Here is a 72,089-nt window from a genome sequence, read left to right as displayed (position 1 = left end):
AAACCCTAAATATGAATTTATAGAAAAAAATTACAATAACTGTGTTTTTCATATGAGGGTCGTGACTTGGCCTTCTCTGGGTTGCGGCCCGTGTCTATTTTTGAGCCATGTCACTTCCGTGTAAGTCCTCAAGCACCGCGACTCAAGTATATCAAGTCGCAGCCCATGTCCAGAATTCCCCTTAGTTGAGCCTCTGACTTTGCCTTGAGTCGCGACTTATAAGGTCAAGTCACGGCTCTAATTGCCTCCATAATCCATACGTTTCTGACTTGCCTTGAGTCGTGACTTGTAAGCCCAAGTCGCAACTCTAATTCTATTTTTTCTAAAATTTCTTCTTTCAACTCTTCTCTTCATCAAAAACTGACTTTTAATCGTTCTTAGCATCATTTTGAGTCCAACAACCGCCAAAAGCATCGTATTTCCACCATTTTCATTTGTTTTTACATTTTTCTCATGATTCACCGTACCAACCTACAACAAAGACAAACAAAAGCATAATCTTACACAAAACACACATAAAGACTCAAGATTACCACAAAAACACATTCTAAAATGACACTAAAATGGAGTTATCAAACTCCCCCAAACTTACTCTTTGTTCACCCTCGAACAAAGGACTCAAACAAACCTAGATTCTAACAATATGAATTATACCAACAACAACAATTATGCCTCAAAATCATGAATGTTAATCATATAATTCTCAGAATACTACTCAACAGTTTATTCAATCTATAATTTTGATCAGAACACTCCATCAACACAATTTAGCCTACTGACATTTTGGATTATCAAATCATGATCATTAAATAAACATATTGGAAATCAATTATGCTCACCAAATTTCTTTCCAATCGATCCATTCAAACCAAATAATTCCATAAGCTCACTTACTTGCTATTCTCCACTAATATAAATCATGATATGCATAAGAATCAATAGGACTTATTTATGTAGCATCTTAGAATTTTACTTAGCTAGATAGTAGTAGTAGTAGTAGTAGTAGTAGTAGTAGTAGTAGTAGTAGTAGTAGTAGTAGTAGTAGTAGTAGTAGTAGTAGTAGTAGTAGTAGTAGTAGTAGTAGTAGTAGTAGTAGTAGTAGTAGTAGTAGTAGTAGTAGTAGTAGTAGTAGTAGTAGTAGTAGTAGTAGTAGTAGTAGTAGTAGTAGTAGTAGTAGTAGTAGTAGTAGTAGTAGTAGTAGTAGTAGTAGTAGTAGTAGTAGTAGTAGTAGTAGTAGTAGTAGTAGTAGTAGTAGTAGTAGTAGTAGTAGTAGTAGTAGTAGTAGTAGTAGTAGTAGTAGTAGTAGTAGTAGTAGTAGTAGTAGTAGTAGTAGTAGTAGTAGTAGTAGTAGTAGTAGTAGTAGTAGTAGTAGTAGTAGTAGTAGTAGTAGTAGTAGTAGTAGTAGTAGTAGTAGTAGTAGTAGTAGTAGTAGTAGTAGTAGTAGTAGTAGTAGTAGTAGTAGTAGTAGTAGTAGTAGTAGTAGTAGTAGTAGTAGTAGTAGTAGTAGTAGTAGTAGTAGTAGTAGTAGTAGTAGTAGTAGTAGTAGTAGTAGTAGTAGTAGTAGTAGTAGTAGTAGTAGTAGTAGTAGTAGTAGTAGTAGTAGTAGTAGTAGTAGTAGTAGTAGTAGTAGTAGTAGTAGTAGTAGTAGTAGTAGTAGTAGTAGTAGTAGTAGTAGTAGTAGTAGTAGTAGTAGTAGTAGTAGTAGTAGTAGTAGTAGTAGTTGTTGTTGTTGTTGTTGTAGCTTGTAGTATTTTAGTTTTCGTGGATATTGGTTCAAGTCGGGATTTAGTTGGAAACTCATAGAATTAGTTGTGGATTTTATAAGTTTAACTTATACTTTAGAAATATTAATTTTAACATAAGGTTTGATTAATATAGCTGGCCCTAGAAATATTATTTATTATAACCCAAGGTTTAGATAGAATAATTAAGAGCGTGACACTTGTCACATGCTTGTTTATTTAAGGATTTAAGGATTTTATATGAATAAATTAATAATGGATGAATCTAGAAGCTCTAGAACCGTCCAGCAGCTGTTAGGATCACGTTTTACTCAGTCAAAGTTGTTTTAACAAACTTCAGATATGTTGAAAGTGTGCAAAAACGTGTTTAAAATATCATCGTATGCCGATATATCGCAGCTATAGGGCCGATACATCGCCTACGGAAGATACGAAAAACACATTGACTTTGCACAAACGAAACCACGAAGGCTCGGGGCATAGGCATAGGCGATATATCACCTAGGTTAGGGCGATATATCGGCACTTGGGTTGGTTTTTGAAACTTCATGGAGTCCGAGCTAGAAACAGCCCTCAACCACTTGGACTTGCTCTTGAACATTTTTGACCGATTTTTGGGCATCTGTTGAATAGAAAATTCAAATATATTAAATTATTATTCATTTTAAAAGGGGTTAGTTTCACTCCTTGGATTCTATAAATAGGACCTAGTACTCAGCCATTTCATTCATCATTCAAGCATTCTTCAGAGCCTCCAAGTTGCTAAATTTACTCTAGAGAGAAAACACTAGGGTTTTGGATTTAAAAGCTTTCCAATCTAAGCTTTTCTAAACACTTGGGAAGTAAGATAGAGTGATATTTCGGTATTGAGGTGTAGATTGAAGTTCTAGTCCATTCAAGGTATTCGTATCCTCAGGTTTAATCCATTATAGTTCTTTTGTTTTCTTTCATTTTCTTTTAGATGCTAACTTGATTTTATGGCTTCTTGGTTAGGTGTTTAAGTTCTTAAAACTTAAGGTTCTTCAATAAATTTTCATCTTGATAGTTTAGATCTTCTTTTTCATCTCCATTTCTTTATAAACTCATGATTCTTATTGTTGATTTTAGGAGTTTTCCAATCTCGTTCTTGTCTCCATTATCCCAGTTTTTGGTAAGGAAAATAGGCTAGATTATATGTGTTACGATATTTTTATGTGATATGTTATGTTATTTTGATATGATATATATATGTATATGAGTGTGTTTTATGTTATAGTCGCTTAGGGCTTATAGTTGCTTAGATAGCAAACCCCGAGATTTTTATCATTATCGTGGTTTAGAGTTATGATTTACCCTACCTCGATTAGGAGACTAAGGACCTAGATGGGTTATCATATACTATTTTGTGATCTAACCTACCTCGATTAGTGACTGAGGACCTAGATGGTTTTATCACATGCTACGGTAATGAGTTAATGGCCATTAATATTGTAGTCCTATATGATATACATTTTTACGTCATATATTTATAGTATATGTTTTATGATATAGTTTTATGATTTATGATATATGTTTTTAGTAGATTTTCCTTGCTAGGCATTAGGCTCATTCCTTTTATTTTAGATGGTGCGTGAAAATGAACTTGGAAGGAGGGATGGATTCGTGGAAACTTGGCATGTGTATTGGGGATGGATTGATTGAATGGACTGCTGAAAGATCGAGGATGACATTGTTTCAATGATTTTATGTATTTCCTCACTTAGTTTTTGAAGAATTAATTAAATTTTATGTGTATGTTTTTTTTAACAATGGGATCCCATACTATAATTTGTATTCCATACTGTATTTTGGATTTTTAATAAAGTTCTAATATTTTATGTATATATGTATTCCAAAATAGTAGCTATGTCTTAGTAGTTTTTAATGGTTCGAGATCTAGAATTAGTCGGGTCATTACAGTTGGTATCAGAGCCCACAGTTCATATGCATGAAGTTCTCCTTGATACACACGCACAAGCTCCGGATCTAACCGCCAATGTAAGTGTTTATGTTTATAGCTAACGTTTTAGTCATTATGTTTTCAGTCAAAATGAATGGAGCTTTGACCTATCAAGATATCTAAGCCATTAAGGCATTGAAAAGGTTTAAAGAGCCAAGGAATATAATAGGAGTGCTAGAAAGAATCACTCAAAGATTGATCCCATTTCACAATAAGATAGTTCACCTTCAAACCACTAAGCAAATTATGATGAGAGCCACAGAACAATATGTCTTAGTGTTTAGGCTTTTTAAGGATTATCCTATTGTAGTTTCAACATTAGAAGAATTATGGGAGACTATAGATGATGAAGATGATTTACCGGTAGCCATGAGATATTATTCCCTTATACTAAGGTTCACCTCTAAGTTTGAATTTCAATTCACTAACGAACAAAAGCATAATATCTTAATGAAAATTCCTCGAGGTAGTTTCAAGGCTCATAGTAATGATGATTATGAATAATTAGATAATGATATGTTAGATGAAGGGTTAGATGTAGAAGATCCTGATTTTTAGATTTCACCCTAGTTATTTTTTAGTATAGTTTCTTTATTTATTTATTTTTAATTTATTATTGTACTTAGTGAAAATCTTTTTCCAAATGACTAAAGTTGTTATTTTGAATGACATGTATGAGTTTGATTTTTTTGCAATCATAATAAATTTGGAATAAATAAATAATGACCGAGTTCAGTGAGGGTGGATACAAATCAATGAACCAATTCTGTATTAAGAGTTTAGGGGGCCATAGTAGTGGGAACGATTTTATTGATCCCAGCCCTCCCTCGATATGGTTAACTTTGGAACAGCGATGAGTTTCGAGCCTGAGAATTAAGTCATATAGGATGGTTAGAAACAGACTTAGAAAATAATAAAGATGGCTTATTTTTCTAAGTATAGAAACACACCCTAATTATAAAGATGGCTTACATATTTTTTTCATAAGAAATCATAATTGATAGGTCTGAGTTATGTTTGCATAGACTAGGTTTTTCCTTAGAACCTATTAGGGTAAGTTCTAACATGTTTCTCTCGACTGTTAGAACTTTGCTGAAGATGTCGCTACGGAGATCTGCACGCACGAACGACAATTCCTCCAATGCTGCTAGCGATACTAATGAAGCCCCTCCAATCCAAAGAAGGGGAACGCATGCTACCAATGCTACTGCAAATAGAAATGCACCATCTCCGGTGGACAACACTGCTAAGATTGTCCGTCTACGTCAACAAGTGGAAGAATTGCTGCAGCAACAACAACAACAGACTCACCCGCAGCCTCAGACTCAGCCCCAACCTCAGCCGCAACAGCAGCCTCAGCCAGTGGCTCAAGCACCCCAGCAAGTAGGTCCATATGGGGGATGGCCAATGGCGAACTATGCGCCTTATCCAACTCAGTACATAGAGCCAATCTACGAGCATTTTCGTAAGCAACACTCTCCAAACTTTGAAGGGACAACCGACCCCTTTGAGGCAGAAGAATGGCTCAGGAATGTAGAGCCTATACTTGCACATATGAACCTCGGAAATATGGATCGCATATCCTGCGTTTCTTCTCTTCTGAAAAAGGATGCTAGAATTTGGTGGGATTCGGTACAGCAAACTCATGATGTCGCCACCATAACCTGGACTAGATTTGTGGAGCTGTTTTACAAAAAGTAATACAACTCGGCTATCATCGCTACGAGGGTAGAAGAATTTTCCAGTCTGAAGCAAGGCAATTTGACAGTATTCGAGTACGCTCGACAATTCGATCATCTAGCTAAGATTGCACCAGAGTTGGTCCCAACTGATTTCTTACAGGTTACCAAGCTCACCAGGGGACTCAGACCGAAGATTGAGCTAGGAGTCAAGCTTGCAAACCTTGGAACCACTTCTGACCTCGATGCTCTAGAAACGGCTATAGAGGTGGAAAGCCAGCAATTCTGAACCCAAGCAGCAATATCAGACGCAAAATGGTCGAAACCACAACAACAACCACCAGCACAACAATAATGGCCAGAAAAGAAAGCATCCTAATAGCAAGCAGGCCGGCAATGACAAAAGAGCACAGACAAATAATGAAGATAATAGGTTGGGTTATGTAGAATACCCTCAGTGCTCCAAGTGCCAGAAAAGACATCCTGGGGAGTGTCGTGCGAACACTAAGGGTTGTTTCAATTGTGGCCAGGAAGATCATCGGAAGAAGGAATGTCCATAACTCAAACAAGAAGAAAAGAGGGACAACAAGATGGTTCCAGCTAAAGTATTTGCCTTGACCCAGGGAGAAGCCGAAGCTAGCAACAAAGTAGTCACAGGTCAGATTCCTATCCTCGATAATATATGTTCAGTATTGTTTGATTCAGGAGTAACACACTCGTATATCTCATTGGGAATGATAGAAAAATTAGACAGACCTTGTGAAAGATTTAGAACTAGGTTTGTGACAGATTTGCCTTCGGGTGAAGTAGTCCTATCATCACGAATAGTATGAGGAGTACCGATCAAAGTCGTGGGCACAGAACTATAAGGAGACGTGATAGAGCTAGAGATCAAAGACTTCGATGTAATATTGGGCATGGATTGGCTAGCAAGGCATGGAATAACCATCGACTGTAGACGTAAGCAAGTGACGTTCAAAACTCCTGATGGTCAGAAACTATGTTTTATGGGAAAGATTTTAGGACTACAGACACCGTTCATCTCATCTCTCAAAGCTTAGAGGATGATAGAGAAAGGATGGCACGCATTCTTAGCAAGTGTCATGGATGTGGCACAAGAAACACCACTAAATGTTGGATATGTCCGCGTTATAAAGGAATTTCCAGAGATATTTCCTGACGACTTATCAGGGTTACCGCCTACTCGGGAAATTGACTTCACAATCGAACTAGTACCGGGAATCGAGCCTATCTCTAAGGCACCATACCAGATGGCACTTACTGAACTCAAGGAGTTGAAAACATAGTTGCAAGAACTCTTAGACTTGGGTTTCATCATACCAAGCCATTCTCCATGGGGAGCACCGGTTCTATTTGTGAAAAATAAGGATGGAAGAATGCGAATGTGTATTGATTACCACGAGCTGAACAAGGTGACAATTAAAAATAAGTACCCGTTACCCCGGATCGACGACTTATTTGATCAACTCCGAGGAGCGACTGTATTTTTAAAGATTGATCTAGGGTCCGGTTATCACCAGCTCAAGGTACAGGAAGAGGATATACCAAAGATAGCTTTTAGAACTCGATATGGACATTATGAGTTTCTAGTTATGTCTTTTGGTCTTACCAATGCTCCAGACGCATTTATGGACTTAATGAATTGGGTCTTCAAGGATTACTTGGAAAAATTCGTCGTAGTGTTCATTGACGATATTTTGGTGTATTCCAAGGATGAAGTCGAACATAAGGAACATTTAAGATTGACCATGCTACGACTAACAGAGCATCAACTTTATGCTAAGTTCAAGAAGTGCAAATTTTGGCTTTCGCAAGTAGCGTTCCTCGACCATATAGTATCCAAGGACAGAGTTGCTATAGACCCAACTAAAGTAGAGGTTGTGAAGGATTGGCCAAGACCTAAGAATGTGTCAGAAGTTAGAAGTTTTCTCGGGCTAGCAGGCTATTGTCGGAGATTTGTACAAGGCTTTTCTAAGATAGCCACTCCTCTTACTAATTTGATCTAGAAACAACAAAAGTTCAATTGGTCAGATAGATGTGAAGAGAGCTTCCAGTTACTCAAGGATAATATATTGTGATGCGTCAAAGCAAGGTTTGGGTTGTGTGCTGATGTAGAATGACAAAGTGATAGCCTACACCTCAAGGAAGCTAAAGGAATACGAGCAACGCTATCCAACACATGATATGGAGTTGGTAGCGGTGATCTTCGCATTGAAAATATGGCGCCACTATCTTTATGGAGAATGGTGTGAGATTTATACGGACCACAAGAGCTTAAAGTATTTCTTCACACAATAAGAGCTCAACATGAGGTAGTGCATGTGGTTAGAAATAGTAAAGGATTATGACTGCGAAATCCTATACCACCCAGGAAAAGCGAACGTAGTTGCAGATGCGCTAATCCAGAAGAGTTACGGAAATCTAGTAGCATTATCCGAAATAGAAAAGCCACTACATCAATAACTGATTAATGCCGGAATAGAACTAGTCATTGGTCAACCTGCTAACTGTCCATCCATTTGAGTCTATTAGAAGATGTACGGTTCGGGCAAGGGCATGATGACACGTTATTATCACACATGGTTGCAATCAAAGAAGGCAAGACTACATATTTCTCTATATAAGGATAGGGGTTCTTGAGATATAAAGGACGGGTGTGCGTACCTAATGATTATGGAATTAAGATGAAGATTTTAGAAGAGGCACACACTACCCCATACTCAGTTCACTCGGGGTCGACCAAGATGACTCACGACCTTAAGGCACTATATTGGTGGTCGGAAATGAAGAAAGACGTAGTAGAATATGTATCCAAATGCCTAGTATGCCAGCAAGTGAAAGCGGAACATCAGCAACCTACAGGCTTATTGCAACCGCTTAGTATTCCAAAATGGAAGTGGGACGATATAGCCATGGACTTCGTGATAGGATTACCATGAACAAATAAGCAACACGACTCAGCTTGGGTTGTGGTAGACAGACTCACCAAGTCAGCTCACTTCCTGCCTGTCAAGACTATGTACACTGCTAACCAGTATGCAGACATTTATGTTCGAGAGATAGTACGACTGCATGGAATCCCTAAGACCATAGTATCCGATAGAGGATCGATATTTACATTGAGATTTTGGGGAAACTTGCAGCAAGCCATGGGTACCAAGTTAAGTCTTAGTACATCATTTCATCCTCAGACCGACAGTCAGTCCGAGCGTACCATACAAATTTTAGAAGATATGTTGTGCGCTTGTGTACTAGACTTCAGAGGCTCGTGGAGTAAGTATTTTCCACTTATAGAATTCTCCTACAACAATAGCTATCAGTCAATGATCGGTATGGCACCCTATGAGTTACTTTATGGAAGGAAGTGTCGATCCTCGTTACATTGGGACGAGGTAGGAGAAAGACAACTTCTTGGACCCGAAGCTGTTAGAGAGGCTCTGGATGCAGTGGTGCTAATTAGAAAATGTATGCTCGCTGCTCAGAGTCGACAGAAAAGTTATGCGGATGCCAAGCGGTGAGATATGGAATTCAAAGTCGGAGATCAAGTCTTCTTAAAGATATATCCTATGAAAGGAGTGAAACGATTTGGGAAGAAAGTAAAACTTAGTCCCCGGTTTATAGGTCCTTTTGAGATATTGGACAAGGTGGGAACAGTTGCATATAGATTAGCCCTACCGCCAGCTCTAGCAGATAGCCACAATGTGTTTCACATCTCGATGATGCGTAGATATGTGTCAAACTTATCTCACGTCCTCAAGTACGATACGATAGCACTCCAGAAAGACCTGAGTTACGAGGAACGACCGGATAGCATCCTAGAGAAGGGGATGAAGGAATTACGGTCTAAGAGTATTCCGATAGTCAAGGTCCTACGAAGTAATAGTTTAGAACGGTAGGCAATGTGGGAATTGGAGGAAGACATCCTAGCACGATATCCGGAATTGTTTGGTAAGTAAATTTCAGGGACGAAATTCTTTTAAGTAGGGGAGAACTGTAGCATCTCAGAATTTTACTTAGCTAGTTAGTAGTAGTAGTAGTAGTTGAAGCTTGTAGTATTTTCGTTTTCTTATATATTAGTTCAAGCCGGGATTTAGTTGGAAACTCATAGAAATAGTAATGGATTTTATGAGTTTAACCTATAGTTTAGAAATATTAATTTTAACATAAGGTTTGATTAATATAGCTAGTCCTAGAAATATTATTTATTATAACCCAAGGTTTAGATAGAATAATTAAGAGCGTGACACTTGTCACATGCTTGTTTATTTAAGGATTTAAGGATCTTAGATGAATAAATTAATAATGGATGAATCTAGAAGCTCTAGAACCTTCCAACAGCTGTTAGGATCATGTTTTTCTTAGTCAAAGTTGTTTTAAAAAACTTCAAATATGCTGAAAGTGTGCAAAAATGTGTTTAAAATATCATCATATGCCGATATATCGCAGCTATAGGGTCGATACATCGCCTACGGAAGATACGAATAACACGTCGACTTCGCACGAATGAAACCATGAAAGCTCGGGGCATAGGCATAGGCGATATATCGGCCCTTGGGTTGATTTTTGAAACTTCGTGGAATCCGAGCTAGAAACAGCCCTCAACCACTTGGACTTGCTCTTGAACATTTTTGACCGAGTTTTGGGCATCTGTTGAACAGAAAATTCAAATATATTAAATTATTATTCGTTTTAAAAGGGGTTAGTTTCATTCCTTGGACTCTATAAATAAGACCTAGTACTCAGCCATTTCATTCATCATTCAAGCATTCTTCTGAGCCTCCAAGCTGCTAAGTTTACTCTAGAGAGAAAACACTAGGGTTTTGGATTTAAAAGCTTTCCAATCTAAGCTTTTCTAAACACTTGGGAAGTAAGATAGAGTGATATTTCGGTATTGAGGTGTAGATTGAAGTTCTAGCCCATTCAAGGTATTCTTATCCTCAGGTTTAATCCATTATAGTTCTTTTGTTTTCTTTAATTTTCTTTTAGATCCTAACTTGATTTTATGGCTTCTTGGTTAGGTGTTTAAGTTCTTGAAACTTAAGGTTCTTCGGTAAGTTTCTATCTTGATGGTTTAGATCTTCTTTTTCATCTCCATTTCTTTAGAAACTCATGATTCTTATTGTTGATTTTAGGAGATTTCCAATCCCGTTCTTGTCTCCATTTTCCCGACTTTTGGTAAGGAAAATAGGTTAGATTATATGTGTTATGATATGTTTATGTGTTATGTTGTGTTATGTTGATATGATATATATGTATATGAGTATGTTTTATGTTATAGTCACTTAGGGCTTATAGTTTCTTAGATAGCGAACCCCGAGATTTTTATTATTATCGTGGTTTAGAGTTATGATTTACCCTACCTTGATTAGTAGACTGAGGACCTAGATGGATTATCATATACTATTTTGTGATCTAACCTACCTCAATTAGTAGACTGAGGACCTAGATGGTTTTATCACATGCTACAGTAATGAGTTTATGGTCATTAATATTGTAGTCCTATATGATATACGTTTTTACGTCATATGTTTATAGTATATGCTTTATGATATAGTTTTATGATTTATGATATATGTTTTTAGTAGTAGATTTTTCTTGCTGGGCATTAGGCTCATTCCTTTAATTTTAGATGGTGCAAGAAAATGAGCTTGGAAGGCGGGATGGATTCGTGGCAGCTTGGCATGTGTATTGGGGATGGATTGATTGAATGGACTGCTGGAAGATCGAGGATGACGTTGTTTCAAGTCTTTTAATTTATGATTTTATGTATTTCCGCACTTAGTTTTTGAACAATTAATTAAAGTTTATGTGTATGTTTTTTTTAACAATGGGATCTCATACCATAATTTGTATTTCGTACCGTATTTTGGATTTTTAATAAAGTTCTAATTTGTTATGTATATATGTATTCCAAAATAGTAGCTATGTCTTAGTAGTTTTTAATGGTCTAAGATCTAGAATTAGTCAGGTCATTAAAATATAGGCTTGTAATGATGGCCTAGGTAAAGGTAGATGAAAAAGTAATTTTTAAGCTCACTTTACTATAAGCACATGACCAAAACTCACCAATTTTACTTCCATAGTAATACAATCCCATAATCCCCTTTCTTATATATATATATATATATATTTATTTATTTATTATTTTTTTCAATAATAACTACACTCTCCCAAACTTGATTTTCCTATATATTCATATTGGGGGTGTATTGAAATATTATTTTATCAATATATATACTCTCTCTAATTCTTTTTTCACTTTTCATTTTCCGAATCCACTAAAATCACAATTATACCCGATTACACATCAATCCCCATAGTTTTTCTCAATCATATGCTCATAGTATATTAGGGACGGATATATAACCAGGTTTCAAGTATTAGGCTTAGATGATGGTTTAGAACAAAAAGAAACAAGATTAGGCTCAAAAGAGGTCAACAAAGGATCAAGTAATTTAAGGTTGACAAGAAAAGCTCAAACAGTCATGACAATATCAATATCAACAAGCATAATCAATATCAAAAAACATAAATTTAACATCATGACAAGATATTCAATAAATGTTATCTAAACTAAAATGAACTAACAGAGTGTTAAATCAAGCACACATATTTTTTTTTCAAATTTCATTTTCTTTGAATTTTACTCATAACATTCAATTCATTCTCATCCAGAATTACTGTCAATCATTATTCATGTTGGAACTAAACACACTAAATCAAAACTCTAAACACTAACATAACTAAACAAATCACACAAAACAAAACTAACAGAAAAATAAGCTCCCTCCCCCAAACTTAAACTAAACATTGTCCCCAATGTTTAAAAATAAGTAAAAAAGAAAACTTACCCGGTGCGAATCACTTTTAAAATGGTGGTGGATCTGGAAAAGGATGCCAAGGCGATGGATGAGGAAAGTACTGCCGGTCCGCCTCTTGGTATGACCATCGATAAACCAGCTCATTCTGTCTATCAACCTGAGCTCTATGAAAATCATGAAGCTCTCCCAAATAATTGTGAGTGTGCTGGTTCTGCCGAATGATATAATCTAATCTGGCCAAGTGCAGATCTGGTGGAGCCTTAAGTGCCAGATATTGAGGATATTCTTCTCTTCTCTCCTCCTTAATTGCCCTTAATCCATCTTGTTGATCATTGGCAGGTATGGGTTCCTCAGTCGGTTCTCTTTCCCTTTCAACTCTCACATTCCTGGGTCTAGTGGCTCCAAGGATGGGGCATTGAATTTATTCACTGTAGCACGATAAATAGGCCCCATGGCCTTCCTATAAATATCACTAGGATATTTAGGTACGTCCCAGACTTCACACAAATCAGTAATCATTAATATGTTCCCCAACCTGGCAGTAGTAGTCAATCTACATAAATCCTTGATGCTTTGGCGGATAACTCGACCAATATCAATAGAGAGTCCCATCATAATAACATACACTAGGAGACACCTATCAGTCCCCATTTCAGACAAGTGGGTGTTGGGCATAAGCCGCGCACTCACAAAAAGAGTCCAGGATTTGGCCACACTATTCATTTGATATCTCCGTAAATGTTTCGGTTCCCCATTCTGCATAACAAAAGAAGCACCAGGAATTCCTAAAGTTTATGCCACCTCAGTCCAATCAACTTCACTATGATACGCCAATAGATAGTATTCGTCTTCTTCTTGAGACAACATTGGTAATCTATATAGGGCATCAATATTGTCAATTGCACACTCAACCGAAACCCCTCTAACAAACACCTTTTTATTAACGGCCCCAGGAAAGTTGGTGTAAAATTCACAAACCAGTGAACAATTGGCCTTTGGCATCTTATCATCCACAAAAAGTTTCCAACCACGGCGTAGAATCACATTCCTAATAATGTTATAAGTTTCTTGAGGGTACGATTCTTCTCGATGTTCCATTGTGCGCTCTTTAATGACTGGACGCTAAGATAACCATTGATAGTGATCATAGGCATCCTTGTTAATAAATCACGTCGGATGGAATTCTAGAATTGGTTGAGGTGTTGGTGGGATTCGCTGAGTTTGGGTTGGTTGGGTGCGAGATGTTGAAGGGCGATTACTATTTTTAGAAGATGCAGCCTGTTGACGGTGAGAACTCGTCAACTAAGTTAAGTTGGAAAAAATTGCAAAGTAAAGATTGTCAATAGAAAAACCTTAGAAATTTAAGTATTAACTCAAGAACAATTGCAGAACAACAATGGAGAAATCAATTTTCATTCACTATCATGCCCTTGCTACAGTAAATTTTCCAACCCTCTCCCATGTGGGAGAGGGGTTCTTTTTATAGTAGGCTCTAATGGCCTTGGATACATGGTGGCCCAGGAGACCAAGTGGTACATAAGTACTCTATCAAGAGAGTGGTTTCAGAGGTTATGGTCTTGCATCCAGTATAGGGGCAGGCGTCAGGAGGATGTCTCCACTACTTGTCCGTACCCATGTCAGAGGAGTGGTGACAGACATAGTGGCGCAGGTGGTAGTGGTGTCGACTCTGATTCCTGGCCGTAGACGTACGGGCCACAACTCTTATCCCAGCACTCCCACTACCCCACTGGTACGGGTATCCGTACTTGACATACAGGGTCTTAACGGCCGTACCCAGTACTAGATCGTACAAGTATGTTCCATTCGAATCGTACCGGAGCCTCTAAGCATTGGGGTCTCAATGTATAGGGAATGGGACACTTGGTGCATGTAATGGTCCTGGCATGAAGTGGGGCTCTCGGGTCCTTGGCACGAGATGCCTGAAGCACCCTGAGGCCACCCACGGACATAGGTGATAGCCACGTGGCCTCGCCAGATGTCTAAGTGTGCGAGGTGAGATGCCTCCCTCGCGAGCCCCTTAGTGGCGCGGCTCTCCTGACGCGAGGCCTCCCTCGCGTGGCCCCCTGATGGTGCGGCTCCCATGCCGCTCACGAACCTCCTTCGCGAGGCCTCCCTCGCGTGGCCTCATTCCCGTGACCACCTGATGGCGTGGCTCCCATGCCGCTCGCGAGCTTTCTTCGCGAGACCTCCCACGCGTGGCCACCTGATGGCGTGGCTCCCATGAAGCTTACGAGCCTCCTTCGCGAGACCTCCCTCGCGTGGCCACCTGATGCTGTGGCTCCCGTGCTGCTCACGAGCCTCCTTCGCAAGGCCTCCCTCATGTGGCCTCATTCGCGTGGCCGCCTAATGGAGTGGCTCCCAAGGGCACGTGCCTCACACGGCATGGAACGCTTGGGGCGCGAGGCCGTGGGCGCTCGGACGCGAGGCCACGGGTGCTGGGGTGCGGAACCGAATGCACGCTCGGACGCGAGGCCACGGGCGTTGGGGCACGAGGCCGAGGATGCTTGGGCGAGGCCGCACGCGCTCGGACGCGAGGCCACGGGCGCTGGGGCGCGAAACCGAAGGCGCGCAGGGGCGCCAGGCCGTGTGGCGCGCACATGCGAGGCCATGGCGTGGGGCAAGAGCCTGGGCATGCAAGGCCATCTCGCGGGGCATGGTCCTAAGCATGCGAGGCCTGCCAACGAGACATGCACCTGGGCATACGAGGCTCCCTTATGCGTCACACACCTAGGCACGGGAGGTCATCTCGCGGGGCACAGTCCTGGGCATGCGAGGCCGTTGCGAGAGGGTGGTGGCCCGAGCGTCTCGTGGCTCAAGCATGCGTTTAGGCCTTTAAGGGACCTTAGCACACGTCTTGGTCCTTTTATGGGCATGGAATATTGAGCGTCCACACTTGCCCCCCAGTCTAGGAGAGGACCTTTAGGTGCTCTTGTAAACTATTCTCCTTGATTCTTATAAATAGGCCTTCATGCAAGGCCTATTATTTTCACCTTACTTCCTTAGCTTAATGGTTTTAACAATCCTTCCTCTTTCAAGAGGCAAGGGGTTTAATCCCCCACAACCTCACTTTTGCCATAGTTTCCTTTATTTTATTTTTTCATTTCATTTTCATCATTCACTTTTTTTTTATATATATGAGCTAATTCTTGGCGTGTCTATTTGGAGGCTAACACATCCTTTTGGTCTATTCTTGTAGACGCGTATATTCGACCGTTCGGTGCTTTTGGCCCTCGACCTCCTTTCGACCTCGACAACGCTCCATCTTATTTGCTTGAGGTATATTTTCTTTTTCCCTCACATTCATTGGGTCCAAATTAGCATTACTCGGGATGGGGTACCTTGGCCTGAGCTTGTAGTGAGTTTGACCATATCCATGCCCCTCTTTTTTATACCCTGTAGTGGGCCATCTAGGTCATTTGCATCTAGAGATATTAAGCCTATTCCTTTGTGTTTTGTAGCCATCCCCTCATTTATATGTGAACCCCCTTTCGCTTTCGGGACGAGGTCTCATGGCCAGTGACGGCCCATCCGACATACCTCCGGGGGTTGAGTTTATTGACATGTCCTCAGACTCAGAGTCCCTTGAGGGAAACCCTCACCAAGACTATGAATCCTTAAGGCAGGCCCGTATCCACCATCTTGAGTACATGGCTGAACTTAGGCGTAAAATTTGGGTGGTGGAGAGCGAAATTGACTCGATGTCAAGAGGAGACGGAGCACCTTTCCTCCCAGACCTTAGTGACCATGTAACGAGCCTTAGGGTGACCCTTTTAGAGCTGCAGAGGGAGTTGGAGCTTATGGATGGACACCTTCCGCCTGAGCCCTCCAGCCCATCCTCGCCTTATGACTGTCATGGGGCCACTACCACTTCTCCTCAGCCCTTAATCTCGGTTTTCCCTAGCTTAGCGCTTCCGCGGTCGCTCCCCCGATGGAAGACTCTTGATAGGAGGAAAAAATGGAGGGTCAAGTGTTCTGTCTCTTCCTCACATTTTTCTTTTGATTTTGCAGATATGTCGAGGGCACGGCGACAAGTGACTTCCAATGAACCGGAAGATGCTCCTTTACTGGCCACCGAACTGGTGTCGTGTGTGTCCAAAAACAAACTGATGGACATCGTCGATCACTATCGCGTCCCTCCGGAGTACGCGTTATATGTTCCTTAGGAGACATGTCGAGCTGACAGTCCTAGGCCCGGCTTCGTGGCCCTCAGCGAGCACATCCTGAAGGCGGGTGGTACCATCCCGTTACACCCGTTCTTTATTGCGATCCTCAACTACTTTGACCTTGCCCCGCTTTAGCTGGCTCCCAATGGCTGGCTGACTTTAAGCTGCCTTTTCGTTGCATTCACGAAGCTGTTTAAACGCGCTCCTACAGCGACGGAGGTGCATTTCCTCTACAACCTCATGCCCCTTCCCAAGTCCAAGGGCTTTTACTATTTACAAAAAGCCAACAACGAGGCCACTTTGATAGAGGGCTCGGTGTCTAACCTGGGGTCCTAGAAGCAGGAATTTTTCTTCGTTGAAGGCCCCCTCTCTGTCCACGAGAACTTTCGGGCCACTCCCAGTAAGTACCCTAAGCATCACTTTCTCTCTTTTACTTTCTTACAACTTATTGTTTCGTGACTTACGTTCATATCGACTATGGCGTGTATTATGCAGAGCAATTCGCTGAACCCATAGTTGTCAGGTCGGAAGCGAGAGACATGAGAACGTTCCTCAGCGCTGACCCCGCTATGAAAAAGGCGGTGTGCCTATTCACCGTGAAGAATCTGAACCGCTATAAATTGTCCCCTGTCTCAGACCCCAAGTTGTTGTGGACCATCTCTGGGTCCACGAAGATGAAGGGGACCTTGGCCGAGCCTTCCCCGGATGACGATGAGGATGAGGAAGAGCCGGAGGAAGCCCCCCTTGACCGCGGGGGATCCCACCAGCTGCCCCCATCTCCTGGGGGATGCCCTCCATGTGCCTCCTATGATCCGGACATAGCCCCTCACTCTCAAGACCAGCGGGCCATTCCGGGGTGTTATGTGTGCCCTGACCCTGAGGGCTACGACGCCTTCACTCAGGCTCCTCTCGACCCTGGACCATCGGGGACTTATTTTTCCGACCTTCCGGAGCCTCCCTCTGATCTACCAGATCCTCAGTTTTCCACTTTCACCGCGCCCCCTCCTGTTTCGGCGAGCGAGTCGTCCGTCCTCACCCAACCAGGTGCCACTGGTGCGGATAGGGAACCCTGGGTGACTCGGATGGCGACGTCTTACGGGCAGCGATACATCCAACTTGCCTCGGGCCTCCCCGTATCTGACTGGAACGGTCTTGGGAACGTTGCCCAAACGGACCTTGGGGAAACCCTAAGGCGCACCATGGCCTGGGTGAGTTTCTGCACCTCGCGTCGACATTATTATGTATAGATGTACATGCGTTTTTATTTTTGTTACTTATTATTGATGCCGTTAACTTTCTTGTGCAGGCCTATACCGTGGCTCTACGGTTTGCTGACTCGTCCAACAACCTCTCCGCGTCTACTGCTGAGAGGGACTACCTTACAGCCCGGGTCCAGGAGCTCGAGAAAGGGCCCTCTAACAAGGATTAACTTTTTTGACTCTGTAATATCATTATCACTACTACTTTTCTTTTGTAACTCTTGTACTGTCTTCAAAACTTTCTTTTTCAATGTATATATACATGTGTTACTATTTATCTCTTATTCTACTGCATTCGAAGCCCTTTTAAGCCTGTATGATGGGGTTTGGTTGGTTCCCCTCTTTTATTTACCAGGCTGGAGGTCCTTTGGAGCCCATGTGAAAGTGTTCACTGGGACCTCTTTTGGTGCCTCTTGATTACTCTTATAAGGATATTTTGACCCCTTGGGTCTTAGCTATCCTTTTATATATTCTTACGCGCGCTTATTATTTCTTGCGAGAAGCGTCCTTCTCGTCGTTATTCATAGTACTATTTTTGCAAGGGTCTCTTTTAGGACCCTTTTTGGCTAGACGGCTTGGTGGCCGCTCTAGACTTATTACTGTCATTACCATAGTTTTTTTTGTAAGTCCCATTGGCCTCCTTGATGTCCACAAGGGTAGCTAATCCTTGTGAACCCAGGGGATGCCTTGTAAGGACTTCGCTTAAGGCCCTGATATAAGGGGTCCCTCTAGGATCCCCCGCTAAAGGGTCCTTTTTAGGGTCATGGTCCCTTTTGAGTCCTCCTGATGAAGGATCGTTTTTAGGGTCCTCCTGATAGAGGGCCCTTTTTAAGATCCCTGTTAGAGGGCCCTTTTTAGGAGGGCAAGGGGTCCTTTTTAGGATCCTCCGTTAAAGGGTCCTTTTTACCATCCTCCTTTTTAGAAGGGCAAGGGGTCCTTTTTAGGATCCTCCGTTAAAGGGTCCTTTTTACCATCCTCCTGATAGAGGGTCCTTTTTAGGAGCCTCCTTTTTAGGAGGGCAAGGGGTCCTTTTTAGGATCCTCCGTTAGAGGGTCCTTTTTAGGAGCCCTTTTTTTTTTTTTAGGTTCCCCCTGTTGACTGTATGTTTTTGCCTCCTGTCCTGCCCCCCAAGTGTTTGGTGAAATTTATTTCGGCAGGCACTTTGGCTGATGCTCGCACAGCGAAGAAAAACAACATATGAAGTTGCAAACAATTTAATTCATAGCATGCAGTTTACAGCCAACTTTGTAAATAAAAGGGGTTACATCTAATTAGGAGGTTACCTAGGTAGCCTCTTTGATTCTTACTTACTCAAGCTAAAACAACGAGGAACAAACTAAACATAGGTTCTTTTTGCACTGAGCGTCGAAGCCTTGCTGGTAGCACTTCTCGAGAGGCTCCGTAACCCGAGGGTCCAATCTTGTGCGGATCTAACTTGTGTGGGTCGTTCCTTCATACACAACCATTGTCATTGGTATAGATGGTTTGGTGGCTGCGCGGAGGGACATGTTATAGCATTCCCTCGCTTTCTTCTGCTCCCCTTTCACGCATGATACTCCCCCGGGGGTTGGGAATTTCATAGCTAGGTGATACACAGAAGTTATCGCCTTCAATTCTCTCAGAGAGGGTCTCCCTAATACTGCATTGAAGGTTGAGGTGCAATCCACTACGACAAAGTTAGCCATTACGGTGGTTTGCCTGGGTTGCTCGCCCATGGTGAGGGCTAATTCGATTGCCCCCAGGGGTTGCATCGAATCTCCCGTAAACCCATACAAAGTCGTAGTGCAAGGCTTTAGGTGACGGAGGCTCAATCCCATCTTTTCCAGCGCCGGTCGATACAAGATGTCCACAAAGCTCCCGTTATCAACCAAGACCCGATGTACCCTCATGTTAGCAAGCTGGGCAGTTAGCACCAGGGGGTCATTATGAGGGAAATGCACCCCCTGCGCATCTTCTTCAGTGAAAGTTATTAAGTCATTCTCGCCCTTGAAGCTCTTCGGGGGGCGTTGCTCCAAACTTAAAACGCAAGGTGGTGGACTTCGTCGGGCCTCCTTGGCGTACTTGTCTCGCCCCTTCCTTGAATCGCCTCCGAATCCTGGTCCTCCAAAGATGGTCCTGACCTCCCCTTTCACTTCTGAGGCCACCTCTCGTGCCTGCGGTGGGGACACTCCTTCTTCTGGCCTCTGGCTATCCTTGCGAACATACCTACCCAAATATCCTCTACAGATGAGTTCCTCAATTTCCACCTTCAAATGGTTGCACTCCGCGGTGGTGTGTTCGATATCCTTGTGATATTGGCAATACTTGCTGGGGTCTCTTATAGACCGATCTCTTTTTATTGGCGGGGGCCTTTTGAAAGGGACCTGGTTTTCGTTCGTAATGAAAATATCCTCCCTCGCGTGGGTGAGGTCAGTGTAAAAGGTGTAGGGGCTCTGTGTGCGCTCATCAGAGCGTTGGTGCTTCCGAGGTCGATCATCCCTCGTTCCCTCATAAACCCCCTTCTTCTTTGCACCTCTTTGGTTATCCCGGACTGAAGGTTTTGGGGGCGATGGGCCTTTTCCAGCCTTGAGGTTCTCGTGACCATCCTCCACGCGAATGTACTTTTGTGCCCGCTCATAGAAATCATCCAAGTCTGTGACCTCTCTCTTGAGCATGTTATCCCATAACTTGCTCCCTGGGCATACTTCTGTCGTGATGGCCATTTTCAGCTCTCGACGGGTCAGGCTTCCTACCTTAGCCGCCTCCATGTTGAACCTATGGATATAGCTCTTCAGACTCTCGTTTTCTCCTCGCTTCACATTGGCGAGGCTGGTGCCTGGCATCGCGTAGTCTCGCACAGCGTGGTGTTGCTGGAGGAATTCATCAGAAAGTTGTTGCCAAGATCGGATGGACCCCAGTCTAAGCCTCTTGAACCATTTGTACGCAGGTCCTTTTAATGTGGCAGCGAAGCAATGACATCTCGCCACGCTGCCAATTCCCCTCAGCTTCATCAGGTCGTTAAATGTATCTAGATGATATTTCGGATCTGTGCTTCCTTCGTAGGGGGTCATGTGGGGCTCTTTAAAGTTGGCAGGGAGCCTGATGGCCTGGATCTCCCTGATGAAGGGTGACTCATGGTCGAACTCCTCCTCAAAAATTTGACCTCCTAAGGCGATGACGATCTTGCTTTGCAGGCTCTTCATTTCTGTGTCCAAGTCCTGCCTTCTCTTGCTTAGGGAGTCCTTTAAAGCGGACGGGTTAGGATCACCCACCCCTTTGCCCTCCCGAGGCGCCATAGGGGGCGTGGTCCCTTTACCCGCCCTCTTTTTATTGAGCTCCTCCCGTAAATCTGAGGGTGCTCTCTTAGAGGTGACCTCGTCCTCGTTGTGAGGGGCAGCGTTGGTCCTTGGCTCTGGTTTCTGGGCCTGCTTCGGTGGTTCAGGATGTTTGCGTCGCTTCTCTTGGGGGGTGTTACTGGTAGAGTGTCGGGTCCTCCCATCATCTACTGGTACGGTGGTCTCCACCCCCTCCCGACCTTTCTCCTTCCTCTTAGGCAAGGTCACGCTTGACTTACCCTGCAATAGGCCATTCAGCACCTCTTGCATGTTCTCCAGGGTGGTCTCCAACCTTTGGTTCTTACGGTCGAGCTCACGTATTTCTTCTTCATAGAATCGAGATTTCGAACTCGAGCTCACGGAATGGACCCGGGGATGCTTATCACGCCTACGGGTAGAGGGGCCCGGGTCCTGCCGGCCGGAGTTCGGTACCTGTGGTGATTTAGGGAGAGGGAACTCATTAGCATTTTCTGGTGGTGCTACTGGAGGACTCTCTCCAGGTGGAGCGATCAGTGACGAGGCCTCTCTATCATCTTCGTGAACCCCAGGGTCCCTTGGGGGCTCCACGTCTCTAGGTGGAGGAGGGTCCTTCATGGAGGCCTTCAGCTGGACTTCGGTAAGGTGGACCTCCACCTCCCATGGCTCCCTAAGTTGTTTTGAATGTCTTGGCATTTCTTCTTGCCGAAAGTAATGGTAGAACAGTAGCTTGGAATTTACGTTCCCACAGACGGCGCCAAACTGTTGACGGTGAGAACTCATCAACTAAGTTAAGTTGGAAAAAATTGCAAAGTAAAGATCGTCAATAGAAAAACCTTAGAAATTTAAGTATTAACTCAAGAACAATTGCAGAACAACAATGGATAAATCAATTTTCATTCACTATCCTGCCCTTGCTACAGTAAATTTTCCAACCCTCTCCCATGTGGGAGAAGGGTTCTTTTTATAGTAGGCTCTAATGGCCTTGGATACATGGTGGCCCAGGAGACCAAGTGGTACATAAGTACTCTATCAGGAGAGTGGTTTCAGAGGTTGTGGTCTTGCATCCAGTACAGGGGTAGGCATCAGAAGGATGTCTCCACTACTTGTCTGTACCCATGTCAGAGGAGTGGTGACAGACATAGTGGTGCAGGTGGTAGTGGTGTCAACTCTGACTCCTGGCCATAGACGTACGGGCCACAACTCTTATCCCAGCACTCCCACTACCCCACTGGTACGGGTGTCCGTACTCGACATACATGTTCTTAACGGCCGTACCCAGTACTAGATCATACAAGTATGTTCCATTCGACTCGTACCGGAGCCTCTAAGCATTGGGGTCTCAATGTATAGGGAATGGGACACTTGGTGCATGTAATGGTCGTGGCATGAAGTAGGGCTCTCAGGTCCTTGGCACGAGATGCCTGAAGCACCCCGAGGCCACCCACGGACATAGGTGATAGGCACGTGGCCTCACCAGATGCCTAAGTGTGCGAGGCGAGATGCCTCCCTCGCGAGCCCCTTGGTGGCGCGGCTCTCCTAACGTGAGGCCTCCCTCGCATGGCCCCCTGATGGTGCGGCTCCCATGCCGCTCACGAGCCTCCTTCGCGAGGCCTCCCTCACATGGCCTCATTCCCATGGCCACCTGATGGCATGGCTCCCATGCCGCTCGCGAGCCTCCTTCGCGAGACCTCCCTCGCGTGGCCACCTGATGGCGTGGCTCCCATGCCGCTCGCGAGCCTCCTTTGCGAGACCTCCCTCGCGTGGCCACTTGATGGTGTGGCTCCCGTGCTGCTCACGAGCCTCCTTCGCAAGGCCTCCCTCACGTGGCCTCATTCGCGTGGCCGCCTGATGGTGTGGCTCTCAAGGGCACGTGCCTCACACGGCATGGAACGCTTGGGGAGCGAGGCCGTGGACGCGAGGCCACGGGCACTGGGGCGCGAGGCCAAGGATGCTCGGGCGAGGCCGCGCGCGCTCAGACGCGAGGCCACGGGCGCTGGGGCACAGAACCGAATGCGCGCTCAGACACGAGGCCACGGGCGTTGGGGCGCGAAACCGAAGGCGCGTAGGGGCTCCAGGCCGTGGGGCACACGCATGTGAGGCCATGGCGCGGGGCAAGAGCCTGGGCACACAAGGCCATCTCGCGGGGCATGGTCCTAAGCATGCGAGGCCTGCCAACGAGACATGCAGTTGGGCACACGAGGCTCCCTTATGCATCACGCACCTAGGCACGGGAGGTCATCTCGCGGGGCACAGTCCTGGGCATGCGAGGCCGTTGCGAGAGGGTGGTGGCCCGAGCGTCTCGTGGCTTAAGCATGCATTTAGGCCTTTAAGGGACCTTAGCACATGTCTTGGTCCTTTTATGGGCGTGGAATATTGAGCGTCCACGCAGCCCTAGTAGGTTGTTTCCTTGGACCCATACTTACATAATTGATCAAAAATATCACACACAAAATTTGGCAATACTTCCCCTAAATTTCTGAACTTCCTCACTGAATACTTCCAAAAATTTCACCCAAAGACACTAAATACACTAACAAGTAGTTCAACAATCCAATGCAATCCCTTAGTAATCAATTACTTCAATGAAAACTTCAAAAAGAGAAAACTTACAAGCCTTTAAATCTTAAAAAAATTGCCCACTCTTGAATTCTCCTTTAATCTTCAATTAGCACCAATAGAAAAAAAAATAGGGTTAGGAAAAAAACAAGGAAGAAAGAAATCAATATGGATTAGGAATTAGAAATTAGGAATATAGTTGAAGAGGATTTGAAATAAAATGATAAATGGAAGAAAATTGAGAGCTTTTTCATAAGAAAAACTGGTTTGGGATGAAACGAAATGAAAAATGATGGATATGCCTTGAAAAATTGATTTTAAAACCACTTCCCCTCTGTCTGACACAGGCGCGCCGCAACCCAGATAAGGCAAGTCCCGGCCCACCTCAGATTTTTCCAGAATCCTTTTTGCCAGGCATCACGACTCAACCTCTTCAAGTTGCAGCCCGCCTCTATTCTTAAATCTCATATGCTCTCTGTTTCAGCCAAGGGTTGCAACTTATAAGCCCAAGTTGCGACCCACCATTCCTTTAATTTTTAAGTGCTCTCTGACTTGTGTTAATGTCGCGACTTGCTAGTTCAAGCCGCAACTTGGCCTGAAGACTAATTGAAAAACAACTTTTTCACGATTTGCACGATTTTTTTACAAACTTTATACTAAAAATAAAATAAAATTAAAGTAAATAAACTCCACAGTAAAATTAAATAAAATTGTCCACTAATTAAAAAAAAACTAAAACTAATATTAAATATAGGAATGCCTCCTATAGCGCTGTCGCTATCGTCATTTAGCCGGACACTGAATACCTCATTTAAAGGGGTTCCAAAACCATCACTGATTTGCACTTTTCCACCGGTCCTTCCAAATAATGCTTTAACCTCTGACCATTTACTTTAAAATGTCATGTTTTCTCGCTATGAATCTGAACCGCTCCATAAGGTAATGATACCACAAGTGTGAAGGGTCCCGACCATATAGACTTTAATTTACCACGAAACAGCTTCAATCTAGAATTAAATAACATAACTTTATCTCCTAGTTGGAAATCCTTTCTAATGATCCTTTTATCATGAAAAGCCTTAGACTTTTCTTTATAAATATTTGCATTTTCATAAGCTTTGTTTCTAAATTCATCGAGCTCATTCAACTCTAGAAGCCTATTTTATCCCGCCATAAATAAATCAACATTCAACTTTTTCACCGCCCAATATGCTCGATGCTCAAGTTCAACTGGTAAATGACATGACTTCCCAAATACCAATTAATATGGTGACATACCAATCAGAGTCTTAAAGGCTGTGCGATAAGCCCACAGTGAATCATCAAGCTTTTTCGAACAATCTTTCCTTGATGTATTTACAGTTTTCTCTAAAATACTTTTAATTTCTTAGTTTGACACTTCAGCTTGACCATTAGCAAGTGGATGATAAAATAGGGCCTTTCTGTGATGAACTCCATAACGAGCACATTGAGATGTGAATGATTTATTACAGAAATGACTGCCTCTGTCACTAATAATGGCTCTTGGAGTACTAAACCGAGTAAAAATATTCTCATGAAGAAATTTAAGTACTTCATTTCCATCAAAAGTAGGAGTTTCTACAACTTCCACCCATTTAGAAACATAATCTACTGCCAGCAAAATGTACTTATTATTATAGGATGATAGGAAAGGTCCCATAAAATATACTCCCCACACATCAAACAGCTCAACCTCCAGAATTCCATTCTATTGATGGTGAGAACTCGTCAACGATGTTAGGTCGGAAAACTCAAAGCTTAGTAAGCAGATAACTAAGTAAGAACTTAGAATAGACTTGAGGAAAAATAAGCGCAAATCAACAATGGAGTAAACATTCGTATATTTCGTAATAGCCTGAGTATACAATGAATTTTCCAACCCCTTATTGTGAGGGGTGAAGGTCTATTTATAGCTGGGCTTTAATGATTCCTTATACATGGTGGTTCCTGGGGACAAAATAGTACACGAGTACACTGTCAGGATAGCAGCGCACGTGGTAGTGGTGTTGGTGGATTGGTGGTCGGCTTTAGTACGTGTCAGGGGTCTGCAATAGCACTTCTGCCTTGGTATTGTGTCGTACCTCCACTACTTGTCAGGTACGAACGTCATAGGCGTGCTTGGAGATTCCTTTGGTTGATACGTATGTTCCGTACCCTTACGTATTCCACATGCCCCATAGATGTTTTTGCCTTTCCAAGATGTGCCTATGCCTCAGGCCACTCTATCTGCTAAGCATTGGACTACTTGTGGGCTTCGTGGATACAAACTTGTGAAGCACGAGGAGCGCCTCGCGAGATCTTGGGCGCAAAAGGGCCTATGTCGTGCGAGGCGTTGTTCAGGTATGTGCCATGCGGACCTAGGTCACTGGAGTCTCCGCACAAGGCTTGACATCAGTGCGAGGGGGTCCTCGCGAGACCTTAGGCACGAGGTGGTCGTGCAAGGTAGGTGGGCCTTGTGGAGGCACGGGGCATGATGGCCTCGTTGTGGTGCAAGGCGAGGTGGCCTCGCGGAGGCAAAGTGCGAGACGGCCTCGCTAAGGCGCGAGGCAAGACGGTCTTGCAAAGGCACGAGGCGAGATGGCCTCACTGAGGTGCGAGGCGAGGTGGCCTCGCGAAGGCACAGTGTGGGATGGCCTCGCTGAGGCGCGAGGCGAGATGGTCTCGCAAAGGCACAGGGCATGACGGCCTCACTGAGACGCGGGGCGAGACAGTCTTGCAAAGGCACGAGGTGAGATGGCCTCGTTGAGGTGCAAGGTGAGGTGGCCTCGCGGAGGCACAGTGTGGGATGGCCTCACTAAGGCGCGAGGCGAGATGGTCTCGTGAAGGCACGGGGCGTGATGGCCTTGCTAAGGTGCAGAGTGAGACGATCTTGTGAAGGCACGAGGTGAGATGGCCTCACTGAGGTGCAAGGCGAGGTGGCCTCGTGGAGGTATGGTGCAGGATGGCCCCACTGAGCCACGAGGCAATATGGTCTCGCAATGACACGAGGTGTGTCAGCCTCGCTGAGGCGCAGGGCGAGACGGTCTTGCGAAGGCACGGGGCAAGATGGCCTCGCTGAGGTGCAAGGCAAGGTGGCCTCACGGAGGCACGGTGCGGGATTGTCGCGCTGAGGTGTGACGCAGCTAGGTGCGCATGCGCGAGACAGAGGGTCTCACGAGGCTGGGGTCGTGACTCCGCGCAGGTGTGATGCACCTGGGAGCACACGAACAAGATGGAGGCATCTCTTGAGGGGCACGACTAGGAGCTATGCACGCGAGACAAAGGCGTCTCATGGGGGATGCGGCTTTGAGGCATGTGTGTGAGACGAGGGCATCTCGCATTTGTCTCCCATGGGCATGGAACAACTTTGTGAGGCCTAGGGCTTCGCAAATGTGTGGCCTCTTCTGCCTCTGTCACGTACTTGACACGTTCAGCGCCTCTTAGTCATTTACTTCAATAAGGGACCAGACCTTTTTCCTTGGTGGATTTTTGGCATCCACACTTGCCCCTAGTCTATAGGGAGGCCTTTAGGAGTTCTTGTAGACTCTTCTCTTTCTTTTTCTCTCTTTTTTTTCTTTGTTTTTTTTTTTTTTTTTTTGTGTGCCATCTTTGTGACATTCATGGTGCAAGTGCTTTTCTCCATTTACAAGATATGGAAAAACATATTTCATGAGTGGCTATCCTTATGACTCCTTTGAAGTTTAATTAACGCCAATCATTCTTTTATATAGATCCCAAGGGTGTCATTGTTGTACAAATGTTGGACTGCAGGAAGAAGCTTGAGGCACTCTACCCGAATAGCCAAATAAGCATCGTTTGGATAGGGTTTGCTCTCATGTGGTGCTCTTAAGCTATTACCTTGGGTGCTTTACGCATATCTAGCACTTGTCAAATTTTAGAGTGAAGAGTGCTTTAGCCATTCTTCCTTGTAGCCCTTTCATCTTGTTGACTTCTTCTTTATTAGGAATAGGTTGACTTGCCTAGGAAGTCTATTAGTACTTGCCCGTTGATTGATACCCTTGAAGTATAAGTGATGTCGACAAAAGATCTACCTTTGGCCAGGGCGGAGAATGACCGGCTTATTGCCAAGATTCGGGGACTTGAGAAACAGTTTGTTGAGGCCATACACAAGGTAGGAGCCATTGTAGAGAAGACTTCTTCTCCGTCTAAGATTAAGAAAAGAGCGGAAGCTAAAGTTCTTATATGGAACAGAATCTTGGCTCCGACTTCTCCTCATTCAGTGACCACGATATTGCTAAGGTCGCTGAGTGGAGTGCTCGCGACGGGAAACCATGAATTTTTTTCCTGCCCCATCTTTCGGTCCCATGTGTGGGCAACTTCTTTATTTTTACTTTGATTTGGTTGTAATGTTACTTGACTTATTTTACCTGAGAGGTTTTTTCGAATTTAGTGTTTTCTTCATGAGGAACTTGTAACGAGTCTCGCTATGTCTTATGCTCATCTTGTGACAGAGCATTATCATGTGCCTTTATGCACACGGGTCTCTTACTAGCACCCCTTTATTCTGAAAAGGTTCCCTTTGGGACCTCTCTACTGCGTGTGATTCGTGTCTGTTGGTGCACCTTGACTAGTTGTAAGGATATGTTGACCCCTTGGGCTCTTGCTATCCTTTTATATATTTTTACGTGTGTGTTTTATTTTCCGCGAGAAGCGTCCTTCTCATCATTAGGCATAGTACTATTTTTGCAAGCGTCTCCTTTGAGACCCTTTTTGCAAGCGTCTTCTTTGAGACCATTTTCATAAGTGTCTTCTTTGAGACCCTTTTCATAAGCATCTTCCTTAAGACCCTTTTTTGGTTTTTGAGGGGATCTCCCCTCGGGTTGGGACCCTTATAGGGAGATGATCCTTGTGAAACCTTGCGAACACCTATTTTCAAGGCCCTTTTTTCCCTTGGTAAGGTGACTCAGTCAATCGAGACTTGGGGATCTCTTTGGGCTCCTCTTTCGTCTTCTATGACGTGGTCCCTTTGCAGGATGGGTTTGTTCATTAAGAGGTCACTTTTGAGGGATCTTTCGACTTTTTTAGATTCTATAAGGGTAGCTAGTCCTTATAGATTGAAATGTTGTCTCATAAGGTTCATCGCTAGATGTCACAAGGCCAGACGCCTGTTTCGCACTTGGGCAAGCACCTATTGAGGTTCGTGAGGCTAGGCGCCTATTTTTCACATGGCTAGGTGCCTGTTGAGGCTCACAAGGCTAGGCACCTATTTTGCACATGGCTAGGTGCCTATTGAGGTTCACGAGGCCAGACACCTAATTTGCACAAGGCGGGATGCCTGCTGAGGCTCACGAGGGTAGGCACATATTTCGCACATGGCTAGGTGCCTATTGAGGTCAGGTCTGATACCTCCTAAGTGGTTTGTGGGATATTTCTTGCCAAGTACTTTGTTTTTCGTTCTCTCCGATATACTTTGACAATTCCAGATCTTCAAAATCAGCTAGGCGACTTCTTTGGGTCTTTACAGGGGCCGATTGCAATGATTTGATGAATCCTACTAGCTTCTTCTTTAAAGCCTTTTTGTAGTCCTCTTCCAATTTTCAACTTTAACAACAACTCCTCTATCACAACGTTCTCTTCTACATGGAATCTTCAGATGTATTGGTAGAAGGGTGATTGGAGGAAGGTTTGCTTCCTTCAACATACAAGTCCTTATGGCCCTCTTCCACACGTATATATTTATGTGCTCTTTCGAAGAAGTTATCTAAGTTTGTAACCTCTCTCTGGAGCATGTTACCCCATAACTTGCTTCCTGGATGAACTCCGGCTGTAATAGCCATCTTGAGCTCCTCTTTAGTTGAACTTCCCAACTTTATTGCTTCCATATTGAACTTATGGATATAGCCCTTCAGACTTTCATTCTCACCTTGTTTTATGTTAGCGAGGCTGGTAATTGGCATAACGTAATCAAAGACTGCATGGTGTTGCTGAAGAAATTTGCCAGAGAATTGCTGCCACGACTTGATGGTTCTTAGCCTTAACCTCTTAAACCACGTGTACGCAACTCCTTTAAGTGTAATGACAAAGAAATTGAACTTTGCTCTGCTGTTGATCCCCCTTAACCTCATCAAGTTATTGAAGGATTCTAAGTGATACTTTGGATCCATAGTACCCTCGTACGGAGTCATGCGAGGCTCTTTGAAGCTGGCAGGGAGTTGCTCAACCTGGATCTCCCTTGTGAAGGGCGAATCATGGTCAAACTCTTCGTCATCTCTATGCCCCCCAGGTGCAGTGATAATCTTGCCTCGAGGGCTTTGCATTCCGATGTCTAATTCCTCCTTTTTTTGCTTAAGGAGTCTTGCGAGTTCTCAAACTGAACCCTTGATTTGGTTGTGTCCCTCAGGGGAGCTGCGGGGGGTGTGGTTTTTACCTCGGACCCTCTTGAGTTAAATTTCTCCTTCAAGTCAGGAAAATTTCTTAGGGGGGTAGTCTTGAGTTCGCACCTCCCGTAGGTGGGGTTCGCACCAAGTTTCGCCACTGGTGTACAATCTTTCTTGCGTTCTGGGTGAGGGGTACAACAAGTGGAGAGCTGTGTTTTGTCACGGTCCATGGGTACAGTGGTTTCTCCTTGTGCATGCTTTTTTCTCCTATGCTGGGGAAGGGGCATGCTTGACCTTCCTTGTAGTAGGTCATTCAACACCTCCAACATGTTCTCTAGAGTGGCTTCCATCCTTTGATTTTTTATGCGTATCTCATTCTCGTAAAAGTGAGTTCTGGAGCTGGGACTCATAGAGTGCACCCACAAACTGTTATTGGGCTTGTGCAAAGAGGGGCATGGATCCCGGTGGTCGGAGCACGGTGCAATCGGTGGTGGAGGAGGAGGGTGCATACTCAGGCCACCCACACAGGTCGTAGATGGTTCACGATGACCTCCCCTAGGTTGGAATTCTGGGAGTGATGCCTCCTTCTCCTCTCCAAGGGTTTGATATTCCTCTAGCATGCCTTCATTCTCAGGTGGTGGAGTGTCTCTTCTGGAGGCTTTTAGTTGGCCTCTGTCAATGTGGATCTCAGCATCCTGAGATTCCCATAGGCGTTTAGAATGCCTTGGCATTTTTTTCTTGTCAAAATCGATGGAAGAACAACGGCTTGATAGTTGTCCTTCCCACAGATGGCGCCAAACTCTTGACGGTGAGAACTCGTCAACAATGTTATGTCAGAAAACTCAAATCTTAGTAAGCAAATAACTAAGTAAGAACTTAGAATAGACTTGAGGAAAAATAAGCGCAGATTAACAATGGAGTAAACATTCATATATTTCTTAATAGCCTGAGTATACAATGAATTTTCCAACCCGTTATTGTGAGGTGTGAAGATCTATTTATAGCTAGGCTCTAATGAACCCTTATACATGGTGGTCCCTGGGGACAAAATAGTACACGGGTACACTGTCAAGATAGTAGTGCAGGTGGTAGTGGTGTTGGTGGAGTGGTGGTCGACTTTAGTACGTGTCAGGGGTCTTCAACAGTACTCCTGCCTTGGTACCGTGTCGTACCTCCACTACTTGTCGAGTACGAACATCATAGGCGTGCTTGGGGATTCCTTTGGTTGATACGTATGTTCTGTACCCTTACGCGTTCCACGTGCCCCGTAGATCTTTTCACCTTTCCAAGATATGCCTATGCCTTAGGCCACTCTATATTCTGCTAAGCATTGAACTACTTGTGGCCTTTGTGAATTCACACTTACGAAGCACAAAGGGCGCCTCGCGAGATCTTGGGCGCAAAGGGGCGTATGGCGTGCGAGGCCTTGGTCACGCATGTGCCATGTAGACTCAGGCGGCTGGAGTCTCCGTGTGAGGCTTGACATCAGCGCAACGGGGTCCTCGCAAGACCTTAGGCATGAGGTGATCGCGTAAGGTAGGTGGGCCTTGTGGAGGCACGGGACAAGATGGCCTCGCTGCGGTGCAAGGCGAGGTGGCCTCACAAGGCACGGTGCGAGACGGCCTCGCTGAGGTGTGAGGCAAGATAGTCTTGCGAGGCACGGAGCAAGATGACCTCGCTTAGGTGCAATGCGAGGTGGCCTCGCGGAGGCATGGTATGTGATGGCCTCGCAGAGGCGCGAGGCAAGATGGTCTTGCGAAGGCATGGGGCGAGATGGTCTCATGAAGGCATAGGGCAAGACGGTCTTCCGAAGGCACGGGGCGAGATGGCCTCGCTGAGGAGCAAGACGAGGTGGCCTCGCGAAGGCATGGTGCGGGATGGCCTCACTGAGGCACGAGGCGAGATGGTCTCGTTAAGGCATGGGGTGTGATGGCCTCGCTAAGGCGCAGGGTGAGATGGTCTTGTGAAGGCACGGGGCGAGATGGCCTCGTTGAGGTGCAAGGCGAGGTGGCCTTGCGGAGGCACGGTGCGGGATGGCCTCACTGAGGCACAATGTAGCTAGGTGCGTATGCGTGAGACAGAGGGTCTCACGAGGCTGGGGCCATGACTCTGCGCAGGTGTGATGTAGCTGGGAGAACACACGCAAGATGGAGGTGTCTCGCGAGGGGAATGGCTAGGAGCCATGCACGCGAGACGAAGGCATCTCGTGGGGGGATGCGGCTTGGAGGCATGTGCGTGAGATGGGGGCATCTCGCATTTGTCTCCCATGGGCATGGAATAACTTCGTGAGGCCTGGGGCCTGGCAAATGTGTGGCCTCTTCTGCCTCTATCATGTACTTGACGCCTTCGGTGCCCCTTAGCCATTTACTTCAATAAGGGATCGGACCTTTTTTCCTTGGTGGATTTTTGGTATCCACACATTCATTGGCATTTGATATCTTCTGGATTTATTATCGGTCCTTTGGCAACGATCACAACTCTTAACAAAGGCATTAGCATCTTTAAATAACGTAGGCCAATAAAACCCACATTGCAAAACTTTTGCGGCTTTCCTTGTTCCCCAAAAATGGCCACAACAATGTAAATTATGGCAGTGAATAAGTATGGAAATCATTTCCTCTTCTGGGACACATCTTCTATCACTTGATCAGCACAATGACGAAAAAGAATGGGTTCATCCCAAAAATAATGCTTCACTTCCGAATATAACTTTGTTATTTGCATCCTTGACATTTTGGAGGCACAACTTTAGCTACCAAATAGTTGACATAATTTGCCAACCATGGTATCTTCTTTTCACATTCAATCGAAAATTATTTTTCATGTGGAAAATTTTCATCAATTGGCTCCTCTTTAGCTTTATGCTCTTCTTCTTTTTCTAATCTAGATAAATGATCAGCAACTAAATTTTTTGTCCCCTTCTTATCATGAATCTCCATATTAAACTCTTGCAATAATAGGACTCATCGAATCAAGCGAGGTTTAGCATCCTTTTTTGTCATAAGATACTTAATAGCTGAATGATATGTGTAAACAATCACCTTATTACCAATTAAATATGGCCTGAACTTGTCAAATGCATAGACTATTGCAAGTAATTACTTCTTAGTAGTTGCATAATTTAATTGAGCATCTTTCAAGGTTCTACTAACATAATAAATTGTTCAAAATACCTTGTCAACTCGTTGTCCAAGAACCGCTCCTACTACATAATCCCTAGAATCACACATTAATTCAAAAAGAATTTCCCAATTCGATGATACAACAATTGGAGCAGATACCAATTTCTCCTTCAGTGTTTTAAACGCCCTTAAACAATCAGAATCAAAGTTGAATACCACACCATTCGTAAGTAAAGTAGATAAGGGCTTCGAAATTTTTTAAAAGTCCTTTATGAACCTCCTATAAAATCCAGCATGGCCCAAAAAACTTCAAACCCCTTTAACAGACACTGGAGGAGGTAAATTTTCTATTGTTGAAATCTTGACCTTGTCTACTTCAATTCCATGGCGTGAAATCTTGTGGCCCAACACTATTCCGTCTGTCACCATAAAGTGACATTTCTCCCAGTTTAATATTAAATTTGACTCCTCACATCTTTTTAGAACCCTTTCCAAATTAGCTAAACATCCATCAAAAGATGGTCCAAAGACTGAAAAGTCATTCATAAAAATTCAATACCTTTTTCCACCATGTCTGAAAAAATAGACATCATACATCTTTGAAAGTTGGTGGGGGCATTACATAACCCAAATGGCATCCTCCAAAAGGAAAATGCTCCATAAGGGCATGTGAAGGTAGTCTTTTCTTGATCCTCTGGTGCTATAGGAATTTGATGGTACCCCGTATATCCATCCAAGAAGCAGTAATAAGGATGGCCTTTCAATCTGTCTAGCATCTGATCTACAAAAGGTAAAGGAAAATGGTCTTTCCTGGTGGCCTTATTTAGCTTATGGTAATCAATACAAATTCTCCACCCCGTCATTGTACAAGTTGGAATAAGTTCATTATTATTATTTTTTTTAACCACCGTCATGCCACCTTTCTTTGGAACTACCTGGACAGGACTAACCCAAGCACTGTCAAATATTGGGTAAATTACCCCTGCCTCCAACCATTTAAGGATTTCTTTCCTTACCACTTCTTTCATTGAAGGATTGAGCCTCCTTTGAGCATCAATACTAGGTTTACTATCCTCCTCCATACACAGTGCATCACTATTGAAGGACTAATACCCTTAATATATGCCAAAGTTCATCCAACTGCTAATTTATGAGCCCTTAATACCCTAAGAAGCATCTCTTCTTCAGTCACAGATAAAGAAGCTAAAATAATAACTAGGAGAGTGTCATACTTACCCAAATAAGTGTACTTAAGATGATCAGGTAAGATTTTTAACTCAAGAGCGGGTGGTTTCTCAATGGATGGAAGAGGTCTCTCAGACACTTGCCCTAATTCCTCATATTTCTTTTTATAAATTTACCCTGATGAATTCAACCACTTAACATACTTAGTGGCTTCAGTACCAGCACATTCTTCCGGACTTGCAATCAAACTCAACTCTAGTGGATCCTTAATAGACTGGACCCCTTTACTTGGTTCCTCCAATACACTAACACAAAAACAAATGTCACTCGCTGAAGGATATTTCAAAGCTTTGAAAACATTAAAGAATACCTCATCACCTTGTACTCTAAGGCTTAACTCTCCCTTCTAAACGTCTATCAACGCTTGCCCCATGGCCAAAAATGGTCGTCCCAATATAATAGGTACGTCCTCATCTTCCTCCATATCTAATACAATGAAATCCGCTGGGAAAATGAACTTATCTACCTTTACTAGAACGTCCTCTATAATACCTCTGGGATGTGTTAATGAACGATCAACCAGTTGAAGAGTAATAGTAGTGGGTCTAGCTTCCCCCAAACTAAGCCTTTTAAATACAGACAGCGGCATTAAATTTGTGCTTGCACCCAAATCACATAAAGCTCTCTCACAATGAAAGTTCCCAATAGTGCAAGGTATAGTAAAGATGCCCAGATCTCGTAAATTTTGAGGAAGCTTCTTTTGAATAATTGTACTACACTCTTCAGTTAATGCAACAGTTTCATAATCCTCCATTTTTCTCTTGTTAGACAATATCTCTTTCATAAACTTCACATAACTAGGCATTTGTTCTAAAGCCTCTGCAAAAGGAATGTTAATGTGAAGCTTCTTAAATACCTCAAGAAATTTGGAGAATTGCTTGTCAAGATTAGCCTTTCGAAACTGTTGAGGATATGGAATCTTTGGTGTAGGCTCAGTATATTTAGGTTTTTCTGTTTTTGGAAGGTCTTCAGTAACCCCCTCTTGTATTGGACTAGTAACATGTTGATCCTCTGTATTCTTCCCTTTATCATCCACTGCAGGTCCCACTCCTCAGAATGACAGCTTGACATTGTTCTTTAGGATTTACCTCTATGGAACTAGGCAAATTTCCTTGATGTCTACTAGAAAACATTTGAGCCAATTGACCTAGTTGTGTCTCCAAACTCCTGATTGAAGACCTTGTCTCTGTCATGAATTGATTTAATTGGTCTTGCTGAATTGTTGGTGGGTTCATTTGAGGATGTGGTGGTGGATGCGATGGGCGTGGATTTGGATCATAATATGGTCTAGAATGTAATCCATAAGTCGGTTGAGGTAGTTGTTGAGGTGGGTACTGTGGATATTGTGGTTGTAACCCTTGATTATTTTTCCAAGACAAATTAATCTGATTTTTCCAAGCAAGAGTATAGAAATTTGAGTAAGTGTTGGGTGCAGGTCTTGAAAAATTACCAATAACTTGTGCTTGTTCCAAAGGCATGTTATTCACTTCAATTGAGCAACTAGCTGTGCTCGGGCATTGTTCATAAGAATGTGGTCCCCCATAAATCTCACAACTCACGATATTCTGTACTTGCATTGCTTGTGCAGCGAGATTAGTCTGTTGCAATTGCTTGGTTAGAGATGCCACCTGAGCAGTCAATAGCGCAATTAGATCAACTTCTAAGACTCCTGCTACTTTCTTATTCTCACGCTCAGTAGGCCAATTATAATTATTCAAGGTCATCTCTTCCAATAATTCATATGCTTCATTAGCGCTTTTTCTCATAAACGCTCCTCCTGATGCTGCATCTATAATTGTCCTTGTATTGCTCCCAAACCATTGTAAAAAGTATGAACTAGCAGCCACTTCTCTATTCCATGATGTGGGCATTTCATTTGCAACTCTTTAAATCATTCCCGTGTATCATATAAAGACTCCACATCCAGTTGATGGAAGTTATTAATCTCTCCTCTTATTCTGGCTAACTTGGCAAGAGGAAAATATTTACCAAGGAATTTCTAAGCCAAATCTTCCCAAGTAAGTATAGAGTTGGCTTGTAATGAATTCAACCAACTCCTAGCTCTGTCCCTTAGTGAAAATGGGAATAATCTCAATCTTACAACATCGTTACTCACCCCATGTATTTTGAATGTCGCACATAGTTCTAAAAAGTTTGTGATATGGAGATTTGGATCCTCATTTAGTAACCCCCCAAATTGTAAACAATTTTGTACCATCTGAATAATTGAGGGTTTTATCTCAAAATTATTTGCCTCAACAGTTGGAGGACGAAGGCTTGAATGTATCCCTGTAACAATAGGGAGTACATAGTTTCTTAATGGCAGATCAGCTTCAGCTACATTACCTATATTTACATTGTTGTTGACAACGTTATTTGTGTTCTCGGCCATGGTGAAATTCAATTGTTTCTTTATCTTTCGGTTATGTCTGCACGTTATTTCAATTTCAAGATCTATTGGTATGGGTGCCTTTTGTCTACCTCCTCGCATATACCAACAATTCCTGAAACACAATACAGCCTTGATCCAAATAAATGTAAAAAAAAATAACCAAATTAGAACAAACAAAAATTAACTTTGATATTGGAAATTAAGTCCCCAGCAACGGTGCCAAAAACATGATCGCGAAAATATATATACGCAAGTGCACGCAATCGATTCAAGTAATATATATGATAAGTAGAGTATCGTTCCCACAAAGATTATTTTCCAATTACCACTAATTGTTCTTTTAATTTCTATTTGGCAATCAAAATTTAGATGAATGAATTTAATTTTAAAATTATAAAACAAACTAAGAACAAGAATCACTAATTAAAAGATTTAAATCACTATTAAAAAGACCGAGGGTGTTAATTTCATTAACTTTTCATTCTACTAATTTTATTAATCAATTCTAAATTTCTTTCTTCCTATTCTAATAGTATGTTAACATAATTTGATTCCTATTCTTTTTCAAGATATAAGATCTAAACTTATATGCAGGTTTTCTAACTCTCTGTGATAAACTTAAACATATGGAAAGGTATTAAGCATGGAAACCTAATTACTACACAAGTCATACAGGTACTTTCGTCCAATATGCAACCTATGTCTATATAATGATAGCATATTCAATTCTCATCTTTCGAATTTTGAATCAAAATCATAAATCAAGCAAATATTGATCAAATATTTACTAGCATTAAACACACATTATATAGATTAGAATACAGAAGAAAAATCAATAGAACATCATAATTAAATTAGATAGAAATCCAAGTGACTACATTAAACCCTAGATAAAATTGTTTAGTTCATATTAGAAATGACTAAATCAACAAAATAATAATTCAAAAACATAAGATTCACAAACTTAAAGAAGAAAGAAAAATATAAAAATGTAGAATCACTAGTCTAAGAATCAAAATTAGTCTCTAAAAACGTAATTAAAAACTGACCTTCTGACTTAATTAAACCCTAAATATGAATTTATAGTAAAAAAAATTACAATAACTATGTTTTTCATATGCGGGCTGCGACTTAGCCTTCTATGGGTCGCGGCCTGGGTCTATTTTTTAGCCATCTCGCTTCCATGTAAGTCCTCAGGCGCCGCGACTCAAGTATATCAAGTTGCGGCCTGTGTCCAGAATTCCCCTTAGCTAAGCCTCTGACTTTGCCTTGAGTCACGACTTATAAGGTCAAGTCACGACTCTAATTGCCTCCATAATCCATGTGTTTCTGACTTGCCTTGAGTCGTGACTTGTAAGCCCAAGTTGCGGCTCTAATTCCATTTTTTCTCAAATTTCTTCTTTCAACCCTTTTCTTCATCAAAATCTGACTTTTAATCGTTCTTAGCATCATTTTGAATCCAACAACCGCCAAAAGCATCATTTTTCCACCTTTTTCACTTCTTGTTACATTTTTCTCATGATTCACCACACCAACCTACAACAAAGACAAATAAAAGCGTAATCTTGCACAAAACACACATAAAGACTCAAGATTACCACAAAAACACATTCTAAAATGACACTAAAATGGAGTTATCACAACCACACACAAAAAAAAGCCAAACCTAACCACAATTAAATATTAAAAATTATAAATAATTACATAATTATTTTTAAAACTTTTCATACAACTATAAGTTACATAATTCTCATAAATTAACTTAACTTTATTAAAAAAATTAAAGATTCTAAATTTCTAAATTCTCATAACAACAAATTAATCTAACTATTAATTTCTTAAATTCTCAATTTCTCAATTTCATAATTTCACATCTCAATTCTTAATTTTAGTTCCAATTCTAAAAATTAACCTAACTTTATTAAAAAAAAAAACTAATTTTTCAATTCTCATAAGTATATCAACTTTACAAACTCAATTTCTAAATTCTTATAACTATAATTTAACCTAACTATCAATTTCACAATTCTCAAATTTAATTCAAATTCTTAAAATTAACCTAACTCTATATAAATATTAAAAAAAAACTAAAAAAATTGCAAAAACCAATACCTCACCTCTGTGGAGGTCGCGAGGGGCGGAGGCTCTCGAAGCTATGGAGGTTCTCGACACTGTGGAGGCCGCAATGGGCAATGAGAGAGGCAAAGAAAGGCTTGGGTCAACTTGTAGGGTCGGAATGGGGTTGGGTTCTATGGGCGGGGGGCTGGGTTCGAGAAGCGCCATCGTCTCTGGTTTTCCTATCAATTGAGAGAGAGAGGAGAGAATGAGTGAAAGGTCGGGGGAAGGGTTCATATAATTTGGGCCTTGCGTCAGTGAATAACTGACGCCTTTGCCAACCGACGCTGAGTCCACTAAAATCAAAACGTGTGTTTTGATTAAAACTCTTTAGCGTCAGTGAGGGTATAAACGAGGGGCATGAAACCGTCATTTTTTATATATAGTAGCGTCGGTTCATATTACTATCCCCCATATAGCAATTGTGTCAGTCAATTGTGTGGACCGGCGCAAAGAAGCGACATCATAGCCCTCTTTTGTCGTAGAGTCTCCTCACTAATAGTATCCTCGGTAATAACACACTTTATTGTAGTGTATTTATCGATTTTTGTCTCAATGAATTGTGCATATTTGATTTCTTTCATTGATAAGATTCCTTCTAATCAAAATTAAAGTAGTTAAAGAAATCCCACATTATTAACCCATTAAAACAAACATGATAGTGATAATCTTATAAATATATAATATATATTGCTATAATTAGCCAGAATTTAAAATAAGTTTAAACAAATGTATTAAGTGTATGTATGTAATAAGAAAATTTGATAATCATTAATATATCAAAGCCCCTCATAATCCTTTTAGGAAATTGGATCAATATAATATTTATATATATAGGGAAATTTCACTATTTATGCATAATAGTGTGTCTAATTACTAAATAATACCAGCACTATTCAGTTTTTCAAATTGGTGCTGAACTTTCACCAAGTACCAAAAATACCCCTCTCATTTTTTCCCCACAAACTCTCTCACTCTCTCACACTCTTTCTATCTCTCTATTGCTCTCAATCCCTGAAAACCCAAACCGAAAGCCAAACCCCAAAAAGTAAAACCCAAAATCGATCTCACCCTCTCTCTTTCGCTTCTCCGGCGTCGGCCACCTAGAACCCACTGAACTTGTTGAACCAACAGCAGTAATGAAGCTCGAAACCCACCGTGTCAAACCCGTCGAACCCGTTAATCAAACCCATATTCCCATTAAGGTAAATTCTTGAACCCTCGTGATGATCATTGTTGTTTTGTTCCCTTTGAATCTGGTGGTGTGGAATGGGTAATGCAGCTCTTAGGGCTGGGTTTTTCTCTGGTTTTTCCGATGGGGCTCGATGGGTTCGATGCAACCTCGATATGAGCTCGATGGGATGAAACATTAGCCTAACCTTCGGTTAGATTAGAGCTCGATAGAGATCGATAGAAGTTAGAGATAAGCTCGATATGTGCCAAAGATGAATTCTCTATGGGGTATGGTTAGGCTCGATAAGCTCGACAGTTACTCGATATTAAGCTCGATGGGTAGGTGGTTAGACTCGATAGGAGGCTCGATGGGGTCTACAGTTAGGAGCTCGATATTAGCTTGACAGGAAACTAATTGGTTAGGCTCGATTGTTGCTCAATATAAGCTCGATTGTTCTTATTAAGGCATATCAGAATTTGTTGTATAAGTTAGCTTGATATGAGCTCAATAGTGATTCGATACTAGTACTCGATATCAACTTGATAGAACTCAACAGAAGCTCGATAACCATGTTTATTACAGATGCTTGATGAATTTTTTTTGAATTTTTTCCAAATTCTGTTTGACATTCTATTTTCTTACCAATTTTTTTTATGTGTTGCTGCATATGCCTAAGTTGCTAGTTCCATTTAGTGATCACTTTCCTGAACGAGTCACATATCGGGGTAGTAGCACTTTAAATCACATTAAGACTAGGTTTGTGGACCTCGGGCTAATAGAAAGGGCTAAGGAATCCCCTTTCAAGCAGTTCTTTTTGGCTTCAGAGTTTAATTTCTCTAGAGTTTTGGTGCATCAACTACTTTTGAGGAAAATCACCAGTAACAACAAAGATGAGGTGCATTTCTTCTTGGGTTCAAAGTCTTGTAAATTCGACATGGGAGAGTTTTCCCTGGTGACAGGGTTGAATTTCAGTACCTTCTCGTCACCAGAAGAGTTGGAAGAGCGTAATCTCAACAACTTCTTGATAAAGGAGTATTTCAATGATGCTAAGAAAGTAAAGCTCTCACAGGTGGACCATGCTTTCAAGACTTGTACTATTGTGGACGATGTGTACAAGCTTGGTCTATGTTAGTTGGTTAAGGGGGTTCTAAATGCCATAGAGGGAAAGTTGCATATATGGCGAGATATTATGAAGATGGTTGAGGATGTAGACTACTTCTTCAGCTATCCATGGGGAAAGTACTCTTATGGGAGGCTATTGCAGTCTTGTAAGAAGGACATGGTGAAGCAAAAGTCCAAGTATGACAACAAGAAGGATGCCAAGGTGCAGCAACAGTCCAAGTACAGTATGTATGGTTATGCCTCGGCCTTACAGTATTGGGCATATAATGCTATCCAGCAGCTTGCGACGGAGTTTGTTGTGAGCTCGGGAAACATGGTCCCGAGGATGCTTAGTTGGTTGCATCGAAGGAACAAGGATTTCACCAAGCCTGCCTTCTCACCGATGTTATCAAAGAAGAATGTAAGTTATATTTGATTGACATTTAACAATTATTTTTTATCTATATGCTTATCTTTTATGATTATTTGAGTTAACCAAATGTTTTATGTTGTTTGCAGTTGATCGTCCTTCCGATGTTGAATCCTTGACCAGCAGAAAAAGACTATTATTTATTATTGACAGAGGGAGATCTTCCCCCTTTATCCCGGGCTTGGCTAGGATCCCGGGGAGGCTAATGAGGAGGAGGACGCAACTTTTGAGAAAGTCGCCGAGATAGTTTCTCAGGCTGCCAAGATATTTGATGATGTTGTCCCAAAAAAGGAGGAGGTTGCAGGTCCTACCCCTCCTGTTGCACCAGCTACAGCCCCAGCCCTAGCCTCAGCCCCAGCCCCAGCCTCAGCCCCAGCACTAGCCCCTGCCGAGCTGATCGAGCGGTTGGACAGAGTCGAGGGTCGACAGGAGACCCTCCTGAAGATGATCCTGGACGCAGTCAATCAGATCCTGACGTTTATTAAGGATAAACCAAGGGGCTCCAAGGAAGATTTAGACTCAAAGTCACTGAATATTCGTCTGGACTATGTTGATGATCCCACCACGCCTCCTACCATCATTGTGACACTCAACCCTGAGGATGTTGCTGGGGTTCGATTTCAAAGGACTAGACGCCAAGACACAAGCCATATTGGTTTGAGGACTACACCAATCCCATGAGGAAAAGACATCGCATTGATGCAGCTGCACCAGAAAAGGAGGCTACTCAAGTGCTAGACCCTCTCAAGAAGCCAAATCGCAAACAGTATAGGACAATGTCCAAGTGGCTGCTTGGAGACATCCCCAACAAGACCCCGAGGGATGTAAACACTGGGACTCATGGTCCAGCGTGGTTTCTGATGTGGAAGACACCCCATTCGTGGCTCAATGATCAGGTAAGCCATTTATACCTAATGTTAAGAAATTATGTTTTGTTTTCAATTTCACAAGTTCTATTTTCATTGGATATGAGCCCGATGAGAGCTCGATATGAGCTCGATTGGGGGTTACTTGAATCAATATGGCTCGATAGTGGTTCAATGGGGTGGGTTGTTGTTTACTATTTGAGATTAGCTCGATGTGAGCTCGATGGAGCTTGATAGTAGATCGATAGGGGTGTTGTAGGGCTGTTGTTTATTGTCTAAGAATAGCTCGATATGATCTCGATGCGGTTCGATAGTAGATTTATAGGGGTGTTAAACTAGGACAATTGTTTACTGTTTGAGATTAGCTCGATGGGAGCTCGATAGTAGATCGACGGAGCTATTGTTTACTGTCTGAGAATAGCTCGATATGAGCTCGATGGGGCTCGATATGGACTCTATGAGCTCGATGTTTAGTTTGATATAAGCTCGATAGTGCTCGATTATAACTCAATTTATTTGTTTATGCACTATTTTTTAGCCATTTATGATGGTCTTTGCTAACTTTTTATACCGTACTCTCTTTGTAGCATATTGATGCGGCACAACACATGTTTCGTATGCATCGCAAGTATTTTCCCAACATATACCGCAAGAATGTTGTTGCAATGAACATTTATTTCTCACAAGTGATACCTGCCCGATATGATAAGTACAAGAAAATTGCCGACAAAACAAAGTACACGTGGGATTTTGACATTATGTCCATGTTGACCGGCATCGAGCAGCAGTTTCTGGCATCTTGGGGAGGAGTTGAGGATGTATATTGGTGTCAAAACTATGAACAACAACATTGGTTTGCCATTGAGGCTTCTATTTCTAGTTGGACTCTCAGTGTTTATGAGTCAAACAACTCGTTGATTAGTGACGCGAAGATGGAGGAAATTATGAATCCATGGTTCTTTTTGCTTCCTTCTCTGCTGATGCAGAGTAAACTGTTCACTGATAGTTTGATGTTGAAGATTCCTGCAGCAAGAAAGAGGTCGCATCAGTTCACATGACGTCGCAAACAGAAACACGAGCTCACTCAGTCAAAGAGAAGGTAACAAACATCATCTTCATACTATATTTGTTTCTAAGTAAAATTATAGTATTGTACACTTAATGTTTACATTTTTTTACAGTGGAGATTGTGGTGTGTATGATGTCAAGCATATTGAGCATCTCATGGTCGACCTTCCATTGGAAACCATCTGCGATGAAAATATAGAGGTGTTCAGTAACAAGTAGACCACAGACTTGTGGTATCAGAATTTGTTACCTAGATGATTGTATATTTACGGGGTATTTACATGTGCAATTTTTTGTTTTTTGTTTTTGTAACTTTCAGTTCCCTTTATTGTTATACTGAACTGTTATCGAACTACTATCGAGCTTTAATCGAGGAATATCATTTTCATATCCATTATCTAGTTGTTATCGAACTATATTGAACAATTATCGAACTAATATCGAGCTATATTGAACCATTATCAAACTAATATCAAGCTAAGATTTGAAGTCAGTTTAGAAGCTAAGTAATAGCCATATTATCAAGTTCATATAGAGCTACTATTGAGTTAACATCGAGTTCATGTCAAGCTCATCAAGTTGACATCGAGCTTAACATAACTTTTAAGAAAAAGGAAGGGACAACAAGCTAGGTTATTAATACAACAAGTCCAAATGGGAAAAAATATTATAGCCTAGCTTTGCATGTAGCCTTGTTATGGCCAAGACCACCACACATACTACACTTGCGCTCTTTGCGAATGATTTCGCCATTCGATGGAGTGCGGTTTTGTAACGATCCAAATTCCCTAATGTGGCTTAATGTATAGATTAGGGGGCCAGGATGGCCATAATTGATTTAATATGCAATTATGTGATTATCTGCATGATTATGTGAGTTATATTATTATACGATGATAATTGCATGCATGTGGGCCCACTTCTTATTAGAAGGGCATTTTCATAATTTTGGTCATTGAGAGCATAATTGTATATTTATGTGCATGTATGTGATATATGGGTGAGACCACATTATTATGTGGATATGTTTGATCTATTCGGCATAAGACGATCTTAGGAAGCAAGTTAGCAGTTTTTTCATAACAGGGTCAATTATTGGGATATTGGGTAATGAGAATGATTATTTGATGATATATTGGGAGTTAGTGAGATCAGGAGGAAATTATGGGAATTTTGACTATTTTACCCTCAGGGGCGTTTTTGGGACTCCGAGCATTAGGATTTACTTGAGGTTACTTAAGCTTGAAGTAACCTGTCGAAGGAAAATACGTTTAAACACTTTTTTCTCTTTCTCCTGTTATTCTTTTTTACTGTTCGTCGCATTTTCTAAGGAAACTTGAGTTTTAGGACTCAGATTCAAACGAGGATCAAGTTATAGCGATTCTATGGAAGATTAGAAGCTTATTAACTGGAGGATTTAGCGAGAAATGACTCAATCAGAGGTAATCCAAGCTTTAAGTTTTGAGTGTTTGAGTTTCTAAGCTTTGAATTGGATTTTATGTGTTGATGAGTTTTTGAGTTGTTTGAGCCTCGATGGTTTTGGATCATTGGGATGTTTGGGAACTTTGATTTTGGGATTTGGATATGTTTGGATAGGTTTTTGGAGGATTTAAAAGGGGAAAAACGAAGGTTTTTGGCTGAGTTCCAGGTGGGGTCGCGGCCCTGTTCTTGGGCATCGCGGCCCAAGCTTAGTGAAGATGAGAGAAGAGGCTGAAGGGCATTGGGGTCGCGACGCCTGGGAGGCAGGCTACGACACGTGGTGCAAGCAACTTGAGGCTAGCGTCTCTGTTTTGAGGCGGGTCGCGGCTCAGTGGTTTGGGGCCGTGGGGCTTAAGGGTAGATTGGGCCAAAATTGTGTTTTAATCATGGGAACTCAAACCTTAGGTCTCGGAATCATTCCTGCTACCCAATTTAGTAGGATTCAACGTCCCAAAGGCTAGGTCTTGATCTGGGAACCTTTTATTACTTGTTTTATTGATGGGATTTTATATTTGGTTATGATTAGGTGACCGCTAAGGGGCCTAAGGACATATCGTTCTTAAGGGTCGTTCGTGTATTATTTCACACTCGAACCAGAGGTAAGAAAACTGCACCAAGTATGTGACATGCATGGTTATTGATGAGGCATGTTAAGTGCTCTATATATGGACATTGATTGCATTGTAAATGATTAGCAGCTTTGCTTATTTGTGAATGGTACCGACTTATTAGTCAGAAACGGCATTGGTGGTAGTACTGGTCGTGAAGTCTTGACTTATTAGTCATGACCGGTAGTGGTACTGAGCACTGGTTGTATGGTATTGGCTTAAGAGTCAAGAACGTCATTAATGTGTTTAAAATAGGCCAAAATGATTAGATCTAATCAACATGAGCATTAAATGCTTGACTGACCTAAAGATCGAAGAAAACTAAAGCGATTGCCTAGTCTAAAGGCTAGTTACTTAGAGTCAGGGCCAAAAGGCTCAGGTGACTGAAACGTCACATGGCTTAGGGTGCAGAGCCTCAAAGTGTGACTCATTAGTCACCTATCCAGAGTGTGACTCATTAATCACCTATATAGAGTGTGACTCATTAGTCACCTATCCAGAGTGTGATTCATTAGTCACCTATCCAGAGAGTGACTCATTGGTCACCTACCCAGGGAGTGACTCATTAGTCTCCTATCTGATCAGGGTTGCAAGCCCCAGAATGATTACATGATCATTTATTGATATTGTATACATGCAGTAATAAGTTTTCTTATTGAGCCTTGGCTCACGGGTGCTATGTGGTGCAGGTAAAGGGAAAGAAAAGCTCACCTAACCTTGAGTGGAGAGCTTAGGTGGCGATGTGTACATATGTGGCCGCTTGACCACCACCACCAAGGTGTTTCTCAGAGGAACTAGGGTTTAACCCTATTTTTTCCGCTTAGGTCGACAAGTTGTAACTTTTACACTGTAATGACCATTTTGGTTTATAAATAACTTTGTAAATACTTTTATGGGCCCATGTACAATTTAACTTTTTAAATTAAAATATATCCATTCCTTTTAACCGAGATTTTTCACCCTGGCCTATTAATGACACCTAGATGCATGTGTTATAACCAAATGACTCGTTTACCAAGTTAAGCAGTGTTCAAAGTCTACAGTAACGGTCCTAGAGTAACCGGGGTGTTACAGGTCTGTCTTCCTTCTTCCCACCTTTTTCTTCTTCGGGCGACCAACTGGTTGTTTTTCAATAGGAACCCCAACATGCATTTTCTCTATGTTCTCAGGAACTTCCCAATCATCCTCGTTGCCAGTTGGGTAAATTATTTCTTTGTAAGACTCCCTCCACATCTCAGTAGTGTAATATAGGGAACATAGTGAGTAAATGTTGACACCGCGCAGGATGGTCGTAGCCACACCATGAACACAAGGGTAACCCATTATTTGAAACATGCCATAGGAGCATGATTTGGTCATCAAATTCACCTCACTGTCACCTTCTAGGTCTACCACATGAAATTTGAACTGTCCAAGAGGATGGACTTTCATGTACCTTGCATCATCTGCAATGCCTGAGACATCTTTCTCATATACTTTTGCTAATTTGGACGTGCACTTCTCTACCTCCTCATGATGCATAGAAAACCATGACTAAATTGTGAAACGAATGAATTCCACAAAAGTAGTGACTGGGAAGGTTCTTGCATCTCTGGTTTTGTTGTTGAAACTTTCAGCGTAGTTGATTTTCATTACATTGTATCGATTCCTAGGAAAGTAAGCACGAGTTCACTTATCAAAGCCAATACCCTCGAGATATTGAGCTATGGTGGGATCCATTTGCTTTATATTATTGAAGAACCTATGAAATTTTGACTTTCGAAATGCATATGTCGCATTCCACATCTCCTTGTGACAGTGATCAGTCTTGAACTTAGCGGTTACATTCATACTTATGTGATGGTAGCATGCACCGTGGTAGGCATTAGGGAAGACCAACTCAAGAGCATGAATAATGCTAGCATGCATGTCTGATACAAAAGCCAGATTATCAACAACTCCAATGGCTTCCTTCAATTTCATCATGAAATACTTCCAAGAATTATGATTCTTACTGTCAACAATCGCGAACGCAATTGGATAAATGTGGTTATTCGCATCTAATGCAACAACACACAGCATGTGGCCACCATACCTTGACTTCAAGAAAGTTTCATCCACACATATAACAGGACGACATGATGTAAATCCCCGTCTACAAACTCCAAGTGAGAAGAAACAGTAAAGAAAACGACCGTCATCTATGGAAAAATCAGTTATTGTACCTGGATTCTTTTGTTGCAGCATGTACAAGTAAGAAGGTAACTTGGAGTATGATTCTTCAGGTGTCCCCCTGACATAACCGAGTGCCTTCTCTCTGCATCTCCAAGCCTTCATATAACTCATATCGATCCCAAAATTATTCTTCATATCCTCTTTTATGTTGTTTCATGGGTAGCTAGTGCCATCAATAGCATATTTGTTCTTGATAAGGTGCCCAATGACCCAAGGTGCTACTTGACGGTGGTCTTTCTGTCACAATTCTAGTGAGCAAGTATGTACACTATCATAAGCAGTGATCTCAAACATCTCCGATCACGCTACTTTTTCCCCCTTATTCTCCAACTACAATCAGGGTCCTTACAGGTGATATACAACACATCAGTACTAGACTTCTTAACCATAAACTCAAAATTATTCTTCATTGCGAAGAGAGCTGCTTTGGTTTTCAATTCCTTCTTGTTCTCAAAATTCTTCCCAAGGTGTAGTTCTCCCAACGGTACACCGGATGAGGGTGTTTCAGATCGACTAGAAGCCATGATATCTTCTTTTGTAAACATGGGAGCACTCCATCTTCTGTTGAACATATTGGAATGTTCCCTATATTGTTATATTCTGTTCCACCAAGACGGCTAGAGCTGGTGCTAGGTGTTCAACGTCCTTGAGTTGGTGGGTTCGCCAGTGCAATAGGACATACTGGCTGTTCTTGTACTTGTTCGACTTGCAAATCATTAGACATGCCCATCGGCACTTCTGCACTATAATATGCCTCAGAATCGTATCCCGAGTCCTCATTATGTTCAACTACTGGATCGTCATTCACATAGGGGTTGTACTCATATTGGTTGTCCCCCAGGTCACCAATAGGATCTCCTAAAGTACTAGCTACTCCCTCAGGTCCGGAAGTGGAATATGGATCTACAATGACAATCTTTTTAACTAGAGTGACACACAAGGCTAACCTTTCTTTAGATGTTACTCCTAAGAACGCACAGACACCAAGATCACTTTCAACATGAACGGGTGTAGACGGTTGGTCGCCGCTTATGTAAGGAACCTCCAATTTCAACCCATACATTTGTTTATCAACTTTAAGTTCCTTGTGCAATACATCAAGAAGTTGCAAGTACGTTACAGTATCCTCCATCGGTATCACCATGCAATGAGGGTCCTTGAAAATCCACTTATTCCCTTGTAATTCCCAAACACCATTGTAGGATACAAAAATGTAGACAATGGAACCTGTGTTGGAAAAAAAAAACATTGAAATTGTTAAAAAAACTGTCAGTTTTTCACAAATTCATGAAAAAAAAAAAGAATATTATCGAGCTTCAATCGAACTCTATCAAGTTACCATCGAGCCCTCATCGAGATCTTATCGAGTTCGTATCGTGCTAAAAGTTCTTAAACCAAACATAAACCTAACCAAAACCTTCATCGAACCCCTATCGAGCACATATCGAGAAAACAACTACACCAAATATTCTAGGGTCCAATCAAACCCTTATCGAGTTTCCATCGAGCACAATCGAGCAACAAAGTCTAAAACTATTGAGCTATAATCGAACTATATCGAGCTCATAAAATAACCTTCTTCTACATACCATCGAGCCATTATCGAACTCCTATCGAGCAGAAAAGTTGCAGAACATCCTGAAAAACGCAGATCACGAAATCTCTCTAAAAAACACACCAATATAGGTTCAGATTTGTTCGAAATAGCCAAAAAAAAATGTAAACAAGAAATACCCAACACATAAAATGAACAATATTCTTACCCATGGTTTTTCTCCTCCAAAAACCCTCAAAATGATTGTCTTTGATATTGGCGACTTCACAGAGACAATGGAGATAGCTAACAACGATTTCGACAAAAAAAAATCATACAAATCTGTGGGTTTTAGAGAGGATTTCGTGAGAATGAAAGAGAGAGAGAGAGAGAGATAGAAGAAAGAGGAAGAGAATGTTTTAGAATTCTTGATATAATGGGAGGAGTATTTTGGATATGAAATGAATTAATAGCATCAAATTGAAAAGATTACTAGTGTTAGAAATTTTTGATAATATTAGGTAATATTAAGAATGAATAATTAAATTTCTTAATATATATATATATAGTTTGACAAGTACGTGTAACCTGCCTCAAATTGCCAAGTATCTATAATTAACTTTGTATCTTTCTTTAATTTGCTGGTTCATGTTGATCAATACTTGGCAATTAAAATTAAGTAATATGGGTCCAAATTATACTGCACTCATTTATATAAATATATATATATATATAATTATATATAGATTGGTAGCGGCTGATGTGACCATTGTAACGCATTTATATATAGCTCGATCGAGAGAGAAGTAGCATTGAATTGTGTTCTTTCTCATTTTTGTCTTAAGAATTTATATTCTGCGATTTTGGCATATAATGTTTTGTTTCATATACATGGTAAAATGCGTGCAGCAAGGGATCAAGAATTACAGCCTTAAGTGTGGAGTATCCCATGCAGAAATTACGTTTTACAGCGCATACTAACACATTATATATATAATTCATATATTTTTTTCAATATTTGTTTGGTAAAAGATAGACTAATTATATTATTATTTAGTTTTTCTTTATTTACAATTTCAAATTAACAATATATTCACGTAATTAGAATTGAGGGTTTTATATATGTGGAAAAAATTTGGATCGCAAAATGGCCTAATTTTTAAAGTTATTTTGTATTATAATCTATTTTTAAAACAAATTTACATAATTACATCTGATAATTTAGATAGTCAAAAAAATTTGACAATTGATTGAAAAATTCAGACAACTGATCAAAAATTATAAAGATTTGGTCAAAAAATTTAGACAACAAATTAAATTTTTAGACCGAAATTATTTGATAAAAAGTGGACCAAAATTCAGAAAAAAAATATATTTTCACAAATTTCTTATATATATTCACACAGATGAAGTGATAATCATCCCATATATCTTCACATAGAAAAGGCCATCCTGAAATGTTGACCCGGCGTTAGAATATATATATATATATATAAATTAATGCAAAGCCTTGCCTCATTTTCAAATGAAAATGAAACTCAATCGTATGCCTTTAGTAAGTATATATTGATATATAAGCTAGTATCAGATACCTAACAGTCTATATTGTCGATAATAAATAAACATATATCATATAAATATATATATTATAAATTTATAATAACATTTATTATAACGTATTACTTAGTCTGGCTCATCTTATTGGACCATCTATCGATGACAAGACTAAGTTTATTACTGAATTATTCCATCTCATGATAACAATATAAATATATATGGTAGTAATAATAATAAACAAATTCTTTAAATAATAATAATATATGGGGGGTTTACGTAGTCGATGTTAAAGATTGGTCCTTCTGGATTTAATAAATTATTAATGAAAATTCATTAAGTTAATTTGGAGCAATAGGAGACAAGCCATGCATGTAGGTATCTAGGTTTGGAGCGCCGGCTTAACGATGCTCTTCCACTTTGTGGACAAACTTTAATATTTTTTAAAATAAAATGTATATATATTTATATCCTCACTTCCACTTGTTTTTTTTTTTATCTGTAAAATCAAGTCCAATAATAAACTGTTGAAATTTGATTATAATTGATATTCTTTGGTGAAATGAACCTAGCTATAAATATATATATATATATATATATCTTTCCATATATACCTATATAAGTACTATTGAATGTCTATAAATTATTAGGCATATTACAGCTTAGTATAAATATAATTTAGAGATTAAAGGAGAAATCTCTACTTTGTCTAATTCGATTATAATTAGTATTCTTTGGTGATATGAACCTAGCTATATATTTGAGTCAATTATTAATTATTTATATTTCTTTCTTTATATCTTTCCATATAAACCTATAGCTATAATTGAAAGTCTATATATATGGTCTATTATTAGGCATATTACGCTTTAGAGAAATCTCTACTTTGTCTCATCTCATATCTTTAATCTCTTATATATATGAATTATAATCAATTATATAGATGACTATGAAATAAATTTGCTCCTCTATAAATGTTTTCTCTGAAATTTTATCCAAAATTAATTGCTATTTATTATTAATATATAGTAATTATAAACATATACCATACCATATAATTAATACAGATATATACAAATTTAATGTTGTAATTCATATTTACCCATCTATATGAATATTATAATGTGTGGTAATTTCTATCATTTTAATAAATTAACTTAATTGCCCGGAATAAATGAATAATTATTTTTGGTTGTATTATGCACATTCAAAGACAGTCAATATATATATATATATATATATATATAATATGTTTGAATAAAAACTTATCCTTATAAGAGAGATTAATTCATTCCTATATTTGTACTCTTTAGATGCTTGGAGATTCGTTTCTAATAGGAAAGCATATATCAGCCCATTATTTGTTTCACAAAATAAAAATAAATAAAAATCTGGTTCTTTCTCCATTGGTATTATTATTATTATTATTCCACTTATACTATATACCGATCGAATGATACATATATATAAATAGAATATATTATATATTTATATAAACAATAATAATTATGTTCATTTTTTTAGAAGAGTTAAATGTAGTAATATATATACTATCTTTCCATCACTGTACGAGGTATATAGCTATCGCATCATATTCCCTCAAGTACTATTTCTTTGTTTATAATATGTAAATAAAAAATGTCTTAATTCCAAAGAATACTATTGTCACTACAATTAATACTAATTATGTGGTCATATAAATACAAATATATATATATATATATATTAATAGCTAATGTCTTCTTTTTTTTTTTGGAGAAAGCATCTATATTATTTTTTCCCGATCGGAGGATGCTTATCTATCTAGCTAGGTAGAGATGATTAGGTACAAGAAGGAAATCTTGGCTAATAGACATTTGTCATGTTCTACTGTCTATTATTTTAGACAATTAAAATATAAAGAGAAAAACTTGTTGAAGCATATTATTTTGAGCGATCTATATAAAGAATATATATATAAAAAGGTTCTATTTATATATATTTGTATATACTGTTTCTTGTACAATGTGGTATATATGTTCTTATATTTAACATTATATCTTAAATAATATATTTTTTTTGTCGGGAAAATAATATATTAACTAGTAGCATAGTAACACACACTAAAATATACAAATGTGCCTCACACTATTATTTTATTTTCACATACGGTAAAGTATATATATAAAAGGGATTATACCATTTTATTATTCTCTTGTTTGCTTCAATAACATTTACCATTTTTTTTGTTTAAAATATTACTATATATATTTGATGAAATAGTACAAAAATGTCCCTTAAACATAATTTTTTAAAATTTGAAATATAAGTTTAAAAATAAAAAATATATATTTAAAAAAATTATTTATTAATATTGAAGTTTGATTTTGTTTTAGCATACCGGATTAGTAAAATAATACAATTCTATATGTAAATTTATTGGTGTTTATTATCTCAAGTAAAAAAACTAATATTGTGAAATGTATTTACATTTAGCATATGATGTTGTCCACTATCCTATATCCTTTTAGCATTTGTAAGTTTAATGAGGATTTGATTAAAAGTTTCTAATGTGATTTACTTTCTTCTTTTACTGCGTGATGTTTGAAGAAGCTGTGCTCTGGTTTTAGTCACTACCCTTTGGACAACTGATTATTTGACAACATCATATAAATATAAATAAGAGTGTTTTTTTAATATAAATATACATATTAAAAAAATTGATAGAGTGCAAAGTGTTTTTTTTTTTAAAAAAAAAAAGAAATAAGAGTGATAAGTGTTAACCCTTTTGTCTTTTTTATTTTTTGGTGAGGAAAATAAAAAATTGAATCGTTACTTCTTATCATTTTTATAATATTCAAATATAGGACGTACGTAAGCTTCATTTTTAAAACTTAGTGCCCAGAGCCTCAGCCAGCTGCTATATAAACTTGGTTCTTGTCTTCGTCTTCTAAATCTCCTCACAAAGTTCATAGCCTTACATTAGCTATGGCGGTTTCGGGGTCTTTCATTGTACCAAACCAATCTTTCCTTTCACAACTTAAATCTCCAGAATCATATTACAGCTCCAGAAAACAGGTCAGTAAATCCCCATAAATATATATATTTATATATATAACCTTTTTCACATCTAGTTTTCTTCTCGGATTTAGTATTCAATAAGGCCATGCTCAATTATTAATTTTATCTTATATATTCATATGCCTTTCTGGGGATTTTTATTTTTATTGTAAGAAAAAACATTGGACTAACACTGGTGATTACTGATGATTGATCACAGTTGTGTTTAAGACTGAGAGCATCTCTTTGTAGCTCAGACGGTGGGGAAGAAAAATTTGTCAGTAAGGAAAAAGATGAGTGGAAAATTAAGTATTCCAGTGAAAAACCAGCCACCCCATTGCTTGATACAGTCAATTACCCAGTTCACATGAAGAATTTATCCACACAGGTAGATAAAGCATACAGTAAATCATCATCATCATCAAAACGATTATGTTTCTGCCCATTTCTTTTTGTAAAAAATAATCTTCCATGAAAATGATTTTTCAGGATCTTGAACAACTAGCAGCAGAGCTTCGAGCAGATGTAGTCCATACAGTATCAAAGACAGGTGGGCATCTGAGTGCCAGCTTGGGAGTTGTGGAGCTCACAGTAGCACTGCATCATGTTTTCAATGCCCCTGATGATAAAATCATATGGGATGTTGGACATCAGGTCAGAGCAACAATATCTATATATTAAAATGAAAAAAGGAATAATAGTTACAAACAATTGGGTTCTGAAAAAGAAATGAATTTTGCAGACATACCCACATAAGATTCTTACTGGAAGGAGGTCCCAAATGCATACCATTAGAAAGACTTCTGGTCTAGCAGGGTTTCCCAAAAGAGAAGAGAGTGTTTATGATGCTTTTGGTGCAGGACACAGTTCTACAAGCATATCTGCAGGCCTTGGTATCTTTAGATTTAACTCTTCTTCTTTTTTTTTTTCTTTTTCAATCTTCAAATATTAAAGTATGTCGAAGATGAATGATGGAGGAAAGTGCTCAATTGTGATGACAGGCATGGCAGTTGGCAGAGATCTTCTGGGAAAGAAGAACAGTGTCGTTTCTGTGATTGGAGATGGGGCCATGACTGCAGGAATGGCATATGAAGCCATGAATAATGCCGGATACTTGGACGCCAACTTGATTGTTGTACTAAACGACAATAAGCAAGTCTCTTTACCAACTGCTACACTTGATGGTCCTGCAACCCCGGTGGGAGCTCTTAGTGGTGCTTTGACCAAGCTTCAAGCAAGCACCAAGTTCAGGAAACTTCGAGAAGCTGCAAAAGTAAACCTTAAAGCTAACTTATGTGGCTTCCTATTCTGAGTTTTTTTTTACATCTCATGTCAAGAACTGATTTAGGAATTTTGATCTTTTATAGACCATCACAAAACAAATTGGAGGGCCAGCACATGAAGTTGCAGCTAAAGTAGATGAGTATGCCAGAGGAATGATTAGTGCTTCTGGGTCTACACTCTTTGAGGAGCTTGGGCTGTATTATATTGGTCCAGTGGATGGACATAATGTTGGAGATCTAGTCACCATTTTCGAGAAAGTAAAATCAATGCCAGCCCCAGGGCCAGTCTTGATCCACATCGTGACAGAGAAGGGGAAGGGCTATCCCCCAGCTGAGGTAGCACCTGACAAGATGCATGGTGGGACAATAGCTATTTATTCCATACACTTTTTCTTTTTTGAGTTCTTCTCAGTTAGCAGAGTTCTAATCCCTCAATGATCTCAGGAGTTGTAAAGTTTGACCCAACAACAGGGAAGCAATTCAAGTCCAAATCGTCAACACTTTCATATACTCAATACTTCGCTGAATCTCTTATAAAAGAAGCCGAAGTGGATGACAAGATTGTCGCCATACACGCAGCAATGGGTGGTGGGACTGGTCTCAATTACTTCCAGAAGAAATTTCCAGATCGCTGCTTTGACGTGGGGATTGCCGAGCAGCATGCTGTTACGTTTGCAGCTGGATTAGCTGCGGAGGGTCTCAAACCATTCTGTGCCATCTACTCATCATTCCTGCAACGAGGATATGATCAGGTAATAAATGACAGCAATACTTTTTATCAACGTCAACACTGCTGATTTTTTTTTTTTTGGCAATCAACATTATTCATATTCATTGGTGACACAACAATCATTTAGTTTTTCATGGCTATTTCTGATTTGTGAGAAACACCAGTGGCGATTTAGGACTAGTCCCAATGCCTTTACATTTCTTTTGCCAAGTATTATCTTTGCTATTTCCTACTCGATAAAAGAACTGAAGGTATTCTTATTCAGGTTGCACATGATGTGGATCTTCAAAAATTACCTGTCCGCTTCGCATTGGATAGAGCTGGCTTGGTTGGTGCAGATGGGCCTACCCACTGCGGCGCATTTGATATCACCTACATGGCCTGCTTGCCCAACATGGTTGTCATGGCTCCATCAGATGAGGCTGAACTTATGCACATGGTGGCCACAGCAGCAGCTATAGGTGACAGACCCAGCTGCTTCAGATTTCCAAGGGGCAATGGAATTGGAGCAAATCTTCCATATAATAATAAAGGAAATATTCTTGAGGTAAGCATATATCATTACAGAAGTCTTAACAAAATTTTCAGACTAAAAATGTTAAGATCCATCTCTGTAATTTTTATTTCTGAACAGATTGGAAAAGGCAGAATATTAATGGAAGGCAGCAGAGTAGCTATATTGGGTTATGGTTCTATTGTTCAGCAGTGTGTGGAAGCTGCAAACATGTTGAAGACACGAGACATTTCTGTGACAGTAGCCGATGCAAGATTTTGCAAACCATTGGATACAGATCTCATAAGGCGATTAGCCAATGAGCATGAAATCCTAATCACTGCCGAAGAAGGTTCTATTGGAGGCTTTGGATCTCATGTAACACACTTTCTAAGCTTAAGTGGACTTCTGGATGGACCTCTAAAGGTAGTCTTCTTATAAAGGATAAAATTCATCACAGTCGTAACAATTTTCTTAGTTTCTTTACTTGTCTTTTCTTTTTGTTTGCCTCTAAATATTTTGGAGCTTCCTTTGCAGTTGAGAGCAATGGTTCTTCCTGATAGATACATTGACCATGGATCACCCCAAGATCAGACTGAAGCTGCCGGGCTGTCCTCAAGGCATATATCTGCAACAGTCTTATCTCTCTTGGGGAAGCCCAAGGAAGCGCTTCGGTTCTTGTAATCACACAAATGGAACTTCTGGCCTCCAAAGCTGCAATATCTTTTACACACTTAGCTTCCTGATCAGAGGAAGTTGTTGAAATCCAGCTTAGAAAAGAAAACTTTAGTTGCTTGTATACTCTGGGATTTGAAACTTGTCAAACCCTTGTCTCCGTATTCACAAAGAGTAGAACTATAGCTTAGAGAGAGGGAAAACAAATTAATGAAAAAATAATTACATGTACTGTCCCTTACTAATTCTATTTTAGTGAACTTCATAAAGCAAGAAATTTTGTAGCAGAATATTAAAATTTTAATCCAAACGAAATACAGAAGATGAAACATATAGTATTCTTGAATTTTTTTTTCAGAAGATCGAGTCAAAACCTTGAAGAAGCATGGTTCCTATAGACCTGTAACTCTGTTACATTGTTATAGCCATTACATGGCCCTGGCTCCTTAATTCAAATCACTATACAGTGGATGCATCCTTAGAATAAGAGATCTTGCTATTTAATATTACAAGCCTATCAAACAACACTACATTATGGCCTCAGACAGTAAAGAGAAGAAACTTGATCAAGGTATAACTCGAGCTTGATCAAGGTACACCTTTAGACATATGTATGAATTGAGATTTAAGAATTTGCACAGCAATGAGTGTATTTTTCTATGATTGAATTAAAGAGTCACCAACATAATGGCCAGAAGAACACCAAGTCATAGAGAACTAAAAAAATATATAATAACAATATAGCTTACGCACAAATGCTATCAAATATTTCTTACATCCCAAATGTCTGCTTAGTCACTGATTAATGGCATCTATGTGTCTCACTTCTGAAGTAGCTTGCTGATGGGACATTAAGTTACAACAAACTATTGTGTGGTGAATCAATCTACATCGAAGACTAACTAGTATTAGGAAATTCAATCACAAAAACATTGCCTATACACTATGCACAAATATGGATTCACCAATAATCTCCACAGGAACATAACCCCTCTTTAAAATGATGAAATCTCTTGGCATCTCGAGCAATGATTTCTCTTCCAGCAGCTTTGGAGACAAACTTTATCCATGAATGACAATCCCCACAAACTCTAAGGTTCTTAAAAAGTCTGATGGTAGTAGTTCTATTATTAGTCTTCCATAGTGCAAAGGCTATGGCTAGTTTCTCACTATGATAATATAAAGACCTCTTTTTTTTCTCCTCATCCATGTTTTGCAACACAAATCTTGTATCAGGAGTGTAACCCAAATTTTTTACCTTCTCAATCAAATATTCTAATGTATCAAGTATCTCTTTAGAACTTGGGTGAGACCAATCTCCAGCCATGAAAGTGTGAACCTCCTTATCAATCTCAACCCAACTCATTGCAGGATTCTTCTTCAACTTTATTTCTCTCATTGTGCTTTTCATCTCAATAACTTGATTCCAATTACCAGCTGAGGCATAAAGATTTGACATGAGGACATAAGTCCCCTCATCCTCGGGGGAGAGATCAAGCACTTGTTTCAGAGCTCTCTCTGCCATCTCCACCTCTCCGTGGATCTTACAAGCACTCAGAAGTGTCCTCCATAAAACCACATCTGGGTTTCTGACTTGTTTGACCAATATTTCAGCCTCCTCAAGTCTCCCACAACGCCCCAGCAGATTAACCATGCAAGCATAGTGATCTCTGGTCAATTCAAACTGTTGATTGTTATTAATGGAGTCAAATATTTGGCAGCCTTCTTCTACCAACCCTGCATTGTTGCATGCTAATAGAACACTCAAAACTGTTACTTCATTTGGTTCAAGGTCCAACTCTTTCATCTTATGAAATAGTTTAATTGCTTCATGACCAAAACCATTCTGGGCATAACTATATATCATGAAATTCATGGACACCACGTCGTACTCAACTAAAGCATCAAAGACAGACCTTGCCATTTCTGTACTTCCACATTTCCCATACAAATTAACAACAGCAGAACCAGCATATCTGTCTCTATCCAATCCAAATTTCATAACCATAGCATGAATTTGTTTTCCTCCCTCAAGCATTGCAAGACTTGAACATGCTTGAAGAACGCTAGATAATGTAAAGGAGTTAGGAAGAATGGAACTCCGAATCATCTCTTTGAATTTGGAAAAAGCTACCTCTTCTTTACCATTTTGGATGAGAGCCACTAATAGGGAGGTCCAAGTTACCTGATTGGGACACGAAAAGTTCTTGAAAACCTTTAGTGAATCATCAATCAAGCCACATCTAGCATACATAGTAAGAAGCGAAGTTTGCGAAGCCACGACTGATTCAAGGCCAGATTTGACCATAAGAACGTGAACCAACTTACCTACAGTTACATCCTCCACATTTCCACAAGTGATTAAGATGCTTGCAAAAGTATACTCATTCGCATTAATTCCTTGGCGGATCATTTCCCCAAAAACCTTTAGAGCTTTTTGGCCATCACCATGTTGAGTGTAACCAACAATCAAAGCTGTTAACAAAACCACATCTTTGCTCATAACCCGGTCTGCCACTAAATGAGCTTCCTTCATTTTTCCAAGCTTCGCATACATATCAACAAGGGCAGAACCAACAAACTTGTTTGAAACCTCCAAACCCAGAACAATTGACATCCCATGAGCTTCCCGCCCTCCATTAACCAGACCCAGTTCAGAAAAAGCCTTGAAAACACTCGAGAACGTGAAATTATCAGGTAGAACACCCTCTGAAACCATCCTTGTATACAATAAAATAGCTTCCTTACACTTTCCTTGACCAATGTAATAAGAAATCATTGAATTCCAGGAGATTAAATACCGTTCAGGCAATTCATCGAACAGCTTACGTGTATCAACAATGCAACCGCACTTGAGGTAAGCATCAGTGAGCTTATTTCCTACGCTGAGGCCTAAAAGCCCAAACTTTATAGCATGAGCGTGGACCAATCTGGCCTTTGTTAAGGACTTGTTCTCTATACATTGTTGAATCAAAGAACACAACCGTGTGCCCTCTAAGATGCTTGTGCTGTTGAATGAGGCTTCATTTATGGAGTTTTGAACAATGAACGTCAAGAATCTGCAGTGATTGATTAGAAGGTTGGTATTATTAATGGTGATGGCAAAATTCAAGAGCTTGGCCAATGCAACGATCATCATTCTGTGGTGTGGCCTGGTCTTTTGAATTCTCTTGCTTCAGATTCTTGCAGGCTTTGCAAGACTAAAACTCAATGAAGCCATCACAGCTAGAATTGTCATTCAAGATTCCCAAACAAGTTATACATACTTAAGGAAGGTGTTGAAAGCTTTGTTGGATAGGCATTGCCTTTGAAATGCCTGCTGTACTGTCGTTTTAGTAGTAAATAACGTACTGGTTATCGTTTAAAGAAAAAAAGAAAGAAAGAACGGCACGTGGTTGTTTATTTGAAAAGTTTTGTTGTCGTTTAAACCATTAGAAAAATGACCAGTTTTAGTTTTGTTTTCTTAATTTTTTATTTTTTTTTTTGCAGTAATGAATTTTATTAATTGTTTTTTACTTTATTATTTTAAACTTGTTTGACTTTTTATCAAAAATATTGCTTTTTAGTTTATCTATAATTAAAATGTTAATGATTAATTATTCAAGGAGTTAGGGAGTTAGGGAGTTAGGGAGGTATATTTAAGTCATATTAAAAGAAAGGGTTAATTGGCAAAATAGTTTTTTTTTTACAGTGCAATTTGTATTTTGGTCTAGTTTTAATAGTTTTTAATTAAATAATTTCTTTTATTAATGAATTTTTTGTATTACTCATTTTACCCTTAAAATAAAGGGCAAATCTTTAGTCCCTCACTTGCTTTGGAGGGACTAAATCCATCATAAATTTTTAACCATTAGATTTAACTATAAAGATTGTCAGCCATCGGATCAATTTATTTTGTAAGAATTTGTTAAAATACCACACTACCCTTAAAAACCTGTAACTGGTTAGAATTTTTTTTTTCGGTGGGGTCTATTACTCTTTATCAATCAATCAACCAGGTTTGTAAAATATCTCCATCTCTTTCATTCTCCTGGGTTGGCGGCGACAAGGCGTAGAGCACATGCACGAGGCTAGAAACGGTGGCTCAACTTCTCCATTACGGTGGGTCGAGTTCTTCGCTAACGGTGGCTAACAGAGCTCTTTGCACGTGATGGTGGCCTTGGGTTAGTTCAAAATAAGGTTTTGTATGCATTTTTATAATTTGTTTTTATGAATGATGTTTAAATTTTTCGATATGTTGTTGAAAATGATATATGTCTATGTATATATATATATATGCATATATATATATATGATTGATGGAGGGAGAGTTAGGATTGTTGGGGAATAAATGAAACATCTCCAGGAAAAAATTTTAAAAAATCTTATAAAACAACTACAAAATATATATCAGTTTTACTTACGTGGTTATTGTTGCGTCTCACTCAACATAAGATATAAATCACTTGGCAGAAGCACAATGCTTACGTTACCAAAATCATAAATATCTCTCAAATTCATATTAAGTTTACGATCAAGTCATCAATTGTACATATTTTTTTGGATATACTCCATGAATCAGTCATTTCTACTGGTTGTAAAATATGTCCATCTCTTTCATTCTCCTGGGTTGGCGGCGACAAGGCGTAGAGCACAGGCACGAGGCTATAAACGGTGGCTCAACTTCTCCATTACGGTGGGTCGAGTTCTTCGCTAACGGTGGCTAACAGAGCTCTTCGCACGTGATGATGGCCTTGGGTTAGATCAAATAAGGTTTTATGTGCATTTTTATAATTTGTTTTTATGAATGATGTTTAAATTTTTCGATATGTTGTTGAAAATGATATATGTATATATATATATATGCATATATATTTATGATTGATGGGGGGAGAGTTAGGATTGTTGGGGAATAAATGAAACATCTCTAGGAAAAAACTTAAAAATATCTTATGAAACAACTACAAAATATATATCAGTTTTACTTACATGGTTATTGTTGCGTCTCACTCAACATAACATATAAATCACTTGGCGGAAGCACAATGCTTACGTTACCAAAATCATAAATATCTCTCAAATTCATATTAAGTTTACGATCAAGTCCTCAACTGTACATATTTTTGGACAGGGAATTACTTTTTTGCCCCTATTTTTTATACCCACATCACCAGCAACTTTCTAACCGGTTCACACAACCGGTCATTGTAAGTCAAAAGCAAATGTGAAAAAGAGACAAACTCCTATAAAAATTTGGCACTCGGCAAAAAAATGGGCCCCAAACTGAAGGACTCAGTCCTGTGAGGGACTAAAGAATTCGCCTAAAATAAAATAATAATAATAAATTAAAACAAAAGCCCTAAATAATATCTTCTTCCTCTCACCCATCCACACACACTCATCCACAACCACCCACTCTCATCATGCCGCCACCACCACCACCACTGGCGACCACTGCCCTTTGCCGCCGCCGTCGCTGGCGAACACTGCTCATCATCACCTGCCACCGTCTCTCCACAAATCTGGCTACTACCCATTCAAAATGTTGGTTTATATTTTTATGAAAAATGAGATTTTTTATATTGTTTTTGTATATTTAAAATGCAAAATTATTGTTTTAGTATATTGAAAGTATAAGTAAGGATTTAGGTTTATTTCTGGAGTTTTATGGAGGTTAAAGCTTAAAAATCTGAAAATTTTAATAATGACTTTGACCATTTTCGAGATAGAGAAACCCATAATTTTTTGACAGCTTGTCTAATTTTTCGACAAGGAGTCTGATATTTTAGACCAACTGTCTAAATTTCAGACCAAAAGTCGTATTTTTTCGACCACTTGTCTAAATTTTAGACCATCTGTCGAATTTAGACAAGTAGTCTAATTTTTAGACAGATCATCGTATATTTTCAACCACCTGTCGAATTTTTAGACGAGTTGTCAAATTATCAAATAATTTGTCTAATTTTTAGATAGGTTGTTGAATTTCTAAATTTTCAACTTGATTTTAACTTTTTTATATAACTTTTCAATCAAAATAATACCAATAATTTTTATTTGTTTATTGTATTTTTTTTTCAGACGTCATTCAAAAATATTGTAATTTTATATGAGGATTGTGGAAAAAGAATGAAGACTCCTTGAAATTGATTTCAAATGGCTCACGATCAAGATCAAGTTTGGTACAAATCGTTAGGAACGAGTTTCCTAATACGTAGTGGAATGGTGGTGGGGTTGGCCCAGTGTACAACAAAAATTTTGTAACATATTTAAACTACATTTAAATATGCGGATCCATTAATATACATACATTAATCATAAGCAAGTTAAGAATAGAAATCATACCTCTTGAAGTCTATCAAGTGTTCTTGCTATCTTTTCGTAATAATAACGATCTTCCTATCCAAGCTGCTCCTAGGTACTCACACCAAGATCTTCCACAGCGTTCTCTACACCTCAAGAAGTGTGTTGGCACTTAGAGAATGAAGGATAGTTTATTTGTGATTCTACTTGATGTACTCAACACATGATATCAAGATAAAAGGCATGAGAATTGGTTCTTTATTTTTCAGGGAAAGAAAAGTATCGTTCTATTTTTCACAAAGCGAATAGACTTAGTTGTCTGAGTTATTTGTATATTTTCAAATTAGTCATACTTAAAAGAAAATATTCAAATTTTTAAAAAAAATCTGTAACCAACTTACAATTTACTTTTTAATTAATTATTTATTTTATTAATGAAGATATCCAAAAACTAATTTTGTGAATTATCCATTAATTAATTAATTAATTAAATAAAAATGAAAATCATATCCCTAAAAAATAGCAGTACACGCTACTTTGTGTGCACGTGTATCACCCCTATTTTTAGGGATATTTGATTTTTCTACTTTTATTTAATTATTTATTCAAACTACTTTGTCATATAAGATCTAACAACATGATAACTAATTCAAATTTAAATTAAATATATTTTTAACTAATTATCAAATATAATTAATTATTTGAATAAATATTAATCTTTTAAATTCAAATCCAATTTGAACTTATCAGATTATTATTTTCCACTCAAATAAAAATATTTAATTAATTCTACTAATTAATTAAATCCATTATTTTTTAAAATAAATATTTAATTTATTATAATTTTGAAAATTATAATTAATTAATTATTTAATATAATTTAGAAAATTATACAATAATCAAATATTAATTAATTTTGTTAACTACAACTAATTTATAATTAATTAATTAATCACTATTATCATATAATTACATATTTGGCCCGAAGAACAAATTTCTTCTTAAATATGTCTTTAAACTATTTTTTCCTTCATATCAACTCTTATCTTGAATAGTGTTGATATAGATGCTATGGTGACCTATGGACCTATAATTCCAAGCTCCAATAAATTTGAGATTATTAATTAAACTCTTTAATTAAATAATCTTAATTTATTAATCTCGTGATTATTCCACTATAAATATAAGACTGCACTCTTGTAATTATAGACATTTCATTTATTGAGTACTTTATAATTATAAAGCATCCATTGATATAATCATTGCATACAAATTGACCCTCTAATAATGGTTCATAATTAGTCGGGAACAAAATTATCACTTTACCCTTTTAATTATCTCTTGTTTCCTTAAGTACCATTGGCTTTACTAGTGAAGGTTAATTCATAACTAAATTATGAATTTGAGCTCTGTACGCCCTGATTTTCCCACGGGCTGATTAATGAGCTGAGCTACGGCCTAATCATGACTACCACGTGGACATCCCCAAGACTGGAGCTGCCATCGTAAGGTCCTACCTCCTTAGCTCGAGGTAACCTAAGGGTTCACCAAGACTGCTTAAGGACTGAGTCTGGACTCTGAAGGCCGCAGGTCGAGGGAAGCATCATGCTCGTGGTGCGAGCTGGAGTTGGAGGCTGTGACCTTTTATAAAGTCAATCACGCAAGATAAACGTGCATATATCAGACATCACGTGTCTGATATACCCCTGACTTCTCGGACACGCAGCAAGAATGTGCGTATTCAGACACCCACGATTGGGTTAGGCCGTGCGGCCCATTATCCCCTTACCTATTGATTTGACCACATTAATGTATCAGGTTTATAAATTAATCATGAATGTTACAGAGTTGACATGATAGGTAAGAAGGTCACGGGATGACCTTCTTACCAACTCCCAGGTGCCCTCTCCTATAAATATGGAGACCTTGGGAGTTAATAGGGGTTGGATTGTATATTGTAAGAAACACCCTATAATCAAATATCCAGTATATAGCAATAATACTGACTAGTGGAGTAGAAGGATTTTAACCTTTGAACCACTTAAAAACGTATTTGGAGTCACCATTTCATTTCTAAGATCATTTATCTATTTGGATTCAACCTAAGCACTAATTCCTTTCTCTTCTTTTCTTAATTACCTGTTGGCGAAGAACCGTGTCAACATTTTGGTGCTTTCATTGAGAGCAAGTTCGATTAGTGCTGTCGCAATCCAACTATGGTGACTACCCGATCCAGACACGGTAACGAGACGGAAGAGCATGATGGGCAAGAGGCTCATCATACTGCCATCCCTGGTGAAAAAATTCCTGAAGTCCAACAGCGGCCCGGCAAGCAGCCGGCGGGCCAAGATGATACTGGAAGTTCGGCGCCCCGGCCACCTAATTCGAACCCATGCTATTACACTGCGGTGGAGATGGATAATGCTCAGCTGAGGAGCCAGCTAGCAATAGCTAACCAGTAGATCAAGGATGTCCTGGCCCAACTACCCCCTCTCACAACCGACGTTAACGTCGGAGAGAGGCAAGGCGAGGCTCCTAAGTCTCGCCGGGGTAATCGGTCCAGGCATAGTCGCTCGGATAGACTTCCGACAGCTAATTCCACTCCCTTGTCGCACCGTCGAGAGGCAAACTTCGAAGGAATTCCTAGGGCCGAACAACAGCAGTACAACCATTCGGTCAGAACATCGACTCGTAGCTCCCAACCAGCCTCGAGCGCGCCCAGGAGAGCTCGAGGAAATTCCAGAAGGAGGTCCGGGGAGGACTCGCAGCGTCAGCCCGTCCCCAATAGTCGTCCTACGCCTCGTCCAGATCGCCAGGCGCGGGACCCGCAGGTTGGCAGGGCCGAAAGGCCCCCACCTAATTTGATCTGTCCTGACGGAACTAGGATTGCCTCTCCGGTCAGGCATCCTCCGTCTCCAATCATATATCCATCTCCTCCTCGGCCCGTCCGAGATATTCCAGCCTATGGAAGTAGCAGGAGGAACCCGCCATCAGCCGGACCTCCCCGACATAGCAGGGCGCCGAGGGAAAGCCCAAATCCTCACCGCCAAAGGCGGACTCGAAGTCTCTCTAACAGGAGCTACTAGACCGGCAGTGGCCGGAGTGACCTTTCTGGCGGAGACCTGCGTCAGCGTTTGAGCTCGGCACAAAGTCCACAAGCCACCCAAGGGGGCGACCTGCGAGATCTCCTTAACTCTCATAGAGGGGAGTCACCAGGAGGAGACAACCATGCTCACTCAGGGGGGCCCTGTCCGAAGTACGTAATGGCGGGAATGCCCCAAATAACCTATCTCAAGATAGGAGGGGCAATAACCCACCTAATATGTACAATGGATCCGGAGCTGTTGAACATCCCCGGAATAACCAAGGACATCAGGACCAAACCCTCGAGCGCCTGGCCCAGATGGAGGAGCTGATGAGGAAGCTCCTGTCGGAGAAAGAAAAAGATGAATATGATTTAGGGGACGAGATGGATCTCTTCGCCCCCAGCATAGCAGCAACGGCTTACCCACCTGGTTTCTGCATGTCGCACCTGTCTAAGTTCAATGGAGACGGAGATCCGTCGGATCATCTGGGGATGTTCAACACCCTGATGATGGCCCATAACATTGGCCCCGAGCTGAGGTGTTTAATCTTTCCTTCCACCCTGACTGGACCAGCCAGGCAGTGGTTCAAGCAAGGAAAAAGACAGTCAATCAGCTCCTGGAAAACTTTCTCGGCTGATTTCAAAAAGGCATTCCGAGCCTCCCAGCCTGCCCGCGTTCAGGCCGACTCTCTAGCTAACGTGAGGCAGCAGACCTGAGCAGCTTCGCGAACGTCGCTGCTCGGGCCAGAGACGCGGATGACAGCTCCAAGCTCATGGCCCTCAGAACTGGAATCCTCGTCTGAGGGGAACTCTGGAAAGATATACAAAGAAAGGGAGTTAGCTCGGTTAATGAATTCCTCAACAGGGCCCAGGAATGGATCAACTTGGAGGAAGCCGAAGCCTCAGCTGCAGGAACCAGCCAGGTCTCTGATCAGCCCACTGGAGTAGGGACGGAGGTCGTGGAAGCGACCCAAAACGTCACACAGAATAACCAGCTCGGTGGAGGTAAAAGAAAGGGGAACGGCGAAAACAGCCAGCACGACCCAAAGAAGAATAAGTCCGTAGACAAGTTCAAGCCCGTCTACGCGACTTATACAGAGCTCACCCAGTCTAGGGAGAATATCTTCCTAGCTAACTCTACTCGCCTCCCCTGGAAAAGGCCGGAGCCGTTGAAGCACCAGAAGGGGAAGAGAGACACCTCTAAGTTTTGCCGTTTTCACAACGATGTTGCCCACAATACTGATGATTGTAGGCATCTGAAAGATGAGATCGAGACTCTCATCCGAGCCGGCCCATTGGCCCAGTATGCGCGGAACAGGGTTCCAGCAAGTCGACCTGCTCCGGAAGTCCCGGCCAGTCATCCCGGGTCTCGGATAGATCAGGACGTCCCTCCTCCCGTGATAGGAGGGGAGATATCCACCATCTCTGGAGATCCGCATATTGCTAGCACGAGCAGGGGTGCCCAGAAGAGGTACGTGAATGAGCTTAAGGCGCACAATGGAGTAGAGTTCATCCCGGAGCAACGCCTGCCAAAGCAACAGCGATTGGAAAAGCAACCGATCAATTTTACAGAAGAAGATGCGGGGCATGTCCAGTTCCCGCACAATGACCCTCTGGTCTTAGCAGTTCAGCTCGCTAATCGGAGGGTTAGGAGGGTGCTGATCGACAATGGGAGTTCGGTGAACCTCCTATTCCGGTCCACATTAGAGAAGATGGGTTTGACTGTCGCCGAGCTGAAGGCGACCTCCATGATGCTATATGGTTTTTCGGGAGAAGGATCATCGGCTATAGGGACTATTGAGTTGGTGATCACCCTGGGGGAAGGACCTCGGACAGTCTCCAAACTCCTCGAGTTCGTGGTCATCGACTGCTCCGCTGCATACAACGCAATTTTGGGACGACCTACGCTCATAGATTTTGAGGCCGTCACTTCCATCCGCCACCTCGCGATGAAATTCCCTACTTCCACGGGAATATGCACTATCTGTGGCGATCAGCTTGCTGCCAGGGAATGCTACAGCATTTCCATGAAGGGAAAATCGAAACCCGGGCAGTTGGCAATGGCCATCCAAAGTGGTGAAGAGGAATCTCGGGACCCCTTGGTTGGTCCTGAGATTGAAAAACCTCAAAGCGCCGAAGGGGAAAATATCGTCTTAAGTGAGGATATTGACCCCCGAATAGGCGAGGACAGATCCGAGCTCCAAGCTATTGAGGATCTCGAGGAAGTAAACATTGATCCTCACAACCCATCACGGATGGTCAAGCTCGGAAAAAACCTCTGCAGCGAGAGGAAGGCGGAGCTGATCAGATTTCTGCGAGATAACCTAGATGTGTTTGCGTGGTCACATGAGGACATGGTGGGAATCAGCCCGAGTGTCATCATGCATACACTTCATCTGGATAAAAGTGTTCCTGCGAAGTCCCAGAAGCAGAGGCGCCTAGGAACAACCCGGGCTGAAGCCTTAGAGGAAGAGGTAGCCCGGCTCAAAAAATGCGGCTTTATCCGTGAAGCCAAGTTTCCAATCTGGGTCGCCAACCCCGTGCTGGTCCTGAAGCCCAACGGGAAATGGCAGACCTGCATTGACTTCTCCGACCTGAATAAAGCATGCCCCAAGGATTGTTTTCCATTGCCAAGGATTGACCAGTTGGTGGATGCCACGGCGGGGCACGAGCTCATGTCCTTTATGGACGCGTACTCAGGCTACAATCAGATCGCCATGAATCCGGCGGACTAGGAGCACACCAGTTTCATGACCCCGACTAACGTTTATTGTTACAAGGTCATGCCCTTCGGGTTGAAGAACGCCGGAGCTACGTATCAAAGGTTGGTGAATAGAATGTTCGCAGACCAGATCGGAAAAAACATGGAAGTGTACGTTGATGACATGCTAGTCAAGTCAAAGACTGTCGATAACCATGTTTCCGACCTGGAGGAATGCTTCAAGATACTACGGGAGTATGGCATGAGGCTAAATCCACATAAGTGCACTTTTGGAGTCGCATCGGGAAAATTCTTGGGTTTTATCGTCAATACCCGAGGAATCGAGGCGAACCCCGACAAGATAAGATCGTTGATCGAGCTTCCCTCACCCAGGACGCGCAAAGATGTCCAAGGCCTGACAGGAAGAGTGGCAGCCCTCAATCGGTTTATTTCCAAGTCCACCGATAAGTGTTTGCCGTTCTACAACCTGCTCTGAGGAAATAAGAAGTTCGAGTGGACAAAAGAGTGCGAAAGCTCTTTCCTCGACCTGAAGGCACATCTGGCCGAGCCACCCGTACTATCCAAACCTAAAGTAGGAGAGCCTCTTTTTCTCTACCTGGCTATCACGGAGGATGCAGCCAGTGCCGTATTGGTCCGGGAAGAAGACCGGATTCAGAAGCCAGTCTACTACATCAGCAAGAGACTTCTCGGAGCTGAATCCCAGTACCCGTTGATGGAGAAATTGGCATTCTGCCTAATCACGGCCTCACGAAAGCTCAGGCCGTACTTCCAATCCCACTCAATACACGTCATGACCGATCAGCCTTTAAGGCAGGTTTTGCAAAAACCTGAAGCATCGGGACGCTTGTTAAAGTGGGCAATCGAGCTCAGCCAGTTCGAGATTCTGTACACTCTGTGAACTGCTATAAAGAGTCAGGCCCTGGCCGATTTTGTAGCCGAGTGCACAGGATTCCGGGAGGATCCTGCAGAGGACTCACCCTAGGTCCCCTCGGCCCAGGCATCGTGGAGGATATTCGTGGATGGTTCATCCAACGAGAACGGCTCTGGGGCTGGAATCATTTTGATATCCCCTGAAGGACATAGATTCCACTCGGCGCTGAGGTTCGGATTCAAGGCCTCCAACAACGAGGCCGAGTACGAAGCTTTGCTGGCCGGGCTGAGGATAGCCCAAGAGCTGAGGGCGAGCTCTGTCCAGTGCTTCAGTGACTCCCAGCTCGTGGTAAACCAAGTTCTGGGCGAGTATCAAGCACGAGGACCCAAGATGGATGCCTATCTGGCAAAGGTAAAGGTTGAACTGTCCGCGTTCGGGCGAGGCTCGATCGAGCAGATACCTCGGGAGCAGAACGCCAACGCAGACGCTCTTGCCAAGCTCGCCACCTCCGAGGAGACGAAGACCTTGAGGTTAGTGCCAATAGAGTTCTTGGAGAAACCAAGTATAGAAGAAGTCAGGACGGAGGTCGAGATGATCCACGCCAGGCCGACCTGGATGACCCCCATCCTTGAATATCTCGTCGAGGGAAAGCTACCTGGAGGGCATAATGATGCGCGGCGAGTTCTATATCAAGCTCCCAGGTATACTATGGTAGATGGGGTGTTGTACCGACGTGGGCACTCCCTACCTCTCCTATGATGTGTTCTTCCAGGCGAAGCACAGGCCATCCTGCAAGAGGTGCATGAGGGTTTTTGCAGAGATCACACTGGGGGGCAAAGCTTGGCCTTAAAGATCCTGAGGCAAGGTTATTACTGACCTACTTTGTCCAAGGACTCGATCTCATACCTGAGGAAGTGTGACAAGTGCCAGCGATTCGCCACAGTTGCCCGAGCTCCCCCAGTCGAGCTGAAGATGATCTCTTCCCCATGGCCGTTTGCAGTTTGGGGGATCGACTTGGTTGGCGCCCTCCCTACTGGAAAAGGCGGGGTCCGTTACGCCGTGGTAGCCATCGACTACTTTATGAAGTGGGCTGAGGCAGAACCTTTGGCAATGATTACTTCCAAAAAAGTCCTTGACTTCGTGGTTAAGAACATTATCTGCCGATTCGGGCTGCCCAAGAAGATTGTTTCCGACAATGGGACTCAGTTCGACAGCGACCTGTTCACCGAGTTTTGTGAGAGGTACATAATTGTGAAAAGTTTCTCCTCTGTGGCCTTTCCTCAGGCGAATGGCCAGGTCGAGGCTGTCAACAAGACGTTAAAGGCGAGCCTCAAGAAGAGACTAGATGAAGCGAAGGGATTCTCGCCAGAACAGCTCCCCTAGGTTCTCTGGGCATACCGGACCTCGCATAGGACTCCTACAGGTCATACTCCTTTTTGCTTGACCTTTGGGAGTGAGGCAGTCCTCCCCGTGGAAATTAAGGTGCTTTCGCATAGGTTCCAGTCATACGACCAGGATCGCAACCACAAGCTTCTTCGCACTTCCTTAGACTTGATTGATGAAAGACTAGAAGATTCGCAACTCCAGCTCGCCCATTATCAGCAGAAGATCACTCACTATTTCAACTCAAAAGTCAAAAATCGTGCCTTTAACGTTGGCGACCTGGTCCTCAGGAGAGTTTTCTTGGCCAGTAAAGATCCCAAAGATGGAGTCTTGGGACCAAACTGGGAAGGACCATATCAAGTCATCGAGGTCATTAAGGAGGGAACTTATAAATTAGCTCGGCTAGATGGAGGGGCAGTCCCACGAACTTGGAACGCCATCCATTTGAAGAGATATTATCAATGATTCACTTGTAAGGCCTGAAAGGCCATTTTTTATGTATTAAGCAATGAGAATTAACTTTTTGTCTATGTTTGTACATGTTTTCAAGTGTAATCTAAAGTAACCACGAAAGACCCTTTCCCAGTTACTTGGGGGGCATATGGTACCTGGATATAACCAGGTCGCCTTAATGACTTAGAAGTTGATTCATATCGATTGATCGTTGTTTTTCTTAAAAAACGCAAGATATTGATAAGGATTGACGCGAACTAAGTCCTATCCTGGATTCAACCAGGTCATAAAACTTAGAAGTTG

General features: G+C 41.1%; 2 protein-coding genes and 1 non-coding gene across 3 annotated transcripts; 2 read left to right on the top strand and 1 right to left on the bottom strand.

The window, feature by feature from the left end:
• Positions 1 to 36,091: 36,091 nt before the first annotated feature.
• LOC133813130 (small nucleolar RNA R71) lies at positions 36,092 to 36,198 on the top strand. Its single transcript, XR_009884172.1, has one exon. It is a non-coding gene; the product is annotated as a small nucleolar RNA R71 (small nucleolar RNA).
• Positions 36,199 to 53,662: 17,464 nt separating this feature from the next.
• On the top strand, positions 53,663 to 57,339 carry LOC133806562 (probable 1-deoxy-D-xylulose-5-phosphate synthase 2, chloroplastic). Its single transcript, XM_062244654.1, has 10 exons — positions 53,663 to 53,830; positions 54,033 to 54,200; positions 54,302 to 54,466; positions 54,555 to 54,705; positions 54,814 to 55,085; positions 55,180 to 55,453; positions 55,540 to 55,847; positions 56,091 to 56,372; positions 56,460 to 56,744; positions 56,856 to 57,339. Exons 1-10 carry the CDS (start codon positions 53,741 to 53,743, stop codon positions 57,000 to 57,002), a joined length of 2,142 nt encoding a protein of 713 aa, XP_062100638.1. The 5' UTR covers positions 53,663 to 53,740; the 3' UTR covers positions 57,003 to 57,339.
• A 364-nt stretch (positions 57,340 to 57,703) lies between these two features.
• On the bottom strand, positions 57,704 to 60,595 carry LOC133806556 (pentatricopeptide repeat-containing protein At5g65570). The gene has a single exon (XM_062244646.1). The coding sequence runs from the start codon at positions 60,130 to 60,132 to the stop codon at positions 57,955 to 57,957; it is 2,178 nt and encodes a 725-aa protein (XP_062100630.1). The 5' UTR covers positions 60,133 to 60,595; the 3' UTR covers positions 57,704 to 57,954.
• Between the last annotated feature and the right edge of the window lie 11,494 nt (positions 60,596 to 72,089).

Source organism: Humulus lupulus, chromosome 1, assembly GCF_963169125.1.
Source record: "Humulus lupulus chromosome 1, drHumLupu1.1, whole genome shotgun sequence".
In the NCBI taxonomy this organism is placed as follows: Eukaryota; Viridiplantae; Streptophyta; class Magnoliopsida; order Rosales; family Cannabaceae; genus Humulus; species Humulus lupulus.
The sequence above is the reverse complement of the archived record's forward strand: the minus strand, read 5'-3'. Positions and strand labels throughout refer to the sequence as shown.

Excerpts from the sequence above, each read along its gene's own strand:
- LOC133806562 (XM_062244654.1), top strand. The coding sequence starts at position 53,741 with ATGGCGGTTTCGGGGTCTTTCATTGTACCAAACCAATCTTTCCTTTCA. Across the intron at positions 53,831-54,032 it reads ATTACAGCTCCAGAAAACAG|TTGTGTTTAAGACTGAGAGC; the intron begins GTCAGTAAATCC and ends GATTGATCACAG. Across the intron at positions 56,745-56,855 it reads TTCTGGATGGACCTCTAAAG|TTGAGAGCAATGGTTCTTCC; the intron begins GTAGTCTTCTTA and ends CTTCCTTTGCAG.
- LOC133806556 (XM_062244646.1), bottom strand. The coding sequence starts at position 60,132 with ATGATGATCGTTGCATTGGCCAAGCTCTTGAATTTTGCCATCACCATT.